This window comes from Oncorhynchus mykiss, chromosome 7 (assembly GCF_057628025.1).
Source record: "Oncorhynchus mykiss isolate SJ-2025 chromosome 7, ASM5762802v1, whole genome shotgun sequence".
NCBI lineage: Eukaryota > Metazoa > Chordata > Actinopteri > Salmoniformes > Salmonidae > Oncorhynchus > Oncorhynchus mykiss.
Genome location: NC_143028.1, coordinates 18203956 through 18276044, shown reverse-complemented (window position 1 = coordinate 18276044; position 72089 = coordinate 18203956). Strand labels below are relative to the sequence as shown.

The 72089-nt window shown below is 43.0% G+C and overlaps 3 protein-coding genes and 1 pseudogene across 3 annotated transcripts; 2 read left to right on the top strand and 2 right to left on the bottom strand.

Moving 5' to 3' along the window:
• The first annotated feature begins 19665 nt into the window (after positions 1-19665).
• LOC110527539 (transcription factor 15) lies at positions 19666-22476 on the top strand. Its single transcript, XM_021608884.3, has 2 exons — positions 19666-20521; positions 20752-22476. The coding sequence occupies exons 1-2, from the start codon at positions 20021-20023 to the stop codon at positions 20782-20784; spliced, it is 534 nt and encodes a 177-aa protein (XP_021464559.3). The 5' UTR covers positions 19666-20020; the 3' UTR covers positions 20785-22476.
• Positions 22477-22864: 388 nt separating this feature from the next.
• On the bottom strand, positions 22865-33502 carry LOC110527538 (eIF5-mimic protein 2-A). Its single transcript, XM_021608882.3, has 12 exons — positions 33323-33502; positions 32571-32644; positions 32290-32466; positions 31958-32052; positions 31743-31808; positions 31452-31587; positions 31051-31160; positions 27036-27206; positions 25896-26042; positions 24169-24307; positions 23753-23875; positions 22865-23620 (listed from the first exon to the last, which is right to left on the bottom strand). Exons 2-12 carry the CDS (start codon positions 32632-32634, stop codon positions 23589-23591), a joined length of 1260 nt encoding a protein of 419 aa, XP_021464557.1. The 5' UTR covers positions 32635-32644; positions 33323-33502; the 3' UTR covers positions 22865-23588.
• Positions 33503-40659: 7157 nt separating this feature from the next.
• LOC149982341 (aldehyde oxidase 2-like) lies at positions 40660-50274 on the top strand (annotated as a pseudogene).
• A 604-nt stretch (positions 50275-50878) lies between these two features.
• aox6 (aldehyde oxidase 6) lies at positions 50879-69235 on the bottom strand. The gene is made up of 31 exons (XM_021608881.3): positions 68685-69235; positions 68344-68401; positions 67647-67743; positions 67008-67116; positions 66744-66932; positions 66566-66646; positions 65403-65486; positions 64830-65067; positions 64577-64728; positions 64215-64308; positions 63994-64103; positions 63664-63848; positions 63301-63463; positions 63096-63185; positions 62141-62310; positions 56854-56980; positions 55336-55555; positions 55097-55221; positions 54831-54964; positions 54602-54689; positions 54406-54492; positions 54083-54274; positions 53519-53746; positions 53318-53413; positions 53036-53164; positions 52801-52875; positions 52625-52677; positions 52257-52371; positions 51852-52106; positions 51539-51706; positions 50879-51262 (listed from the first exon to the last, which is right to left on the bottom strand). The coding sequence occupies exons 1-31, from the start codon at positions 68736-68738 to the stop codon at positions 51209-51211; spliced, it is 4020 nt and encodes a 1339-aa protein (XP_021464556.3). The 5' UTR covers positions 68739-69235; the 3' UTR covers positions 50879-51208.
• Positions 69236-72089: the final 2854 nt, after the last annotated feature.

The following is a 72089-nucleotide window of genomic DNA, read 5'->3' as shown; positions in this document are numbered from 1 at the left end:
TCTTAAATTAAAATCACTTGGAGCTGATTTCCTGGTGTTTTTACAGTTTATTACAATTGAAGTCAGAAGTTTACATACACCTTAGCCAAATACATTTAAACTCTGTTTTTTTTTTACAATTCCTGACATTTAATCCTAGTAAAAAGTCCCTGTCTTAGGTCAGTTAGGATCACCACTTTATTTTAGGAATGTGAAATGTCAGAATAATAGTAGAGAATTATTTATTTCAGCTTTTGTTTCTTTCATCACACTCCCAGTGGGTCAAAAGTTTAAATACACTCAATTAGTATTTGATAGTATTGCCTTTTAATTGTTTAACTTGAGTCAAAAGATGTGGGTAGCCTTCCACAAGGTTCCCACAATTATGTTGTCCCATTCCTCCTGACAGAGCTGGTGGAACTGAGTCAAGTGTGTAGGCCTCCTTGCTTGCACACACTTTTTCAGTTCTGCCCACAAATGTTTTATGGGATTGAGGTCAGGGCTTTGTGATGGCCACTCCAATACCTTGACTTTGATGTTCTTAAGCCATTTTCCACAACTTTGGAAGTATGCTTGGCGTCATTGTCCACTTGGAAGACCCATTTGCGACCAAGCTTTAACTGATGTCTTGAAATGTTGCTTCAATATAGCCACATCATTTTCCTTCCCTCATGATGCCATCTATTTTGTGAAGTACACCAGTCCCTCCTGCAGCAAATCACCCCCACAACATGATGCTGCCACCCCCGTGCTTCACGGTTGGGATGGTGTTCTTCGGCTGGCAAGCATCCCCCTTTTTCCTCCAAATATAACGATGGTCATTATGTCCAAGCAGTTCTATTTTTGTGTCATCAGACTAGAGGATATTTCTCATTTCTTTTTGTTCCCATGTGCAGTTGCAAACCGTTGTCTGGCTTTTTTATGGCGGGTTTGGAACAGTGGCTTCTTCCTTGCTGAGGGCCTTTCAGGTTATGTCGATATAGGACTTTTTTTTACTGTGGATATAGATACTTCTGTACCTGTTTCCTCCAGCATCTTTACGAGGTCCTTTGCTGTTGATTTGCACTTTTCGCACCAAAGTACGTTCATCTCTAGGAGACGGAACGCGTCTCCTTCCTGAGCGGTATGACGGCTGTGTGGACCCATGGTGTTTATACTTGCATACTATTGTTTGTCCAGATGAACGTGGTACCTTCAGGCATTTGTAAATTTCTCCCAAGGATGAACCAGACTTGTGGAGGTCTACAAAAAAAAATTCTGAGGTCTTGACTCATTTCTTTTGATTTTCCCATGCTGTCAAGCAAAGAGGCACTGAGTTTGAAGGTAGGCCTTGAAATACATCCACAGGTACACCTCCAATTGACTCAAATGATGTCAATTAGCCTATCAGAAGCTTCTAAAGCCATGACATAATTTTCTGAAATGTTCCAAGCTGTTTAAAGGCACAGTCAACTTGTATGTAAACTTCTGACCCACTGGAATTGTGATAGAGGGAATTATAAGTGAAATAAACTGTCTGTAAACAATTGTTGGGAAAATGACTTTTGTCATGCACAAAGTAGATGTCCTAAATAAAATGTAACTTTATAATTTTTTTCTCAGAAAAACTTGGGGGGCCAAACAAAACCACCTGCGGGCCGCCAGTTGGGAAACCCTGAACTAGACCATTAGATCATATCATACGTCTTGGAGGTCCATAGAAATACAAATAGTATGCTTCGTATGGCTCTGAGGCCAGGCTGCCCTATTAATAAGCTTAATATGCTAATCATTGCGTTTTTGTTGTAGATCAGTGAAATGTGGAAAGCTTTGCACTCCATCTTCTCCTCTCAGTTTGGTTCTGTTTTATATCCTCCGTATTTGTCCCTTCTTGTTTGGACTCTGTCCCTATGTCTGCTGTCCAAGTCAACAGCAGGCACTTCCAGATGATCAATTCATGTCAGTGGGATATGCTTTTCTCATGCATTCATCTTTCATGAGGATGTGAAAAAATAAAACATATTTATTCTGAGTGAGCGTTCAAGTATTTCCCATGGTTAGTCAGTCCTACTATTGAGTGGACGGGACCCATGCCGGGTTGTTTTGAAGAGCACAGACTAGTTTACAGTGTTTCAATATTTTTGGGCAGTGTTTGTCTTTTGTGTCTTCACCCAGCCAGTGTGATGACATTTTTCTTAATTGTACTAAATAAATCCTTTTAGTGCATCTCATAATTTGTGCCGCCACCTTTCTAAATCACATTAGTGTTTAATACCCAACCCCTGTGGTCATAACTTTCTACACAGTCAGTTCCCTTTCAGTCCAGCTGCTTCAGTGTGTGTGTGTGTGTGTGTGTGTGTGTGTGTGTGTGTGTGTGTGTGTGTGTGTGTGTGTGTGTGTGTGTGTGTGCGTTCGTGTGTGGTTTATAATTCCCTCACTGTGTATCAGATTCCTCTATGAAGTGATTTGGGCATCTTTTGTGAGGTTTCAAAACAGGCGATGTTTCCAGTTAGTCTCAGTAGGGGACAATACATCAATGAAGTGTTGGGTGGCGTCTCTCAACATGTCATTAACACTGGCGTCGGGTAATATCTGTCTAGACCCCACACCGATAACACTTTTATTTCATTTCAATTCAAATTTGAATAACTTTATTGTTCCCATGAGCTGTCCAATGGCGGTCTTGATTCTGTTCCAACCATGTTCTGTGTCAACATCCGTGTTTGTAGCAGCTGTTCATTAGAACATATCATCATCTTTGTTTTGCACTGTGTCTGATGCTGTAATACTTTTATTTGGAGAGTCCAGCTTGTCTACATTCCACTTCAATCCTAACCCTCAACCACAACCCTAACCCTACACTCTTAAAAAAAAGTGCTATCTAGAACCTAAAAGGAGAACCCATGGAAGGACCAGGTAGAACCCATTTGGTTCCATGTAGAACCCTTTCTGCAGAGGAGTTCTACCTGGAACTAAAAAAGGGTTCTACCTGGAACTAAAAGGGGTTATCCTATGGGGACAGGCAAAGAACCCTTTGGAATCCTGCTTTCTAAGAGTGTAACCTTATACAGTAGGTATAGAGTTTTTTTTGTGTCACATCATTGTCTCTCCTCAGGTAACTCTCACCTGACCCAGCAGCAGCTGACACTAGCCAAGAGCAGCAAACCCTACCACCACAGCAACAGTAAAGTGTCCCAACTCCACCTTCCCACCTTGTTCCCCAGGCACACAGTGAAACGTCTCTCCTCTCTCTCCTCGCCAGTCTTCAGGGGAGCCTATCAGAGCCCCCCGCACCCTCCCCTCTCGCCCGCCCGAGGGCCAATCACTGGGTGGAGAGAGGCGGCCGCGCCCCAATTTCCTAGGCACACCCCTATGTCACCTGAAGGTTCCCACAGCCTTACCACAGGCAGTCATCATTCCATCAGTGCCCTCACTAGGACTAAAACAGGTGCCAATGCCAGCGCTACCACACTCAAGGTGACAACCAGAGAGTCTGTAGCTGTCTTGCGGAGTGCCACCTCTTCCAAGGTTACTCCTCCATACTCTAGCTACCCCAAGGTTACACCACCCCAATCCAAGGTGACCCCACCCCATTCTTCAGCCAACACAGATTCCAGGAAGACAAGCCAGGGGAAGCTCATAGATGTGATAGTGGTGCCCACCCTGACCAAGCCCTGGACCCTCCCTAAAGCTGTGGCCCCGCTGACCGCAGCCCTATCCTCCCTTACCTACTCCCTTTCCGAGTCCGAGTTCTCTGCCGACGGAGCACTGACTGGACCTGGCTCGAACCCCTCTGACCTACCTGACCACACACAGGAACCCCTGCTCTCCTTCACCCTCACTACCTCTGCCCGAAAGTACCACCCCCCCCCCCCCCCCCCCCCCCCTTACTCCCCCCCTCCACAGGGCCACGTCTCCCCACTTCCACCGTGGGACCAGGATCAGTGATACTGTGGCAGTGTCACTGATCCTGGAGCGGCCTCTGACCTGCGCTGACATGCCCTGTTTCCCAGGGGTCCCCGTGGAAGGTGTCCCCTGGGATACACCGGAGACAGACAAAGATGCAGAGGTATTTTTATTGTATTTATTTATTTAAAAACAAAAGATTACAGAACAATGTGATTATAAGGCAAAAAGGAACATGAGAGGTGCAAAAAATGAAGAGGCTTGTTAAGCAGGCCCTAGGTTGATCCCTCTTCTTGAGAAAGAGGTACTGCTTTGAGAAACACTATCTGTTATCAATGTATCACTGCTTGAGAAAGAGGTACTGCTTTGAGAAATACTATTATCTATTATCTATTGTCACTGGTCCATTACAGAGGCCCCTTACCATTGCTATTTACCGGCTGTATTGAATACCACCTGTGCATCAATCCTTTTCTATGAATGAAAGTGATGCCTTTCTCTAGCCTCTCCAAAAGGCCCCTTAACGATGGTTGTTTTTCAAGCTGACTAGCTGAGTGCTCTCTGTACCAGAGCAGCGTGGTTTGGGTTGAGTTGACAGATGTTTCTGTACAGATGCAGTAAGGGAGGTTGGAGTTGAAATAGATGGAAGCAGCTTGTAATTGGCCCTTGGTGCTGCCTCTGTTTGTGTTTGTGTGTGTGTGTCGCCTGCCTGCCTGTTATCTATAGCTGTGTGCAGGCATGTGTGTGGCAGGAACATGGAGTGTGCCGCTCCCAACACATGCCGCTGTAAACCAGGCTTCGCCGGGACCAACTCTCAAACAGGTAAAACTCTCTCTTCTCTTTCTCTCTTTCTCTCTTTCTCTCTCTCGCTCTCTCTCTCTCTCTCTCTCCCTTGCTCTCTCTCTCTCTCTCTCTCTCTCTCTCCCTTGCTCTCGCTCTCCCTTCTCCCTCCCTCTTCTCCCCTCTCACTCTTTCTCTCTCTCTCTCTCTCTCTCTCTCTCTCTCTCTCTCTCTCTTTCTCTCTCTCTCTCTCTCTCCCTTGCTCTCGCTCTCCCTTCTCCCTCCCTCTTCTCCCCATCAAACTCTCTCTCTCTCGCTCTCTCTTCGTCTCTCAAAATGCCACATCATCATCCTGATATGGTTGTTTTTGATTCCCGTGCATTGCTTAATCTGACAGGCCTTCCGAATCGTTTGACTTCCTCACAATCTTCTCCTCGGCGATCTGTAAACCTGAGTGTCGGAACGGAGGCCAGTGCGTCGCCCCGGGGGCGTGTGAGTGCCTAAAAGGCTACCACGGGGTGACAGGTAATTAATTATACGCCCGCGTCCCAAATGGCACATTTGCCTACCGGGATCTGGTCAAAAGTAGTGCGTAGCATAGGGAATAGGGTGACGTATGGGCCGCGGCTTATCTGTTCTTGTTAGGGGCCAATCAGAACTGTCTCTGTGTCAGACTACAGACAGGAGCTCGTCGTCACACAGAGAAAGCAAGCTCATCACGCAAAGACGGGAAGGCAGTGCTGAGGGAAGTCCAGTCCGTGTCCGGTACTGTACATATTTGTGTGTGCGTGCGAGTGCAGATCTAATGAAGCAGTTGTGGGCATTTGATAAGCCCGCCCTCCTTGAGCTGGTTTGAGACATTACTGACAGAGGCTTGAAACACTACTGCCACCTACAGCTCAGAATCAGAGTCCCACCAATGCAATGGAGATGAAGTTAAACCAAGCTGTAGTGAGACACTGCTTCCTAGTCCTAGCTGACTGATGGAGAAATGTGTGGGCAAAGCCTGGCTGCTTATTTTCCCTGATTATTTTCCCGCTAACACTTTATTTGAAGGGTACCTACCTAAGAACTAAGTAACGCATTCATAACCCATGTGTAACGCATTCGTAACCCATGCATAACGCATTCATAACCCATGCGTAACGCATTCATTACCCATGCGCAACGCATTCATAACCCATGCGTAACGCATTCATAACCCATGCGTAACACATTCATAACCCATGCGTAACGCATTCATAACATCCCCACCCACAGCTCTGTGCAGTCTGCCCTGTGAGCATGGAGGAATTATGCGTGGGACCTAGCACCTGCTCCTGTCCCTACGGCTTTGTGGGGCCCCAGATGTGAGACCAGTGAGTGAGTTCAGCACACATCATCACAAGTCATTCATCATGCAAATTGAATATGCCATCACTCACAAATGAAGTAGGACCCACACATGTGACCGCTCTGCCACATACTGAGGGTAGTGCGAGTGGCCCAGTACATCACTGGGGCCAAGCTGCCTGTCGTCCAGGACCTATATACCAGGCGGTGTCAGAGGAAGGCCCAAAAAAATTGTAAAAGACTCCAGTCACCCAAGTCATAGACTGTTCCCTCTGCTACCGCACGGCAAGCAGTACTGTCTAGGTCCAAATGGCTCCTTAACAGCTTCTACCCCCAAGCCATAAGACTGCTGAACAATTAATGAAATGGCCACCCAGACTATTTACATTGACAGCCCCCCCTCCCCCCCTTTGTTTTTAGACTGCTGCTACTCGCTGTTCATTCTCTATACATAGTCACTTTATCCCTACCTACATGTACAAATTACCTCGACTAACCTGTACCCCCGCACATTGACTCGGTACCAGTACCCCCTGTATAAAGCCTCGTTATTCATATTTTATTGTGTTACTTTTCTATAGAATTTTTTACTTTCATTTATTTAGTAAATATTTTCTGAACTCTGACTTGAACTGCATTGTTGGTTAAGGGCTTGTAAGTAAGCATTTCACGTGTTCGTATTCGTTGTTGTATTCGGCGCACGTGACAAATAACATTTGATTTGATTTGCAACCCTTAATTTGTCTTTTATTCCAAGATGGATCTTTGTCAGGTTACTCGCGTTTAAATTGGATTGGACTTGGCGAACCAATAGTGTTAATGTCAAGGCTGTGTCCCTCCTCACCACAGAACGAAATGGAGCTGTGTCCCTCCTCACCACAGAATGAAATGGAGCTGTGTTCCTCCTCACCACAGAACGAAATGGAGCTGTGTCCCTCCTCACCACAGAATGAAATGGAGCTGTGTCCCTCCTCACCACAGAATGAAATGGAGCTGTGTCCCTCCTCACCACAGAACGAAATGGAGCTGTGTCCCTCCTCACCACAGAACGAAATGGAGCTGTGTCCCTCCTCACCACAGAATGAAATGGAGCTGTGTCCCTCCTCACCACAGAATGAAATGGAGCTGTGTCCCTCCTCACCACAGAACGAAATGGAGCTGTGTCCCTCCTCACCACAGAACGAAATGGAGCTGTGTCCCTCCTCACCACAGAATGAAATGAGGCTGTGTCCCTCCTCACCACAGAACGAAATGGAGCTGTGTCCCTCCTCACCACAGAATGAAATGGTTAGAAAAGTTTATGACATGAACCACTCTAGTAATATCGTGACCTTGGAATTATATGGTTTTATCTGCCAAAATATGACTCTGAGATAATTAGCTGTAAAGTTCCGAACCCTCCTTGATTTGAAAGGTGTGAGAGAAAAAAATTAAAATAATGTTGTATTCTTTTTAACTTAACGGCATGAATTGGGGTATACCATATAGGTGGAGAACATTGTCCAGAACAATGCTACGTCAATAACGTATATGGTATCTGTGTTGCTCACTATCCCATCTATCTGTTCTGCAGTGGTGTGGAACCGCCACTGTCACAACGGAGGAGAGTGTTTGTCTCCTGATGAGTGTGCCTGTCTGCCTGGCTGGACCGGACCCTCCTGTGAGACAGGTACACTTTCTTTTAGTTTATTAGGATCCCCATTAGCTGTTGCGCATGCAGCAAGCTACCCTTCCTGGTGTGTTCCTCTGTCCTTCTGCTTGCTCTTTAGGGTCTATGTTGGGCTACTGTAAAGCACTGTGTGACAACTGTCGATGTATGAAGGGCTTTATAAACACATTTGATTGATTGATTGATTGGTCAGTTGATTGGTTGACCGTTCTGATTGTCTGTCCTCCAGCTGTGTGCTCCCCTATGTGTCTGAACGGAGGGACTTGTCTTCGTCTGAACACCTGTGTCTGTCCCCGGGGCTTCTACGGCGCCCAGTAGCGGTAAATTGCACGGTAAATTGCACTCTTCATTTAATTGTTGCACTTAGGAGACACTTTTATCCAACGTGACTTACAGTAAAGTGGCTGCGTACGTTTTTTAGTGTGTGGCCTCCACAACCTTGGCGTTGCTAGCATCACACTCTTACCAGCTGAGCCACACACACACACAACGTTCAGTCTGCCCATGTCCTTGCCCACATGCTGTCCTGACGACAACACAGAGTCATGGGCCTGCTGTGGGAGTTTTGACTTGTGTATTTACTTGTTGAATGAAAGGAAAACTAATCCAATAGATTGACAGAGGTTTAGGTGCATCTCTTTCTCTCCCACCTCTCTTTCTCGCTCGCTCTCTCTCGCTCTCTCTCTCTCTCTCCCTCTCCCCACTCTCTCTCTCACCCCCATTGCTCCCCACCTCTCTTTATCACTCTCTTTCTCCATCTCTCCTCTCTCTCTCTCTCTCTCTCTCTCTCTCTCTCTCTTTCTATCTCTTGCTGTTTCCCAGCTGTCTGCAGCCCTCCCTGTAAGAACGGGGGCGTAGGCATGAGAAACAGCGTCTGCTCCTGCGCCGAGGGATACACCGGGTGGCGCTGTGAAAAAAGTGAATAAAGCCACGCCACCTCCTCCTCCTCCTCATTCACCTCCTCTTCCTCCACACCCCCCCCCCCTCTCTTCGTCCTTTACCCCTCCTCCTCCTCCTCCACGGCCCGCCCCTCCACCTGCTCCTCATTCACCTCCTCTTCCTCCACCCCCCCCCCCTCTCTCTTCATCCTCTACCCCTCCTCCTCATCATCTATTGCCCACCACCATATGTGTGTCAGTCTGACAAAGTGCCCTCAACACAGTGGAGCCAGTTAATTCCAGAGCCGTGTTAATGTACAGCATATTGGCGGGTAAATTGAGCCATATGGATGAGGGAAGCATTTGATGGATGCACCCAGTAAGAGGCGCCCGCCCGAGGGAGCAGGAACCAACATTTCAGAGCTTCATGTGGAGACTGGGTATAGTCAAGTTGATGCTATGGAGTGCTATTGACTAAGAGTAGTGATGCATGCAAGGGGGTTTTACGTGAAGGTTTTAATTTAGCTATCCATTACCAACCTGCTACTAATGGGTTATTAGTGCCGTGATAGCTTCAGCAATGTGCTCATGGTAGAACTGGCTGTCCTCTCCACCGCATTGATTACGCCTATCAGGTGCAGTAAATGCGCGGGTCAGTTGACAATCTCTCTCTGCCGTGTGAGATACTGTGGATCGTTATTCTGGCTAATGTGTAGGAGCTGAGATGGTAAGTTCCAGTCTCTCCCTCTCCATTCCGCCCCCCCCCCCCCCCCCCTTATGCAGGTGTATGTGAGCCCATGTGCGTGAGCGGTGGGCGGTGGGCGGTGCGCGGGCCCAGATGTGTGCGACTGTCCATCTGGATGCAGAGGAAAGCGGCGCGGTAAACGTCCGTGGGCTCCCGCAGGAGTTCCACAGTTTGCACCGCCACCTGTAAACAGACGCCTCCACGCTAGCTGTGGAGGCGTGTGCGTACGGAAACAATTAATCATGGCGTTTGGGATGTGTAGTGGTTCACCGACGGCAGGCGCTCACAAACAAACATTTAATAGCAGCAGGTAGTCACCTAGAATGTTTAACCGCTTGTGAAGCGCTTTATGCAAAAGCCTGTTTATGGACACAATTACAACATGCCAAAAGATATTCTGGTGTCACTCTGTTTATTTCAATGGTTCCTACATAAGGACTTCATAACACATTCATAACGATACATTCAGAACGTTCATAAGCCATACATAACACATTCAGAATGTTCATAAGCCATACATAACACATTCAGAATGTTCATAAGCCATACATAACACATTCAGAATGTTCATAAGCCATACATAACACATTCAGAATGTTCATAAGCTATACATAACACATTCATAACGATACATTCAGAACGTTCATAAGCCATACATAACACATTCAGAATGTTCATAAGCCATACATAACACATTCAGAATGTTCATAAGCCATACATAACACATTCAGAATGTTCATAAGCCATACATAACACATTCAGAATGTTCATAAGCCATACATAACACATTCAGAATGTTCATAAGCCATACATAACACATTCAGAATGTTCATAAGCCATACATAACACATTCAGAATGTTCATAAGCCATACATAACACATTCATAATGATACATTCAGAACGTTCATAAGCCATACATAACACATTCAGAATGTTCATAAGCCATACATAACACATTCAGAACGATACATTCAGAACGTTCATAAGCCATACATAGCACATTCAGAATGTTCATAAGCCATACATAACACATTCAGAATGTTCATAAGCCATACATAACACATTCAGAATGTTCATAAGCCATACATAACACATTCAGAACGATACATTCAGAACGTTCACAAGCCATACATAACACATTCAGAATGTTCATAAGCCATACATAACACATTCAGAACGATACATTCAGAACGTTCACAAGCCATACATAACACATTCAGAACGATACATTCAGAACGTTCACAAGCCATACATAACACATTCATAAGCTATTCGTAACTCATTCATAAGCCAGAGTTAACTCATTCATCGGCAGTGGTTTGTGAATTGATTGATGTTGTGTTGTCGCTCCCCAGCCACTTGTCTACAGAAGCGTCTGAATGGAGGAGAGTGTGTTGGCCATAACACTTGCCACTGTCCTCCAGGCTGGCAGGGCATGCTATGCCAAGTCCGTAAGTATGCCTATATTCGCAAGCCTACACATACACACACACTCACGCACACACACACACTCACATACACACACACACACTCTTCCTCTCTGAAGAGAGTGGCGTGTTTAGGTTAATTATCTGAAATCGTCTGTTAATTGCATCCCACCACCCTAGTTCTTCTGTGGAGAGTGGAACTCTCTCTGTGACAAATGTTCTGTCTCCTTCCCCTGTTACGTGTGTCTAGCGTAGGCCAGGTCTCTACTACAATTACATTGTTAGGTGTAGACCAGAGGAGGCTGGTGGGGGGAGCTATAGGAGGACAGGCTCATTGTAATGGCTAGAAGTCAAACCTGAGGTTTCCTTATGTTTGATGTGTTTGATACTGTTCCATTCAATCCATTCCAGCCATCACAATGAGCCCGTCCTCCTATAGCTCCTCCCACCAGCCTCCTCTGGTGTTGACTCCTGAGACCAGCTCTACACAGTCCTGGGCTGGTTTATGATACCAATGAGATACCAATTTAGACAGTGGTTATTCCCCCAGAGTTACCGCTGATAAACATCTTTATTTATTTATTTATTTTCTTAAGGGGTAGATCAGCTTTAATATTGCAGCTAGATTGTGGCTTCCATCAATGTAATTGTCTACATAATTTCCAATCCCCCATATATTTTTGGGGAATATATATATATATATATATTTTATGTATATTTTCCTTTATTATGTTCCCCACCCCTCCCCTAATTGGAGTGAACTAGTGGACAACAACCCTTGGGCTTTTACTTCCAGCTTATACATACTATATACATTTTTATGGACACAGTATATTTTACAATAGTCCTCTTTTATTGACGTTTATTGCCAGTTTCATACGTCTCTAAAACGTCCCTCGTCAGCTCACGCTCCCCACCACCATGCTTAACAAGCTCTCCGTTAACAACTTGTATCATCTGGTCATCGCAGCAGCAACAACAACAACAACAACCACAACAACCACGTTAACAATCCGCTGTGTGTGTTGGTTGCACACACACAAACACTGACAGCTACATCTCGTCAAGAGTATCACTAGTAGTTCCTGCTTGAGCTCGTTCAGCATCCCGGCATTAACCAGCCAATACATGACTTTGAAGAATGACTCGGGAGTCATGAGAGGAACGGAAGCACTTAACTCCCTTTAAATTGAAGTCACCGTACGTAAAGATGAGTCATCACTTCTGTTTATCTGTTTACACTGCCTCAGCCCTGTTTATTTCTTTCTATCAAACCACTAATAGCTGTAAGTAAATCTCCCAAGTATACGGCGTAATAAAATCTATAAAATTCAGTCCACACAGGGGTATTCAAGTGTATAATAAAGTCATTCCTGCCTTAAATTCAAAGGCAGTCCCAGTGTTCACATTTAGTTATGCATGGTAATGAGGTTGGATGGTATGATTATGGCGACTGTGTTGTCGTGGCTCCATTTTGGCCCCTCTCTGGGACTTACCCAGAATCCTCAGGATGGTAATATGAGTAGAGAGAGATTAGTGTCAGCTCTGTCATTATGACGATGCCATTATTAGGATGCTAGGCTGATTTAGGACTCGTTCCTCACCTGCTGCCTCTCTCTCTCTCTCGCTCTCTCTCTCTCTCTCTCTCTCTCTCTCTCTCTCTCTCTCTCTCTCTCTCTCTCTCTCTCTCTCTCTCTCTCTCTCTCTCTCTCTCTCTCTCTCTCTCTCTCTCTCTCTCTCTCTCTCTCTCTCTCTCTCTCTCTCTCTCTCTCTCTCTCTCTTCCTCTTCTCTGCATTGTGATTTTCATTTCAAATTTGTCATTTCTCCATTGTGATTTCTCTGTCATTTCTACAGCACTGTGAACAGAAGTGTCTTTATGGGAGCCGATGTATCCGCCCTAATGTCTGTGCCTGCAGGAAAGGATATTCAGGGGTCCTGTGTTCCCATAAGGTGAGTAGATATATCACCCCAACACTTACTGTGACTGGAATCAAGAGAGGAATTGGGAATATAATTTGAAAGCTGAGCACCAAGCTCACGCCTGAAAGTCAGAAATCTCTTATTGATGGGGGCTTTTCCACTCTTTTGCATTGGCTGGTCCATTTCAAGACTGTATGAATGCACGGTGGAATAAGTGTGGCCAAAATATGTATGGTGTTTTTCAGCTCCCAATTCCACGAGGCTGATGGAGGTCTGTGAACTATGTACTGAAGATGCTGGGCTGAAACAAGACAATGAAACTCCTAATGGAACCACCACACTGACTATTAGGATTCTCGATGCCCATGGCTTTTGTTTCTTCAAAATACAATTCCAAAGATTATGATCTGTACATAATATATGTATAATATTTGTATAACACTTTTTCTTATAACCAATAATACTCTATTTTATCTATTAAAGTCTGGCTTTAAAAAAAAAAACAAGATTTAAACAAAGCACAAAACAGTCCTGTATACTGTGGAACAAACTCACCGAGTTGGCAGTTTTACGATCAAACTAACAACTTGCTTGGAATTGTTATTTATTTGGTTGTCTGATGCTTTTATAATTTTATACTGTTGTACATATGTACAATACATAGTCTCGATCCTCATTCTGCATACAATCATTTCTTAAAATGTGAGAAGAAATGTGGTTTGTGTAATGTCTATATTTGTTTCATTTTAGCTTTATTTAAACAGGTCACCGTTGAGATCAGGGTCTCTTTCGCAAAGGAGCCCTGCACACACAATCTGCACATGCAATTCATAGACCAAATCAAATGAAAATCAGAGAAACAAACTAAAATACAGCACAACAAACAATCAAGAAAACAGCCACATTCCACAGCAAATAGTTCCCCAATCAATATTTACATTTTCCCTATGCGGCATCAGAGCATCCAATTCCAGTGTATTTTGCAGTTGTTTCCAGTAATGAGGTGCATTAAAACTAAAAGCTGATTTACCTCATTTGGCCCGAGCAATCTCAAGAGTTAACCAACCATGGTTTGGTCTCTCATATATATTTTTCTATACTTTAACAACAAAGTTAGGTAAGTTGAAAGCTTGTGTAGTAGGGCTTTGTGAACAAATAGGGAGTAATGACTTGATCTATGGGACTTTAATGAGGACCAGACAACCTTTTTATACAGGATGCAGTGATGAGTATTAAAACTGTCGCCAGTGATAAAAACAAATGTCCCTATGGTAGACGGCATCCAAAGGAGAGTAGAGTAGTGACTGCTGCATTCTGGGAAACGTTGTCACCATAATCAAGAACTAGCAAGAAGTGTTTTTACAGTTTATTACAGTTGAAGTCGGAAGTTTACATATACCTTAGCCAAATACATTTAAACTCAGTTTTTCACAATTCCTGATATTTATATCCTAGCAAACAATCCCTGTCTTAGGTCAGTTAGGATCGCCACTTTATTTTAAGAATGTGAAATGTCAGAATAATAGTAGAGAGTGATTAATTTCAGCTTTTATTTATTTCATCACATTCCCAGTGGGTCAGAAGTTTACATACACTCAATTAGTATTTGGTAGCATTGCCTTTAAATTGTTAACTTGGGTAAAACTTTTCGGGTAGACCACAAGCTTCCCACAATAACTTGGGTGAATTTCCTCCTGACAGAGCTGGTGGAACTGAGTCAGGTTTGTAGGCTTCCATGCTCGCACACACTTTTTCAGTTCTGCCCACAAATTGTCTATAGGATTGAGGTCAGGGCTTTGTGATGGCCACTCCAATACCTTGACTTTGATGTCCTTAAGCCATTTTTCCACAACTTTGGAAGTATGCTTGGGGTCATTGTCCACTTGGAAGACCCATTTGCGACCAAGCTTTAACTGATGTCTTGAGATGTTGCTTCAACATATCCACATAATTTTCCTTCCCTCATGATGCCATCTATTTTGTGAAGTGCACCAGTCCTTCTTGCAGCAAAGCACCCTCACAATATGATGCTGCCACCCCCGTGCTTCACGGTTGGGATGGTGTTCTTCGGCTTGCAATTCTCCCCCCTTTTCCTCCAAATATAACGATGGTCATTATGGCCTAACAGTTCAATTTTTGTTTCATCAGACCATAGGACAATTCTCCAAAATGTACAGCCTTTGTGCAGTTGCAAACCGTAGTCTGGCTTTTTATGGCGGGTTTGGAGCAGTGGCTTCTTCCTTGCTGAGAGGCCTTTCAGGTTATGTCGACATAGGACTCGTTTTACTGTGGATATAGATACTTTTGTACCTATTTCCTCCAGCATCTTCACAAGGTCCTTTGCTGTTGTTCTGGGGTTGATTTGCACTTTTCACACCAAAGTACGTTCATCTCTAGGAGACAGAACGTGTCTCCTTCCTGAGCGGTATGACGGCTGCGTGGTCCTATGGTGTTTATACTTCTGTACTATTGTTTGTCCAGATGAACATGGTACCTTCAGGCATTTGGACATTTCTCCCAAGGATGAACCAGACTTGTGGAGGTCTGCAATTTTTTTCTGAGGTCTTGGCTGATTTCGTTTGATTTTCCCATGATGTCAAGCAAAGAGGCACTGAGTTTGAAGTTAGGCCTTGAAATACATCCACAGGTACAACTCCAATTGACTCAAATGATGTCAATTAGCTTATCAGAAGTTTCTAAAGCCATGACATAATTTTCTGGAATTGTCCAAGCTTTTTAAATGCACAGTCAACTTAGTGTATGTAAACTTCTGACCCACTGGAATTGTGATACAGTGAATTATAAGTGAAATAATCACTCTGTAAACAATTGTTGGAAAAATTACTTGTCATGCACAAAGTAGATGTCCTAACCGACTTGCCAAAACTATAGTTTGTTAACAAGAAATTTGTGGAGTGGTTGAAAAACAAGTTTTAATGACTCCAACCCAAGTGTATGTAAACTTCCGACTTCAACTGTATTTATAAAAAAGGAGCCGTAGCTTTTTAACTAGCTCATCCGTATGTTTTTTTTAAGCATTAAGCATTGTCAACCCGTCCAATGAATAAACATGTAGTCCAGCTGAAACATTCTTGTGAGAACTAGAGAACAACATATACAGTATTTAGTCCTTCCTGCAATAAATCCAAGTTTTAAGCCAACCAAGGCTTTCTGTAAGGTAACAAGGTCAGATTGCTGCTCTAACACATAAAAGTGTGATGGATCCGCACTCAAAAATATGTCCCATAAAGCTTACTTTTATACATGAAGCTTTATGCAACATCTTTTTTGAGTGCGGACCCATCACACCTTTTGTTTGTCTGAATTCACAGGTTTTACACACCAGCCGCGCTTCTGGAAGGTCCCCTTTTGCTTTGTGCAGCTCTAACAAAGCCTGGTCAACAGTTGGGGCAATGACGTACATGACAGTGTTGTTTGCATACAGATGAATAATACAAGTTTTAACAGATATACCATTCTCATTTACATAAATAGTAAAGAGAACAGGTCCCAGTACTGACCCCTGTGGTACACCTTTTGTCATATGCATGAACAATTTACGATCGAATCTGTGCATACCAAACCATTTATAAATGAGGCCCCTGGTAATGATGCAGTGAGGAAGTTAGGGGGACAGGGGTTAGAGGGATGCCTCACCTAGCCCAGGGGCCACAGACATTCACTATGTAAGTCACTGGAGGTGGAGGATGAGGAGGAAATGGGGATTAAGCAGATAAAACCACCACCAATCCGCATCAACTCTGAGCCAATTACGACAGGCTCCAGCAGCCTTTTGTCGTTGGTTTTCAAATCTCATTAAAATGAGTCTTAGTTGCCCTGTTTGAGCTCAGTAGGATTAGTCTTTTTGCAAGTCAGTTGATGTTTGCGTATCTTTGTTCTAATCCCCCGTACTCTGCATACGGGCAACTAATTCTAGTTGAACCCAAGCAAGCAGCCTCTGCTTTTGAAATAGTGTTCCGAATAATTCTGTGGCAACCTCACTAACTCCTGGATGATGAATATCACGGGAAGGCCTGAGATCCACCCTCAGCGATAGTCTCTCGCGGTTAAAACTTTGAGAAGCGGAACAAACTTTGTGATGGGAAATGACTGTTGTATTCTCTGCTGTTTATCCCTCACAAGATGCTGAAAGATATGAGTTTATGGAAATGTGTTTCTTTTGGAATAACAGAATTGCTTGCATTAGATAAAAACACTGTTAATTTTGTCACAGACATGACCATGTATCTTCCTCTCCAACAAAATTTAGTCACAACTTCCCTTTCTGTGTCTGTCTGACTGTGTCTGTCAGACTGTCTCTGTCTGACTATTTCTGTCAGACTGTCTCTATCTGATTGTGTCTGACTCTCTCTGTCTGACTGTCTCTGTCAGACTGTCTCTGTCTGACTATTTCTGTCAGACTGTCTCTGTCTGATTGTGTCTGACTGTCTCTGTCAGATCCTCAACAGTTCTACAGCTGCGCCACTGAGAGCATCTTGACTGGCTGCATCACCACTTGGAATGGCAACTGCAAGGCACCCGACTGTAAAGGCGCTACAGAGGGTGGTGATTCCGGCCCAGTACATCACTCCCTGCCATCCAGGACCTCTACACCAGGTGGTGTCAGAGGAAGGCCCCCAAAAAATTGTCAAAGACTCCAGCCACTCCAGCCATAGAGTGTTCTCTCTGCAACTGCACGGCAAGCAATATCAGTGCACCAAGTCTGGAACCAACAGCACCGTGAACAGCTTCTTCCCCCAAGCCATAAGACTGCTAAATAGCTAATCAAATCGCTACCTGGACTATCTGCATTGACCCTTTTTCGCACTAACTCTGTTGCACTGACTCTATGCACACAAACTGGACTACCCACACACTCACACATACTTACCCTGAAACCCCAACACACACACACACACATGCATACTGACGCCACACTCACTCACACACAAACACACACACTTTCACACTAAACACATACGCTGCTGCTACTGTCTGTTATCTATCCTGTTGCCTAGTCACTTTACCCCTACCTATATATACATAGCTACCTCAATCACCTCTTACCCCAGCACATCGACTCGGTACTGGTTCTGCCCGTAAATAGCAATGTTATTTTTACTCGTTATTGTTATTCGTTATTCGCTGTGTATTTATTCCTTGTGTCACTACTTCTACTTTTTATGTTTAACTCTGCGTTGTTGGAAAATGATCCGTCAATTAGAATTTCACTGTTAACCTGCACCTGTTGTTTACGACACGTGACAAAGGTATTTTATTTTATTCTCGCTCTGTCTCTGTCTCTCTCTCTTTTCACCCTGTCCTCTGTTAGTCCCCAGTCTCACTGTCTGATCTCTCTAAACCCTTCATATTTACCAATAAAGTGTGCCTGTACCCCGTCTATGGGTGGTAATCAAAGTGATTTGGGAGGTGCAAAGTTTCTTCGTGTTGCATAATGGTCCAGACGCAAAGGGGAGAAGCAGCTGCTGCTAATGACCCGACTAACAGAAAGAAAAAGCTAAACTACACCTAACTACACCTCTCTTTTAGCACAGACAGACAAGCACGTAGGCCTGCACCTTGCTCCTTGAATCTCTCAGCCCCCTCTCCTCTCCTCTCCTCTCCCTCTCTTTCTCCTCTCTCTCTCCCACCTCTTGTCGTTCTCTCCCCTATCCCCCGTCTCTCTCAGGAGCAGTTTGCCTCTGAGCTCTCCCTCTGTCAACAGTGTTAGTGACAGAGCTGCTGCGTCAAACATGTCACGCACTTGTCACGAGTAAGTCAACCAATGTGCTGTCACACACACACACACACAAAGCCCACACACGGCTGACACAGCACCATTCCTGTGCATGTATGCCCGTGCCCACCTACACAAATAAAGGCTGTCAAAAGTACTTCTGTCAAAATGGCTCATAGTAGTTCCACACCAGTGCGATATTGCCATCTAGTGATGACATGCAGTCTATTGCTATATAACCCATAGTATAGACTTGAAATACCAAAACAAGAACGCACATACAAATCACCTCCCCTCATTTTTTTACATTTTAATTTCCACAATTTATGCTTGCATTGATTAGCATCAGTTGGCCCTTTGAAATCATTCAAACCTATTGACATGAAATTGCTGTGATTAGAATTCTCTTTTCACACAACTTACCTTGCTCCCGGGAACACAAACTGTTGTTGGTATCACGACATAGAATCTTGGTATGATGATCTTAAAGTTTACTGAAGTAACACTATATAAGTGACTTGTGCATTGACAGATATTTATATCAAGGCTAAAGATGGCACAGGTTATGGGGCGACTGCCATGGGGTGGAGGAACAGCTGGAGGGTGACTGATACACCTGGACTATTCACTCACGGTCCTGGTCGGAGGGCGCTGAAGCTGGTGTCATGACTCTAAGACCAAGGAGTAATTCCTTCACTGGGGTTTGAACTGAGTTTGAATTTGAGTTCTGAGAGTTGTTGACATGCTGTAACGAAGTAGCACTTCCCCCGAAATGCTTCCCCAAATCATACTGACAGGATTTCTAGGAACACACATTCTAATGCGAAACTTTGCAACGTGTTCTAAATATCAGTGTCATTTGACTGACACAGTGGTCTAATGTAAACCGGATGAATGTTTTCACTATGTCCAGATTTGCATTGTCATCATTTCGTGACCTTTGCACCTTTGCGTGCAATAGAAGCTTGTGCGAATGTGTGTATGTTGTTGAGGCGTCCGGTAGTTAGACTCAGCGGGAGAAGATGAAAGACTTCCAGGAAACAGGAGATGAGAAAATGAAGGTTTGTGATGAAGGAGGGAGTAGAGAGTCACAGCATGACCATGTCTTTACCTGGGCTGAGAGTGGGAGAAGGTTAATGTAGTGCATCGACACTGTCACACCCTGACCACTCAATGCGTGCAGATCTGAAGGGGCTGGATAGGTATAAGCAGTGTAATGGTCAAGCTTCCACCTTACAGATCTGCAAACATGGAAGGGTTAGGGGTCAAGGGGCAGGGGTTAGGAGCAAAGTGGGAGTGTGCTGGCTCTCTGTGGAGGGGGGGGGGGTTATATATATACACCTCTAGCACCCAAAGAACCACGACAGGTGGCCTCTACTCTCTAGCCTCCACCTGTCTTTCCTTTTCCAGAGGCCGCATGCATGGTGACTGGGCTCAGAACGGATCCGTTATTCAAGAAATGGCATGCTGCTCTGCCAAGGGAATGGCGTGAGCCCAGTTAGCGCAGGATCCCCCACCCCCAGTCACCGGATCACACGGCGGCAGCTGGTCCCAGGTGCTGTTTTCACTCTGCTTTTATAAAGTGGTTGGCAGCAGTCGGCTGCACCATGAAACAGACACAGTTGCAGCTCAGTCCCCCCGCCTTAGACACCCAGCCAGGTCCACCATGAAGTCCACAGGGAGCGAACAGAGTGCCACGCCGGACGGTTTCCCCTCCGACCTGGACGAGCTGGATAGTGGAAGCGAGGAGAGCTCCGACAACAAGTCGACGGGCGGCGGCTGTAGCCCCCAGGGAGGGTGCCGGGAGGTAGCCAGGCAGAGGGAGAGGGGGTGCAGCAGGCGTCTGCCGGGCGTTAGCAAACAGAGACAGGCAGCCAACGCGCGGGAACGGGACAGAACCCACAGCGTGAACACGGCCTTCACCGCGCTGCGCACCCTCATCCCCACAGAACCGGCCGACAGGAAACTGTCCAAGATCGAGACGCTGCGCCTGGCGTCCAGCTACATCTCCCACCTTGCCAACGTGCTGCTGCTGGGGGACGAGTGTTTGGACGGACAGCCCTGTCTCAGGTACCACAGCATCCTGCAGAGCAGCACCAACATCAACAGCAGCAGCCCCCCGCTCAGGCCCATATGCACTTTCTGTCTCAGTAACCAGAGGAAAACGGTGAGTCCTCAAAATAAATCAGTATATATTGGTTGACAGGCTGTGGGCTATCATGGAAGGCTGCACGTAATCTCCACAAAATAGGATGGATGAATGGGATTTGGCTACATTTAGATAACGGGCCAGTACTTTATTTAACATTGGAGGAATTCCATAACAGTCATCACAATCAATAGTATTTCAACGGTTTTATGTCAATGTAAACTACTACAATTTCTCTACCCTCACAGCTCAGAGATGGAGAAAAGCACACAGCCATCTGACATGGTCACGCACTACTGTCAAGACCAGGATGCATACCAAGTCACACGGATGTTTACATGTACCTACGAGTGAGAAAAAAAAACAATATAACTTTGTACATATTTTTGCTAAATCTTAGGACAACCCCCCCCCCCCCACTGAAATGCACTTTCCGTTCTCACATGTGCGTCTTATCCACTGTGTTTTGGTCAAATTGTAACTCGAGCACAATGTGTAAGGTTCCACCTGACAGTGGGCTATTTCGGTATCAGAAATAGTAAGCCCTAGTGTCTCGCTCCTAAAATCACAGTCTCGCCTCCCCCATGCAGCCAGTCACATGGTTGTAACCCAAGCCTAGGCCGTGCAGCGGTTGCTGTCAGTAGAGTAGTGGACTGGTAGGCTTGTCTCCTGACTGACTCATCTTTTGCCAACTGAGTATAGGGTGCCTTGCTCCAGATTTTTATAAATTCAAACTCAATTCAATAGCCCCAAATATACTTTGGTAGCTGTAAAATTGTATTTCATTTTAACCAGGATAGTCCACTTAGTAAATGAGTATAAGCCACTGCTTTCATGGGAGTCTTGAAATCTAAATGGGGGAGGCAAAACAAATATAAAATGTGCTTGAATCCAAATATTAAAGTGTTATATATAGCCCCCCCACTAGTACAGCAGAAGCAACCCCACTTGGTGTTTACAAACTTTACCACAACATCAAATCATATTCCATGTCAAATGTAACATGGTGTGGAACAGAAGAAAACATAACATACATATATGTAATCACTGCTTTTGGGAGCTCAATGTTACACCGTATGTTGAGAAATGTTTACTTGCATGTATTGCACAAGCCTTTTCACAATTCACAAACACACAATAGTTCTGCATGTGTGTCTGTGCAGTATTGGTTGCACCTTTGAAGGCCCAATGCAGCTGTTTTTATATCAGCATCAAATCATTTCTACTTAACAAAGTACCTTACTGTAATAGATTTCCATTAAATTGGGAAAAACGTTGCTTTTTAGCACAAAACTTTCTCAAGCTAGAATTTTGCTAGGACTGTCTGAGAGTGGTCTGAGTTGGAAGTTTGGAACTCTTATTACAGGTCATGGTGTATTAACTGCATGGTGATGTCACAATGGAAAGTCAAAACTCCCACCCATGCAAACCTGCTGATCAGAAGGTCCTGTGTAGATTGTATTTTCAACCAGCAACTACCAGGAAATAACACAGATCAAATGTGTTCATACTTTTAGTGTTAGTTTCATCAGCACAATATAATTTAAAAGACCGGAACAGAATTGACTGCACTGGACCTGCAAAACCTTTAAGCTTAACACAATATTTTGATTTTATGCATTGATTTGGGTATATATTAAATTACTTCAAAATCATGCAAGATAAAAATAATATTTTTATGAATTATCCAAAACAAATAACTTGTTGCACACGGATTGCAATACACTTTTACCTCAATGAAGATCTGAATGTATTAACCTAATAGAATTATAGGCCTACCTCCAAGTCTATTGTAATGTGTAGCATTGTTGTAAACATACTTGAATTTTTCATAACTTATGGAAGACAATTGTCCTCTGCACATAAACAATGAGAAGCTGTTTAAGAAAAAAAAATAATGTATTTTTGTACAATTAGCTAAAAATATATATTATTTGACTTGTAAACACAATCATTAAACTACTTTCAAAATAATTTTGGACTGATGACTTGAATGTGCATGTAAAAAGACCTTTAGGCCAAGTTTACACAGGCATTCCAATTCTGATTTTTTCCACTAACTTGTCCAATCAGATCAGCTCTTTGGTCAATAATTGGGCAAAATATCAGAATTGTGCTGCCTGTGTTAACACAGCCTTAATATATATATATATATATATATATATTTTAATCACTCAAGAATATTTACTGTGGATTGTGTAGTAAACTCATCAGGTTTACCCAGTAATAACATTAAGCTGTGTCTGAATTTGGGACCTCAGGTGGAGATGTGTAAGTACAGCAGGCAGCCATGTTAAAGTATAGTCATTGATTGCTACACACCAAACAGACAATTGTTTACCATAAATAATCAAAACAATATGAATTAGTCCTTTTTATTTCTTTAAAAAAGTCAATTGGTTTAATCAGATTAAAGAAAGTAGTAACCAATATTAATTACTTAGCTGGCAATTCATCTTCCAGAGAGGATGTCAGTCAGGTCAAAAGGTGGTTATACCAAGATGACAGTCACTGCACAACGTTCATTTGATCACCAATTCAACTGTTCATTACAGGTTTGTCCAAAAGGCCAAGGTAAGGAAAGGAGCTAACATGAGGATAGGGCTACCGGTAAATCCTTTGGCGAGAAGGCAAATGACTTGTCATTTTAGGGTGCCTTTAAGTCACGCGGCAAGAAGGCGCACTACTGCAATATTAACAGGTACAGCAGTATCGGGGATATCATGGTTTATCAGACTTTAGACTGGATGCAGCAACATCAATAGAGTATCTTAATCATCAAGTAGAATGAAATTCTAATAAAAAAGGGGGTTCATTTCTGCATCTTTCCAAACAAATCAACACATAATTTGTTCATTTTATGATTGAGGTTTTAATTCACAATATATGTGAACTACTAAGGGTAAGTTTCAAATAAAATCTAATAAGGAGTGTACTGTTGACATCACAGCTCTTGAATTAAATGTAAATGTTGAAGTTGGAGAGGGGTAAAATAGAAAAACAGGACTGGGAGAGACGAGCACTTCAGTAACATCCTACTGCTCCTACTGTGCCGTTTAAAATGCACACCCGGAGGGTTGAGTTCTCAGTTCTCTTCCTCCTCCTCGGACTCAGACTCTGGAAGACAGAAAAGAGTGGACTCAAATCAGAACATTTCAATTTACAACAACATGAATATTAAGAGAACTTGTGTTTTTCAAAAAGGTGACTATTTACTATGAAAATGTGTTTAAAAAAATATAGTTTTACCTTCCTCTGCATGCTTCAGCCACTCAACAAATTTCTTCATCTGCTCGAGGAAAACACTCTTTCCTTTAGCAACGTGGGCCTCTGTGTACCACTTAAGAATGGCCTCTTCACTCAAAACATCCGCTGTGTTGGGAGAGGGGGCGAGAACAAGGAACATAAAAATGTTAGGTCAAAGGTCATGAAAGCCAGGGGACCAGGGTTCATTGGGGCACAGCATAAAGCCTCAAAGGATAACGAAAATTAATGTTTCTTATTAGATAAGTCTGGGGAAGTCTCTGTCCCCGTTTCAGTCCATTTTCTTCCGTTTGGTACCTAATGAAAATTACATGTCACATGAGAGCCCCCGCCCCACACAGTCGGTCCGAAATGGCACCCTATTCCCTTTAGTGTGCACTACTTTCAACCAGGTCCCACACCTTTGTAGAGGAGCACCACAATCTTCTGGAAGGCCTTCATGAAGTGGATGTTGTCATAGCAGTACTCCTGGATCTTCACCAGCAGAATGATCTCAGAGGCTCCCTGGGAAGTAAATGCCTTCAGGAGAGGACTGTATTGCTGTGGAGAAGAGAGAAAGACACGGGGTTAGGGTACAGGAGGGTGAGACACTAGATGATCTCAGATGCTCCTTGGGAGGTAAACACCTTCAGGAGAGGACTAATGCTGTGGTGGAGAGAGGACCAATAAGTTTCCATGTATCCAATCTTTAATTTACTAATAGGCAAGTCAAATAAGAACAGATTCTTAGTGGCAATGACAAGATGTCAGGGGCAAGCACAGCAGCAATAGAAGCACATACATTTACATTTTAGTCATTAACTTCTTGACGCACCCATCCCGTTAGCGGGATCATTTTCATCAACACCCGCTGAATTGCAGTGCGCCAAATTCAAATTAAATGACTAAACATATTTAATTTTCATGAAATCACAAGTGCAATACAGCAAAACACATTTTAGCTTGTTGCTAATCCACCTGGCACAAATGCATAAACAAGCATTTATGTAAGAACATCTCTCTCAGTAGACAAAATATTACAAACACCTAGCAGCCAAGTAGATTAGTCACGAAAGTCAGAAAAGCAATAGATTAAATCGCTTACCTTTGATGATCTTCAGATGTTTGCACTCACGAGACTCCCAGTTCCACAATAAATGTTCCTTTTGTTCCATAAAGATTATTTTTATATCCAAAACAACTCCATTTGTTTTGTGCGTTATGTTCAGAAATCCACAGGCTCGAGCGGTCACGACATCGCAGACGAAAATTCCAAATAGTATCCGTAATGTCCACAGAAACATGTCAAACGTTTTTTATAATAAATACTCAGGTTGGTTTTAAAATATATAATCGATAATATATCAACCGGGACTGTCGCTTTTTCAATAGGAGAGGGAGAGACAATGGCTGCCCCACTCTGTTGCGCAAGCAAAACTCTGCGAACACCCAGCTATCCACTGACGCGATGTTATCTTTCTCGCTCATTTTTCAAAATAAAAGCCTGAAACTATGTCTAAAGACTGTTGACACCTTGAGGAATCTGGTTGATATCCCTTTAAAATGGAGGCAAGGCATCCAATGGAACAGAGAGCTTTCAGAAAAAACAGCACTTCCTTGTTGGATTTTCACCTACAATATCAGTTCTGTTATACTCACAGACAATATTTTGACAGTTTTGGAAACTTTAGAGTGTTTTCTATCCTAATCTGACAAGTATATGCATATTCTAGTTTCTGGGCCTGAGAAATAGGCGGTTTCAAATGGGTATGTTTTTTAGCCAAAAACTAAAATCCTGCCCCCTACACTCAAGTTAACCCTAATTGCTCTGGACAAGAGCATCGGTTTAAGTGCCTTGCTTAAGGGCACATTGACAGTATTTTCACCTTGTTGGCTTGTGGATTTGAACCGGCGACATTTTGGTTACTTAGCCAACACTCTTAACCGCTATACAGGGGGGGCACACTCCAATCTGGCCCATATTAGTACCACCCCACCCTCTTCCAATACTATACAGTTCCAGAAAACACTAATCTGAAGTTAATTTAGCAGCAACTAATTTAACCTTCATCTAGGTTTGTCTCATTGAGAAATGTTTGGCAAGAGACCTGTTCAATAACACAGAAGTCTACAGTTACAAAGCTTTTACCTTCAAGTGTTTGATAGATTGTTCGCAGACCAGCTCTTCCTTCTTGTTCCATTCCACACAGCTCATGACACTGGACCACACGATGCCGATCATCAGTTGTTCAGAGATGCTAGTCTTCTTCATCTCCTCCCTGACATAGGCAATTATCTAAACAAAGCAGGGAACATGTCAATGAACAGCTATCAAGCGCTCATTCATATAATTAATATATATATATATATATATATATATATATATATATATATATATATATATATAAAAACATACACACACAGAACTAAAATATAAACAAAACATGTAAAGTGTAGGTCCAATGTTTCGTGAGTGGAAAAAAAACAATAGAAAAAAATCTCCATACTGTATGCACAAAAAGTGTATTTTAATTTGTTTACTTCCCCGTAAGTGAGCATCTCATTTGCCAACATAATCCATCTACCCGACAGATGTGGAATATCAAGAAGCTGATTAAACAGTATGCTTCTTAAACAGGTGCACCTTGTGCTGAGGACAAAAGGCCACTAAAATGTGCAGTTGTCACAACACAATGTCACAGATGTCTCAAGTTGAGGGAGCGGGCAATTCCTCTGCTGACAAGAGGCACGTCCAGCAGAGCGGTTGCCAGAGAATTGACCATTCATTTTTCTACCATAAGCCATTTCAGAGAATTTTGCAGTACTTCTAGCCTCAGAAATGCAGACCATGTGTAACCACGCAAGCAAGTTTTTTTTCTTCCTCAAACATCCCATAATGACAAAGCAAAAACGTTAAACCCTTTACTCAGTACTTTGTTGAAGCACCTTCGGTAGCGATTACAGCCTCTAGGCTTCTTGCGTGCTAGGAATATGGGACCAAATAAATTGACTACTTTAATACACAAACTAATTTGTCCCAATACTTTTAGTCATCTTAAAAAAAAAAAAAAAAGTGGGGACTATGCACAAAAAGTGGTATAATTTCTAAATAGTTCACCCGATCGATGAAAATACCCTCAAATGAAAGCTGACAGTCTGCACCTGTCACCTGTCATTGTATCATTTCAAATACCTAGTTCTGTATGCAGTAGAGAGACAAAAAAATCTCATGTGTCACTGTCCCAATACTTTGAACCCACTGTATAAGAATAGAGTAGCCAGGCCTCACATCTTTGAAGTTGTCCCCGCGGGCCATCATCTCCTGGAGCTCTTTCTGCAGCTCCTTACGGGACCCGATGGCCTCCTGGTTCCTGGCAAAGTCCGACAGCTCCTTCAGTCCCGCGTCAGTGAAGTACTTAGAAAAATGCTCACAGCTCCGCTTGTTGGCGGGAAAGAGTTCCTATGACAGATATAGATACAAGTAATTAGTTCCCATTCAATATAACATTTTTTTTTTTTTTTTTTTTTTAAATCTACAGGCCTATATAAAAACTCTTAGGGCTGGTTCAACAGACAATCTCCATTGAACATTCTTTTTAGACTACGACTAGTCTTGAAGGGATAGATCACCCAAATAACACAATTATACTTGCTTCCTTACCCCTATGGATAAGGTACAACAGAAATCCATGCTTTAGTATCCCTCGCACAATTTCAATTTGCTAACATTTCAGCATTTATGAACAAATCCCATTAAAGTCATGGGACCGATTAGCATTTTTCGCACATCATGTCTAAATCATTCAAAAGTATTTAAAGTTGATTGTTGAGCTTCGCAAAGTCACTCAGAGGATTTGAAAGTGCTGTGAAATGTTAATTTTGGTCCCATGACTAATGGGATTTGTGCCACAAATGCTAACATAGGGAAACAGTGCCAGGGATACTAAAACAAAGCATGGATTGCTGTCATGCCTTGTCCATAGACTGCTTACAGCAGGTGTATCAAACTAATTTCCATGGATGGCCTAGTGCCTGCTGGTTTTTCCTTGCAAATAAGGCCTAGACAAGCAGGTGAGGGGAGTGCCATACTAATTAGTGACCTGGAGTCAATCAAGTACAAGGGACGAGTGAAAACCCGCAGACACTCGGCCTTCCATAGAATTAGTAGGACACGAGGCTTACAGGGTAAACGATGTTTACTTACAAGCCCTTAGCCAACAATAGAGTTAAGTAAGAAATAACTAAAGAGCGAACAGCAGTAAAATAACAATATCGAGGCTATATACAGGGGGTACCGGTACAGAGTCAGTGTGCGGGGGCACCGGTTAGTCCAGGTAATATGTGCATGTAGGTAGAGTTAAAGTGACTATGCATAGATGAGAGTAGCAGCAGCGTAGAGGGGGGAGACACACACAATGCAAATTGGTGTGCTTGGACCATGTTAGTTTGTTGGTGATATGGACACCAAGGAACTTGATGCTTTAAACCTGCTCTACTACAGCCCTGTCAATGAGAATGGGTGTGTGCTCAGTCCTGCTTTTGCTGTAGTCCACAATCATCTCCTTAGTCTTGATCATGCTGAGGGAGAGGTTGTCCTTGCAGCACACGGGCAGGTCTCTGACCTCCCTATAGGCTGTCTCGTCATTGTTCAGGCCTACCACTTTTCTGTCAATGGCAAACTTAATGGTGTTGGAGTTGTGCAATCATGAGTGAACAGGGAGTACAGGGGACTGAGCACGCACCCCTGAGGGGTCCCCGTGTTGAGGATCATTGTGGAGGATGTGTTGTTACCTACCCTTACCACCTGGGGCAACCCGTCAGGAAGTCCAGGATCCAGTTGCAATGGGTATTGTTTAGTCCCAGGGTTCTTTGCTTAGTGATGAGCATTGAGGGTACTATGGTGTTGAACGCTGAGCTGTAGTCAATTAATTGCATTCTCACATTGTGTTCTTAGGCACAGGGACAATGGTGGTCTGCTTGAAACATGTTGGTACTACAGACTGACAGGTAGAGGTTGAAAATGTCAGTGAAGACTTAAGTTGGTCAGAGTACACGTCCTGGTAATCAGTCTAGCCTTGCGGCCTTGTGAATGTTGACCTGTTTAAGTCTTACAACGACTGCGGAGACTCACAGTCGTCCGCAACAGCTGATGCTCTCATGCATGTTTCAGTGTTACTTGCCTCGAAGCGAGCATAGAAGTTATTTAGCTCATCTGATAGCTGCCCAGTGACACGAGCCTCTCAGCTGTGCTTCCCTTTGTAGTCTAATAGTTTGCAAGCCCTGCCACATCCAACGAACGTCAGAGCCGGTGTAGTACGATTTGATCTTAGTCCTGTATTGGTACTTTGCCTGTTTGATGGTTCTGAGGGCATAGCGGGATTTCTTATAAGCTTCCGGATTAGAGTCCCACTCCTTGAAAGCGGTAGCTCTACCCTTTAACCAAGTGCGGATGTTGCCTGTAATCCATGGCTTCTGGTTGGGGTATGTACGAGAGGTCGACCGATTAATCGGAATGGCCGATTAATTAGGGCTGATTTTAAGTTCACACAACAATCGGAAATCTATATTTTTGGGCTCCGATTTCTTTTTTTTATATATATATTTTATACCTTTATTTAACTAGGCAAGTCAGTTAAGAACACATTCTTATTTTCAATGACAGAACGACAGATTTTAACCTTGTCAGCTCAGGGGATCCAATCCTGCAACCGTACAGTTAACAAGTCCAACGCTCAAACCATTGCACTCCACAAGGAGCCTGCCTGTTACGCGAATGCAGTAGAAGCCAAGGTAAATTGCTAGCGAGCATTAAACTTATCTTATAAAAAACAATCAAGCATAATCACTAGTTATAACTACTAATCCAGTTTAGCAGGCAATATTAATCAGGTGAAATTGTGTAATTTATCTTGCGTTCATTGCACGCAAACTTTTTTAAATTTACATTTTTAAAATCGGCCGATCAAATCGGTATCGGCGTTGAAAAATCATAATCCGTCGACCTCTAGTATGTACGTACAGTCACTGTGGGGACGACATCATCGATGCACTTATTGATGAAGCCAGTGACTGATGTGGTGTACTCCACAATGTCATCGAAAGAATCCCGGAACACATTCCAGTCTGCTTACAAAACAGTCCTATAGTTTAGCATATGCGTCATCTGACCACTTTTTTATTGACCGAGTCACTGGTGCTTCCTGCTATAATATTCGCTTGTAAGCAGGAATCAAGATAGAATGTCAGATTTGCTAAATGGAAGGTGAGGAAGAGCTTTGTACACATCTCTGTGTGTGGAATAAGGGTGGTCTAGAGTTCCCCCCCTCTGGTTGCACATTTAATATGCTGATAGAAATGAAGTAAAACTGATGTGTTTCCCATGCATTAAAGTTCCCGTCCACTAGGAGCGCCGCCTCTGGATGAGCGTTTTCCTGTTTGCTTAAGGTGGTATACAGCTCATTGAGTGCGGTTTTAGTGCTGCATCGGTCTGTGGTATGTAGACAGCTATGAAAAACACACATGAAAACTCTACGTAGCCCGTGTGGTCTATAGCTTATCATGAAATACTCTACCTCAGGCGAGCAAAACCTTGAGACTTCCTTCCTACAAATATACATAGACCGCTACCCCTTGTCTTACCAGAGGCTGCTGTTCTATCCTGCCGATAGAGTGTATAACCCGCCAGCTATATGTTATTCATGTCGTCGTTCAGCCACGACGACTTGGTGAAACATAAGATTACAGTTAATAGATGCTTTTAGTTCGTCCCATTTCTTTTCCAGCGATTGCCATCTGTGCTGTTAGCCAACATACAAAGGCAGATTAGCCCTTCGTCACCTAATCCTCACAAGGCACCCCCGATCTCCTTCCGCAAAATCTTTGTCTCTTTCTCCTGTTGTGAACCACAGGGATGAGGGCCTGTTCGGGCGTCTGGAGTAAATCCCTCTCGCCCAACTCATTAAAGAAAAATTCTGTGTCCAATTCCAGGTGAGTAATCGCTGTTCTGATGTCCAGAAGCTCATTTCGGTCATAAGAGACGGTAGCTGCAACATTACGTACAAAATAAGTTACAAACGCAAAAATAAAAAAAATAATAGCACGATTGGTTAAGAGCCAATTAAACAGCAGCCATCCTCTCCGGTGCCATTAAATGATGTAAGGAAGCGTATGTCACTTTGGAGAACCATCCCTTTAATCTGTGTTGAGGAAAGCACCACTTCTATATGTATTGGTATCCTTCAAGGGGCACAAAAAAAAAAGAAAAAAAAAAGAAAGAGGAATTGAGTAAGGAATTGTAGCTTTACCATCAGCCTGTTGTCCATGCCGACTTTGCGGAGAGCGACAGCAACAGCGTTGATATCCCTTTCATAGATCCAGGACTTGAACAGTTTCACAGCAAAGGCTGCAGATACTCCTGCAAACAGTCATAAAGCAACAGTCAAAGCAGCAGGTACCCTGCAATGAACAGCACTTAAATCACTCATTTGTATAAACTAAAAACAGTTCAGAGACATTGGATTCATAAAAAATTAAAAGTTGTTTGACTGAATACTGTGTCCATTTCAGAGACCATTTAACAAAAATCCAGTGAAGAGGGTCATGTTCATTAGGGCCCACCGTAACCAAAACATTTGTGAAAATGAAAACAAGCAGCTCTTATTGGACAGGTCCAGGTAAAGATAGTGGTGGGCTGGCAGACACTCACCCTCTTTGACCACGTTCTCGTTGAAGAGACTTCCAATGACAGCGGCTGATATGTTTCCATTGGCCAACAGAATGCCAGTGAGCATGGCCAGCTTGTTGCGTTCGGATTCGGTGAACCCTTTTAAAAACAGCAGCAACTGTGGAGTAGATAAAATAATGAGCCTGCAGGGTAAATATTTTAGTTCTTTGTTGCGAAAATAAAATCCCATTCAAAAAAGCTCATGCAGGTTCCATTATGTGCAACTTCCATCAGTGACAACTACCAAGCAGGAGTTCAAACCAACTGTCTCACCTTCTTGATCTCCTCCTCAAACCCTTTCTCCAGGTACTTGTAACGCCGGATCAGCTTGTTAAAAACCTACAAGTCCAAAACAAAGGAAGATGTGAAATTGTGGTAAATTCTTTATTATACAGCATTGATTAGCTGGGTAGAGCTTCTTGACAGATGTATATCTATAGTTGGATATAGATACATTGCCCTAAGAAATTATTTCCACGTCCTCTTACCTGAGCATATGCTTGCATTGTCTCAAGGTCCTCTTGTGCCGTGAAGAGGCAGAACTCTGTGCGGGTCAGGTCGTCCGATATACTACCTCCTGGGGCTGAAGTCAGGTGAAGGGGGAGAAAGAAAGTGTCATGTGTGCTGATCTGGACAACAGTGGTTTCCAAACAGTATGGAATCTGACCTCCAACACTACACTTCCTCTAAAACTCTCCATGAATCCCCTTTCCTTCTCAAAAAACACATTGTTGAAGGTCCGATGGGTGGGACTTTGGAAGGAGGCAAGGGATCCCTGAAAGTTACTGACTTTCAACACTACTTACAGATCTGTACTCACCAAGCATTCCGCCAGCCACCAGGATGTCAAAGAGTGTCTCTGCATACCGGCGGTAGTCAAGCTTGGCGCCAGAGGCATCAAGGAATTTTGCAACAGCTTCCAAATCAGAGCCAGTTTGATTCAAGCCTTGTACGATACTTTCTTGAAACTGAGTAGGGTCAAATCTCTCCTTTTCATCTGTTGAAAAACATGCCAGAATTTCACTGCCGGTAGCATTTTGACATAGCAAGGTGAAACCAAAATAGTGGTCAATTGGTCAACAAAGAAAATGCCCAACTTACCTCTTTTCCTCGTTTTGAAACGCTGGCCGGTTAGCGTTGGCTTTTGCTGCTTTTGATTATTCATAAAAGACACTCTGGATGAGAAAAGTTTAACATTAACGTCTGTGATTGAGCACTGTCAAGATAACTAGTAAATATTAGCAGGCTATGTATAGCTAGTTGGAAACGTGCTCTGCCCACCAGGATTTACCTAACGTTAGGCCCATGCGAGCTAGTCAGAGCTATGCTATGCCTTGTTCTGGATATCTTTTAGCAAGCCACACCTGGTAATTTGGATAACTGGCAAAGTTGACATTGTTAATATTAATCGTGACAAAGCTAGGTTACAATCAAAATGTAGTTAGGTGAAGTTAGCTAGCCTGCTTAGTTGCCATCCAATATGGTAGGCTTTAGTGTGAGCACGGGGACCTTCCCCCATGCGCCTGTTCAGCCAGGCCTTGCTTGTTCGTGTGGCACCTGCGAAACTCCCACAGCAGCTAACGTTAGCTAACAAGCCACAATTTCCTGTAATGCTAACAAAACTTGGACCAAAGGACGTCGATTTGGCAACTAGGTGTCTCTACAGTGGGTAGTTAATTAAAACATGCGTTTCGACGTGCCATATCTAACAAAGTCAGTTCTTCCGACATGACAGCTAACGTTGTTAGCCATTTAGTTGCCTGAAAAAGAACTCCAGCTAGCCCATGTTAGTTTAAACAGACACGTGTAGATTAAATTGTCTACCGAATGTGCAAAGTATGCAGGTCACCTACCGAAATGTATGCAGATAAAAAAACGGTTAGAGAAAGAACAAATTCAAAACACCCGATTTCAGTTCTATCGACCTAACAAAATTACTATTTCCGGAACCAACCAGTGACCGGTTTTCGCAAGTACGCATGCGTGTTTAAATACGGCTCTATATTGTTTATGTAATGTTTCTTTGTCATGATGTAACTTTCTTGATAATGTGTGTAAATTATGGTCAAGTTCAAGCCATGTGACATTGGTCAATTCCGAAGGTATTTAAACTGCCACAAATGATAGTTCAGAGCTTTTGAGCAAACATCAATGATGTCATCCCACCAAATTGCTGTGAATTGATTTTCGATGTCATTGTTTTAGATGCCATTCCCTCAGATGTTGCTATGTTATTCAGGAACGTGTCAAGACCTGACCCTCAGAGCCTACCTTCTATTGACCCTGTTGACTCATCAGTAGGAAAGATTTCTTTCTCTTTTGGTTCATTCAACAACAGAGCGATATGATCCTTGTTTCAGCAGGATGTTGTATCTATGTATACCTTATGTCATGCCTTATTGGAATGGATTTATTGATAATATCTGTTGGGAAAAAGTTTGGATGTTGCCACACACATACCTACTTGTTAACAAAATGAAGGAAGTTTCCTTTAAAATGATTCATAAATATTATCCTGCCAACCACTATATGAAAAAGTTTAAGGAAAACATCAACTCAAATTGCTCCTTTTGTAATGACCACCCAGAAACAGTGTTGCATCTTTTTTGGCATTGTATGCATGTAAGAAAACTGTGGCAAGACATCTGTAGGTTTTACACTATTGTGGAGAGATGTACTGTTTGGATTCTTTACATACAATAGAAATAAACTGAAACATTTTTATGTAATTAATTTCATTATTCTTTTGGCCAAATTTCATATACACAAATGTACATTTACAAACAGAAAACCACATTTTTGTACCCACATTTTGTATTTTAAGACGGTTAAATGGTCTACTAACAAAAAAGCTGTTAGAATTGTAAGTATATGCATGTCCCTTAAGGTCCTTGTGTAATTGTAATGTAATATTGTACCCCCCTAGCTCGATTGTCTATTGTTTGTAATCTATGTATGCTTGTGTTCCCTCATGTGCTCTATGTATTGATTTGTTGTTAATATATATATATTTTTTAATCAATGTCATATCAAATCAAACTTTATTTGTCACATGCGCCAAATACAAGTGTAGACTTTACCGTGAAATGCTTACTTACAAGCCTTTAACAAACAGTGCAGATCAAGAAAAGTTAAGAAAATATTTACCAAGTATACTAAAATAAAAAGTAATAATAAAAAGTAACACAATAAGAATAACGAGGCTATATACAGGGGCACCGGTACTGAGTCAGTGTGCGGGGGTACAGGTTAGTTGAGGTAATTTCTACATGTAGGTGGTGGTGAAGTGACTATGCATAGATAATAAACAGCGAGTAGCAGCAGTGTACAAAAGGGAGAGGGGAGGGAGGGTCAATGTAAATTGTCCGGTGGCGATTTTATTAATTGTTCAGCAGTCTTATGGCTTGACCACAGAGAAAACAGTCTATAACTTGGCTGACTGGAGTCTGACAATTTGATGGGCTTTCCTCTGACACCACCTATTGTGTAGGTCCTGGATGGCAGGAAGCTTGGCCCCAGTGATGTACTGGGCTGTTCGCTCTACCATCTGTAGCGCCATACGGTCAGATGCTGAGCAGTTGCCATACCAGGCGGTGATGTAACCGGTCAGGATGCACTCGATGGTGCAGCTGTAGAACCTTTTGAGGATCTGGGGACCCATGCCAAATCTTTTCAGTCTCCTGGAAAATGTTTTGTCGTGCCCTCTTCATGACTGTCTTGGTATGTTTGGACCATGATAGTTCTTTAGTGATGTGGACACCAAGGAACCTGCTCCAGTACAGCCCCGTCAATGTTAATGGGGGCCTGTCCGGCCCACCTTTTCCTGTAGTCCAAGATCAGCTCCATTGTCTTGTTCACATTGAGGGAGAGGTTGTTGTCCTGGCACCACACTGCCAGTTCTCTGACCTCCCTATAGGCTGTCTCATCGTTGTCGGTGATCAGGCCTACCACTGCTGTGTCGTCAGCAAACTTAATGATGGTGTTGGAGTCGTGTTTGGCCACGCAGTCGTGGGTGAACAGGGAATACAGGAGGGGACTAAGTACACACCCCTAAGGGGCCCCAGTGTTAAGGATCAGGGTGACAGATGTGTTGTTGCCTACTCTTTAAAAAAAAATAAGGGGTGGATCAGCTTAATATTGCGGAAAGAATGTTGCTTCCATCAAAGTAATTATCTGCATAATTTCCAATCCCCCATATATTTTTGGGGTAAATATATATATATCCATACATGCATGCATACATATACACATACAGTAATAAACACTTCGGCTTTTACCTTCAATTTATACATCTTATACACAGGTGGTAAGAGTTTCCTACTCTTACCACCTGGGGGCGGCCTGTCAGGAAGTCCAGGATCCAGCTGCAGAGGCAGGTGTTTAGTCCCAGAGTCCTTATCTTAGTGATGAGCTTCGTGGGCAGTATGGTGTTGAACGCTGAGCTGTAGTCAATGAACAGCATTCTCTAATAGGTGTTGGTTTTGACCAGGTGAGAAAGGGCAGTGTGGAGTGCGATTGAGATTGGGGATCTGTTTGGGCGGTATGCGAATTAGAGTGGGTCTAGGGTGTCCGGGAGGATGTTGTTGATGTGAGCCATGACCAGCCTTTCAAAGCACTTCATGGCTACCACTGTGAGTGCCATGGGGTAGTAATAATTTAGGCAGGTTACCTTCACTTGCTTGGGCACAGGGACTATGGTGGTCTTGGAACATGTAGGTAATACAGACTCGGTCACAGAGAGGTTGAAAATATCTGTGAAGACACTTGACAGTTGGTCCACGCATGCTTTGAGTCCACGTCCTGGTAATCCAGCGGATTTGTGAATGTTGACCTGTTTAAAGGGTTTGTTCACATCAGCTACAGAGAGCATTATCACACAGTCATCCAGAACAGCTGGTGCTCTTGTGTATGCTTCAGTGTTGCTTGCCTCGAAGCGAGCATAAAAGGTATTTAGCTCATCTGGTAGGCTCGCGTCACTGGGCAGCTCGCGTCTGGGTTTTGATTGTAGTCCGTAATAGTTTTCAAGCCCTGCCACATCCGACGAGCATCAGAGCCAGTGTAGTAAGATTCAATCTTAATCCTGTATTGATGCTTTGCTTGTTTGATGGTTCGTTTGAGGGCAACGACGTCATCGATGCACTCATTGATGAAGCCAATGACTGCAGTGTAGCATTCGCATCATCTGACCACTTCCGTATTGAGCGAGTCACTGATATTTTCCAGCTTTAGTTTTTGCTTGTAAGCAGGAATCAGGAGGCTATAATTATGGTCATATGTGCCAAATGGCGGGCGGGGGAGAGCTTTGTATGCATCTGTGTGTGGAGTAAAGGGGGTCTAGGATTTTTTTTTCTGGTTGCACGTGACATGCTGGTAAAAATTTGGTAAAACTGATTTAAGTTTGCCTGCATTAAAGTCCCCGGTCACTAGGGGGCGCCGCTTCTGGGTGACCATTTTTTTCTTTGCTTATGGCCTTATAGAGCTGGTTGAGAGCGGTCTTAGTTCCAGCTTCGTTCTGTGGTGGTAAACAGACTGCTGCGAATAATATCGATGAGAACTCTCTTGGTAGATAGTGTGGTCTACAGCTTATCATAAGGTACTCTACCTCAGGCGGGCAATACCTCAAGACTTCTTTAATATTAAACATTGCGCACCAGCTGTTATTGACAAATAGACACACACTCGGGGGTCTGTTTTGCCGGTGCATTGAAAATCCCGCTAGCTCTATATTGTCCGTATCGTCGTTCAGCCACGTCTCGGTGAAACATAAGATGTTACAGTTTTTGATGTCCTGTTGGTAGGATAATCTTAATCGTAGATCATAAAAACAATTCTCCAATGATTGCACGTTATCAAGTAGAACGGATGGCAGTCTGAGTTTACTTGCTAGCCTATGGATTCTCAGAAGGCTGTCCGATCTGCAGCCCCTTTTCTTGCTTCTTTTCTTCACGCAAAAGGCGTGGATCTGGTCCTGTTCCAGTGAAAGCAGGATATTCTTCTTGTCGGACTCGTTAAAGGAAAAAGTTTCTTCCAGTCCACGGTGAGTAATTGCTGTTCTGATGTTGTCACATTCTGACCTTAGTTCCTTTGCTTTGTCTTTGTTTAGTATGGTCAGGGCGTGAGGTGTGGTGGGCAGTCTATGTTTGTTTTTCTATGTTGTATTTTGCGTTTGGCCTGGTATGGTTCTCAATCAGAGGCAGGTGTCGTTAGTTGTCTCTGATTGAGAATCATACTTAGGTAGCCTTTTCCCACCAGTGTTTCGTGGGTGATTGTTTTCTGTTTTCTGTTGTGTGTCTGCACCAGACAGAACTGTTTTCGGTCGTTTCTCTTTGTTATTTTGTTATTTCCGTGTTCATTTAATAAATATGGACACATACCACGCTGCACCTTGGTCCTCACCTTCTTCCACCAACAACGGCCTTTACAGATGTCCAGAAGTTATTTTTGGTCAATAAGTTACACAAAACACAAAAAACTAACAAAATACCACAATTGTAAATGGGTAAAGAAGAAATGATATTTTTCTAATATGTGACTATGGCTGTGTTCACACAGGTAGCCCAATTTTGATATTTTGCCCTATTATTGGTCTTTTGACTAACCAAATGGGCTCCCGAGTGATGCATTGGTTTAAGACACTGTGTCTCAGTGCTTGAGGTGTCACTACAGATATCCTGGTTCGAATACAGGCTGTATCAACAACTGGCTGTTATTGGGAGTCCCATAGGGCGGCACACAATTGGCCCAGTGCGGTCCGGGCTTGACCGGTGTAGGCTATCATTGTAAATAATATTTTTTTCTTAACTGACTTGCCTAGTTAAATAAAGGGTAAATATCTATATATTTTTAAATCAGATCTTTTGCCAATAATGGAGTGAAAGATCCGAATTGGGCTGCCTGTGTAAAAAAAAAAAATCAAGACTGCTTAACCATATTGGATCAACACTTTATTTACTCTCCATTAGATGTTGGTTTGACCATTTATGCTCTACTGGTCTTTTGGAATAACATTAGGCCACATTTTCAAACTGCAGAGGATGGAATATTTTCCTTTTGCTGAGCAGCTCAATTGACATTAGTTCCAAATTAAATTGAATAATAATTGTCATGCAGTTGTCTGGTAAATGTGTATTGTGTTTGTGATACTTTCTATTATTTCTATGGTTAGTATGAGGAAATCATATCACTTCATCACTGTAAGAAAATATTAAACAAAAGGCTGCTTTCTAAAATGTATAATTTTCTGAAATATTTTATTATGCAGTATTTAATTTATTGATGCATATTCCTCCAGTCCTCCCACCTCAAAATGTTCACTTGATTGCACATGATTGTCAGCAGACTGATACACCAACATCCTGATTATTGTCACAGATAGTACCATAGATTAGATGCAGAAGAGTATGACATTCTCAAGCCACCCGTGATATCATTTTGACTCTCCAGGGTCCTTTCCTGTCTCCAGGGACTTTCCTGTCTCCTGATTTAGATATGCCTTGTTACTGTTTTCTCACAGAGAGAGGCTTGGTTGTCTTAGAATAGATTGTGGTGTGGTGTGGTGTGGTGTGGTGTGGTGTGGTGTGTTGTGTGTGTGTGTGTGTGTGTGTGTGTGTGTGTGTGTGTGTGTGTGTGTGTGTGTGTGTGTGTGTGTGTGTGTGTGTGTGTGTGTGTGTGTGTGTGCGTGCGTTGGCGGATGTACACATTTCAGATCTTAGAGAGGAATGCCGATCCAGAGGAGATGCTACTCAAATTCCTCAGCAGGAAAGGTACTTTTCCTCAACAAAATAACAACACCTTTTTTATGTAAATAAACAGCACATAATGTCTATGTTCATCAAATCTAATTTAATTTCACATACACATATTTAGCAGATATTATTATTTTTGTATTTTTTGTTGTTGAATTTGACCCCTTTTCTCCCCAATATCGTGGTATCCAATTGTTTAGTGGCTACTATCTTGTCTCATCGCTACAACTCCCGTACGGGCTCGGGAGAGACGAAGGTTGAAAGTCATGCATCCTCCGATACACAACCAAACCAAGCCGCACTGCTTCTTAACACAGCGCCATCCAACCCGGAAGCCAGCCACACCAATGTGTCGGAGGAAACACCGGGCACCTGGCAACCTTGGTTTGCGCGCACTGTGCCCGGCCCGCCACAGGAGTCGCTGGTGCGCGATGAGACAAGGATTTCCCTACCGGCCAAACCCTCCCTAACCCAGACGACGCTAGGCCAATTGTGCGGACCTCCCGGTCGCGGCCGGTTAGAACCTGGGCGCGAACCCAGAGTCTCTGGTGGCACACTGCGCCACCTGCGCCACCCGGGAGGCCCTAGATATTATTGCGGGTGTAGCAAAATGCTTGTGTTCCTAGCTCCAACAGTGCAGTAGTATCTAACAATACACCAATCTAAAAGTAAAAGATTGGAATTAAGAAATATATAAATATTAGGACGAGCAATGATGGAGTGGCATTGACTAAATACAGTAGAATAGAATACAGTTAATACATATGAGATGAGTAAAGCAGTATGTAAACATTATTAAAGTGACTAGTGTTCCATTATTAAAGTGGCCAGTGATTCCATGTCTATGTATATAGGGCAGCAGCCTCTAAGGTGCAGGGTTGAGTAGCAGTGAGTCATTTCAAAATGCTTAGCCAAAATCATCTACATGTATCTCTTCCCTATATAGTGCTTTTAACTGGGACTAAGTATGGTTGTGGAGGGGGTGGCTGTGGGGCCTGCACAGTCATGGTGTCCAGATATGACCAACTCCACAACAGAGTTCTGTATCCTTTCATTCTAATACTGCCCTCGCAACTATATGTGGGAAGAAAACCATTAAATATTTTACTAAATAACACCGCCACAAAATATAATGACTGAGAAACACAGTTTAGGGGTATAATGACTGGAATCTTCTTCAGTTTGCGTCACACTATTCTATTCCATTCGAGACGGCACTGCTTGTAATATCCTTGACCTCTGATCCTAGCCACTACACTGTTAACGCCTGTCTGCAGCCCATCTGCACACTGCATGGGGCTGCTGTGGTAACAGTGGAGGGTATCGTCAGCACCAAGACCAAACTGCATCCGGTTCAGATAGGTCCTACTATACGGTTATATAGGGTTTTGTGATCCTAAATCCTACAAGTGGATCTCACCATTCATTGTAAGGGAAGCTGATCTATGTTCTTCAAGGAGTGTATAGCCAAGGCCCACGGATCTCAGTGTGGGTTCTGTACTCCAGCCATGGTGATGTCCATGTACACTTTACTGAGGAACAAACCACAGCCCAACATGGAGGACATCAGAGAGGCTCTAGGAGGTCATTTCTATATATTTTATAGATCAAATATAAAACATAGGCTATTATTATTATTTTTATAATATGGAGTAGTCCGAAGGTCTCTACAAAAACATTAGCTGTGGGTGCTAGCTATCTTCGAACATTATTGACAGTTTTTTGACCTCCTCAAAGGAAACCTCTGCCGCTGTACTTTCTGTGATGTGAGAAATGCCTTTAACCCATTTCCCCAAGCTAGTTGTTTGATTCAAAGCACACGTCTCTTTAACCAAAATGCACACGCTTTCTCTTTTGATTACTTTGGCACATGTTCTGTAAAATGCATGTTACATATCACTAGGTATCAGAGAATGAAGAGGGATGTTGCCGCAATGGAGAATGGAACTAAGCAACACATGAATAGTGATGTGAGTTAAATACTTTACATTTTAACCTAAGGAATTCCAACCTTATACTTGAGCAAGATGCGTTAGGGAATGGTATAGTCCCCTTAACCCAACGAGTCCCAACGTAACGCCGGCGTGTTTTGGACTTTTAACACCTTTTAAACATTGTGTGTTTGAGCTACAGACTTCTGGGGTGAACCTTTGGCTTTTTATATTTCTTCTGCATCCGTTAGACTTTGTGATTAATGGGGGCTGAGCTAGAGTGGTGTTTGTGAGACAAGGGCGGATCCCGAAGGGGCACGGGGCTGGGTCTTTTACATAAATGTCTGTGGAGTTCGAATGGTTTCAGCTACAAACCACTAAAAGCTGAGACTCGTGTCGTGGCTGAATCAGAATTAGTTAGGTAACATTGATAAATAAGATGTTTTATTTACATAACAATGCCTATGTGAGATATTTGTCATTAGGATGTCTTCTTTTGGACAATACTGTTGGCAGTTTGCAGTTCTCCTTTCTCTGCTAGGGCTTAGTCACTAGGGGCCCAGAGAGGGGAGAGGTCAGGCTTGTCTTCATATGTCATTGTATCTGTTGAACCATGTAATGCTATGAAGAATATCAGAAGGGGAGGAGGACAGAATGGAGGCTTGTCTTCTTATGGGAATGTGTCTGTAACTATTGTATGTCCCCTCTGAGGTTTCCCTTATCTTGATTTAGTATATGACCTAAGAGGCTCACTGTCTCCGTGAGCTTGTCCAGGAGGGGGTGTATTTGAGATGGGAGTATCTAGAATTGAAAATTGATATATGCCATTGGATAAGGTAATGTTTTGGTCCTAAGCTCTCGTTTTAGGAGAGCTAACTGAACAACAATTTATAGCTAATGCTATCTGGCTATGGGATACTCCTCTTTCAAGTAAAGGGTTCTTTGTGAACTGTTCCTGAGATCTGTGTTTCGTCATGTGAGTTGAGATGGGTGTGTCTTGGCTATAAACGATACTAAGAACTGTTTTGTAAGCACTCTCAGAGAATTCATTTATATACACTGAATTGATCTGAGAGTCACAGGGCTATGGTGAAGCTCATATAATTAAAGATGGACTTTATAATATAACTCTGACTTGTGTGTGGTTTGCTCTCTCAATGTTTAGTAATACAGGAAATTACCACGACACTCGCAAATATGAACGTTTTGTGTCTATTGTGACATAGTCTAAAATATTATAATAAGCTCACATAGTTGCTGTCACAAACTCCACACAGTTGTCAATGACTAGTTGGATATTCATTTCCCAGTGAGCAAACTATTTCTGCATTCATATAAATTCATTTTTTATCAAGTTTTTGCTTTGGCAGACCTTATTTTATGTCAATAAAAATCAGGAATGCAACTGTTTATGTCAAATTGTTTTGTGTACTAGTCTACTTGTCGCCCTGGTTGTTGTAAAAAATAAAATGGTAAAACATTTAGTTGTCAGGCTAAATATAAGGGCTGGACATGCAGATAAATGAAAGTCCCATAAATGAAAAGCAGATGTTTGCTGGGGTTTCGGAATGAATAGGGTTAACATGGCCCTAAGGGGCAAAGTAGCTTTTTCAATTAAGGTCACAGTTATGAAAACTTAGGACACTAAAGAGGCCTTTCTACTGACTCTGAAAAACACAAAATGAAAGATCCCCAGGGTCCCTGCTCATGCCCAGGGTCTTGTTATACAAATATTTACACATGTTGAGTTTGCTGAAAATATACGCAGTTGACAGTGAGAGGACGTTTCTTTTTTTGCTGAGTTTAGACCCATACGTTGTATACGGTACAACAAACATTCATCCTGATGACTACTAAGCCACATTGTATCTATTATGCGTGTATTTATTTTGAGCAGGACCAAATATGCAAGTGAAAGGAGTCCATCATCCTCTCACCATCTACGCCGGGAGAGTTTCAGATTTACATACTGTGACGTGGGGGAAGGAATGGTAGGTTTAGATGTGTATTTATTGTATGTTCATTTCAATAACTTTTCAGCTTTTCGTCATCTACTTGCTGTGTGTTCGTGTCCATGCAGGTGTGAGTGTGGGGGGCTATCTGCACCCTGTCCAGTCTGAAGGAGGAGATGGAGAGGGCTGTGAGGGAGATGGAGGCAGAGAGAACCAGGGGGTACCAGGCCTTGCTTCAGACCCTGCAGTGTCTAGCAAGGAAACGGGTCCGCAACATGGCTGTAAGCCCTATAACTGTTGCCTACAGATACAGATGTTCTATCATAATTTGACCAGTTTCTCACAGCAGGAAAGTAATCCTGCAGCCAAAGGACACTTTAATTAGTATGTGGATTATAATTAATGGACATGGTTGTATTGGCTGATACATTTTTAGTTAGGGTAAATCAAGTCGGACATTTTAAATGACCAACTTTAGAAGCCTTTTTAAACCTTGAGTACACTATAATTTGCATTTCCTCGTGCACAGGAAAATTCTCTGTGACAACAGAATGATCAAATTAAGAACGCACACCTGTATATACCCAACAAACTTAACTGTGCTGGCTCAGATATTTTCTTCTCACCTTTTTAGAATGGTCAATGCATAACTAGGCAAGCACAGACAGTACAGCTTGGCTTGGCTATGTGGTGTGAAAAGGGTGTCGCTGGGCCACTGTCGTGCAATAGGCCAGTCGCATGACATTAGACCACTGCATTACTCTTGCCTGAAAGCCTTATTGATGTGTTTTATTTGATCGGTTTTATGATGTCCCATGTCTACAGACCATTGGAGGCAATATCCTCAGTGCCAACCCAAAGTATGATCTCAATAGTGTTCTAGCTGCATTGGACTGCACGCTACAGGTCCAGTCTAAAGGTACTGTTGGGCAAAGCATTGATTCTCCTTGATTTGATCCTTTTCTTTCAGTTCGTGATCATTCAATATCACATGACCTAAATGGGAAGGACATGGTTAATCAACCATGAGTGATGCCTAGATTCATAGTATGAAACTGTCTTTTTGTTGTAGAAAATGGGACAAGGGAGATCACTCTGAATGAAGATCTCTTCACTGGCAAGACAGAGCTTTGACCAGATGAAGTCCTCCTGTCCATTGACATCCCTTACTCCAAACCAGTGAGGAATAACTGCTTTACTCTCTCATTCAAATACCACTCTGGATATTGCTGATCACCTTAGTTTAACTCATAACTCCAACATCTTTCTGTTGTGAATGTGATGTTAGCACAAAAGCATTATGCTTTATATAAAGCTTTGGGTACTGAGGATTTGGTTAATTGCTAAGTGAACATGAATAATCTGTTGAGAGGATTCCAGGTTGGAGTAATGGTCTGTTGACTGTATTGAGGATGACTGTTGATTATTGACTGTATTAAGTCTGTTGACTGTATTATGTCTGTTGACTGTGGCACTGTATTTATTTTTACTTTGATCTCTGCAGTGGGAGTTTGTGGCCGCCTTCCGCCAGGCCCAGAGGAGGGAGTTTGCCTTCTCCATAGTCAACGCTGGGATGAAGGTGGTCTTCAGGGAGGGCACGAACATAGTGGAGTCTCTCAACATCTACTACGGAGGAGTGGGACCCACACTGGTCAAGGTTGGACGCACATGCCAGAAGCTTGTTGGACGGTGTGTAGACTGACAACAACATACTTCACAGACATTGCAGACCTGGGTTCAAATACATGTGTCTTTGATTATTTAAATACTTATTTTCAGTGTATTTGAGTATTTTCAAATAATGTGGCCCAAATCATCTGCAATTTCTTATAAATAGCCTACAATTTGAAAGTTTTTTTCAAATACAATTTTCTAAATACCTGGGTTAAATGCATGGAGGTGTATTTCATTCAGTGTATTTGAGTTTTTTCAAATACATGCCAATACTTTCAACCTGAACTCCGTGGTAGACGTAGCATAGTTAATGTAGTTCTGGAACACTCTAATTAGTATGATATGTTGGGAATGTCCATAATCCATTTTGTATAATATTTTATCATTTACAATTTGTATGATATGTAATGAATTGTAATTCGTACAATATATTACAGATTGCAATTCTTACAATATGTTACAAATTTGCAAACGTATGATATGTTACGAATTCCAGTTTGTTGTGGCTAACGTTAGCTAGGTGGCTAATGTTAGCTAGACTAAGGGTTAGGGGTTAAGGTTAGGAGTTAGGTAAAGGGTTAATTTTACATTTGAAGTTTTGTTTTTTATTTAACCTTTATTTCACTAGGCAAGTCAGTTAAGAACAAATTCTTATTTACAATGACGGCCTACTGGGGAACAGTGGGTAAATTGCCTTGTTCAGGGGCAGAACGACAGATTTTTTACCTTGTCAGCTCGGGGATTCGATCCAGCAACCTTTCTGTTACTGGCCCAACATGCTAAGTAGATGCAAAGCTGCTAATTAGCTTAAATGCTAAAGTTGTCCGTGATGAGATTGGAACACACAACCTTTGGGGTGCTAGACTTCGTGTTATACTCCTGACCCAGCACCCTATTGTCGTAGAAATTCATCAGTAAGGAGTCAAATTCAAAGTAAATTAAGTAATCTTTATTATCACAGCCGGAGAGGTTCACAAACTCAATACAAGCTTCCCTCTCAGTCCTTATAAATTGCTACACAAACAAGTCATATAAGCATGACTTACATTGTTCATTATTGAACTTGGTTCCTGCATTTGACTGATTGATACCTCACGAACCTTCTTCTCTCAAAGATGAGACCTTGAAACTGAGATGCTCCTTTTGGTTCCCAGAGCAATGTTCTGAGCATACTGCCAAATTGCTTATCAGTATGGGAAGGGATTCCTCCCATATACAATCAATCAGTCACTCTCAAGAACCCAACCAAGACAGGTTATTAGAAAAGCAGCATTATACCAAACATACGATCTGATACACAGAGACATTTCCATCACACTCCCTCCTTTTATCACTCTGTGATAATTATTGTTACATTTTAAGGTAAGCATTAGATTATGGCTTACACTATCAAAGAAGGTTATATCGAAACACTTCTATTAAAAGTAAAACCAGACACTTTATCCTGTCAAACCCCTCACTCTGGGCTGTACAATCTAACTAGTAACCTATCCTTATTCCATACAATCAAATATTGGTCACATACACATGGTTAGCAGATGTTATTGCGAGTGTAACAAAAGTGCAGCAATATTTAACAAGTAACATCTAACAATTCCCCAACAAATACCTAATACATACAAATCTATTGGTATAGGAATGGAATAAGAATATATATATAGATGAGCAATGACAGAGTGCATAGGCTAAGATGCAAATGATAGTATAGAATACAGTATATACATATGAGATGAGTAATGCAAGATACAGTGCCTTGCGAAAGTATTCGGCCCCCTTGAACTTTGCGACCTTTTGCCACATTTCAGGCTTCAAACATAAAGATATAAAACTGTATTTTTTTGTGAAGAACCAACAACAAGTGGGACACAATCATGAAGTGGAACGACATTTATTGGATATTTCAAACTTTTTTAACAAATCAAAAACTGAAAAATTGGGCGTGCAAAATTATTCAGCCCCTTTAAGTTAATACTTTGTAGCGCCACCTTTTGCTGCGATTACAGCTGTAAGTCGCTTGGGGTATGTCTCTATCAGTTTTGCACATCGAGAGACTGAACATTTTTCCCATTCCTCCTTGCAAAACAGCTCGAGCTCAGTGAGGTTGGATGGAGAGCATTTGTGAACAGCAGTTTTCAGTTCTTTCCACAGATTCTCGATTGGATTCAGGTCTGGACTTTGACTTGGCCATTCTAACACCTGGATATGTTTATTTTTGAACCATTCCATTGTAGATTTTGCTTTATGTTTTGGATCATTGTCTTGTTGGAAGACAAATCTCCGTCCCAATCTCAGGTCTTTTGCAGACTCCATCAGGTTTTCTTCCAGAATGGTCCTTTATTTGGCTCCATCCATCTTCCCATCAATTTTAACCATCTTCCCTGTCCCTGCTGAAGAAAAGCAGGCCCAAACCATGATGCTGCCACCACCATGTTTGACAGTGGGGATGGTGTGTTCAAGGTGATGAGTTGTGTTGCCTTTACGCCAAACATAACGTTTTGCATTGTTGCCAAAAAGTTCAATTTTGGTTTCATCTGACCAGAGCACCTTCTTCCACATGTTTGGTGTGTCTCCCAGGTGGCTTGTGGCAAACTTTAACCGACACTTTTTATGGATATCTTTAAGAAATGGCTTTCTTCTTGCCACTCTTCCATAAAGGCCAGATTTGTGCAATATACGACTGATTGTTGTCCTATGGACAGTCTCCCACCTCAGCTGTAGATCTCTGCAGTTCATCCAGAGTGATCATGGGCCTCTTGCCTGCATCTCTGATCAGTCTTCTCCTTGTATGAGCTGAAAGTTTAGAGGGACGGCCAGGTCTTGGTAGATTTGCAGTGGTCTGATACTCCTTCCATTTCAATATTATCGCTTGCACTGTGCTCCTTGGGATGTTTAAAGCTTGGGAAATCTTTTTGTATCCAAATCCGGCTTTAAACTTCTTCACAACAGTATCTCGGACCTGCCTGGTGTGTTCCTTGTTCTTCATGATGCTCTCTGCGCTTTTAACGGACCTCTGAGACTATCACAGTGCAGGTGCATTTATACAGAGACTTGATTACACACAGGTGGATTGTATTTATCATCATTAGTCATTTAGGTCAACATTGGATCATTCAGAGATCCTCACTGAACTTCTGGAGAGAGTTTGCTGAACTGAAAGCAAAGGGGCTGAATAATTTTGCACGCCCAATTTTTCAGTTTTTGATTTGTTAAAGAAGTTTGAAATATCCAATAAATGTCGTTCCACTTCATGATTGTGTCCCACTTGTTGTTGATTCTTCACAATATTATTTTATATCTTTATGTTTGAAGCCTGAAATGTGGCAAAAGGTCGCAAAGTTCAAGGGGGCCGAATACTTTCGCAAGGCACTGTATATACAGTGCATAATAGTACAAAACTGAAATGTCACATTTACATACAGTGCCAGTCATTTGTGTGCCCTTTTAAAGGTGCATCCTTTCTAACCCGTGAAGAACCACAGTAAACCCAAATAAAAAGACCCCACACAATAAATCAGACACGGTATTAAACATCACTAACAAATATGCATAACAGGTGGGTTGTGTGTGTGCTGGCGTTTGTGGTAAAACGTAAGGCAAAAACAAACAAATGGCCAGGCCTTACTCAATTGGGAGCTGGGTACCTTTACACTTAATAGAACATCAGATTTTCACTAACTGCTCTCCCAAGGCAACAGCCTCTGGAAACATTTCAAAGGGCGAGATCCACATCAAAGAGACCTGTACGGGCAACGTTCCCAATGCTGCACCCTCAGCAGCCTCCTTTGGCATGGACGCAGTGGGCAAGGCAGTCAAGCTATTTCAACGAAGCCTGGTCTCTGATCGGTTTGTGTTGTCACGCCAACTCCTATGGACAATGACCATAGGAGTTGGCAAGACTGCACGAACAGATCTGGGACCAGGCTAGCTCCAATGTTCTGTTCTCACAGGCTTCTCAATGGCTTATCAAGACATACTGTTTCGATGTGTTTGCTGTACTCTTACCAAATGTTACTGTGTATGATCTCAGGATGCTTGTGAGAAACTGATGAGGTGCTTGAAGCCGGTCATGGAAAATCATCCCAAATATACATGGCAACAATGGGTAATCAACAAACATCCACCAGGCTATAATAAACTCAATATAATTATGTTTTTGTGTCAATCTCCATAATGGTATAGCATACAATAACTTGTGTTCTTTCCCAGATTGCCAGAAGGTCAGCTAATCTGCAACTGGCTTCTTCATGTACATAGTCTGTCAATACAGTAGACTGCAGTGTGTAATGAAGCAATGCAACGTATCAATCACTGACTGTCGTAAGGCCGTGATCACTGCAATGGCACGATTACGGCGCTCATATTGGGAAAGTCTCAGTCACAAGGAGGCTATCCTTATGGATTCCAGGGGACCTCACACAGGTGTGGACTGGGAGAACAGCGTGGGTCCAGCCTACTATTACTTCGCCTTCGGGGCCTGCTACTCAGAAGTGGAGATTGACTGTCTCACTGGAGATCATGAAGTACAGTAGTATTACCTTTTGTCGAAATCAGTGAAATGTTAATTAACACTACTTCATACTGTACCTGCAGGCATGCCTTAGAACTCGCAATAAGCATGTATGAGCCTTATGTCTCAAGGACGTCATTGGCTTTATACAATTAACTGTGTGTTTGTTGCAGAATCTCAGAACAGATATTGTGATGGCTGTTGGAAGAAGCCTTAACCCAGCTCTAGATATAGGACGGGTACAGCACTGTATAGCCCTCACAGGTCTAGTGGCTGTACATTTCTACAGTATTATGGATCAATATGGGTCATCTTCAGTAGCATACATTCCAATATGAGTTGAGACAAAGTTAACATGGTGCTATATATATATATATATATATATATATATTCAGGATTGAGGGAGGCTTTGTCCAGGGCCTAGGTCTGTACACCATAGAGGAGATGCAGTTCTCTCCTGCATCTCCTGATGACCAGGGGTCCGTTCCAGTACAAGATTCCTGCCCTTTGATGTCCACCTGCTGGCCAACGCACAGAACCCACATGCCATCTACATGTCCAAGGCAAGACAAACGACATCCCTTGACACATCCATAAAGGAATCAGTTAGGCCTAAATACAGATAATTTTCTGGACTGAACGATTTGCACCATGCCACATTGTCAAGTTTGTCAGGTAAAAAACAAAATGCTTTCACTCAAGGTTCCCGAGGATTCACTTCCTAAGTTGTAATTGATGGTCGACCAAGTTGTTACAGGGTATAGGCGAGCCGCCCAGTGTTCTTGGCCAGCACCATCTTCTTGCCATAAAAGGAGGCAGTTGCTGCAGCCCGTAGAGAGAGGGGGTTAGGGGACAGCTTCCATCTAAGCTCCCCCTGCAACTGCTGAGAGGATACGCATGGCCTGTGACGACCAGTTCACTAAGATGGTAACTTTTCTTCATTTCGGAGGACACAGATCAAGTCTAGTTCTAGACTAAAAAGCGGTTTGATGGAAATTCTCCATTGAAAGTGCTTTTTAGTTCAGGACTAGGCTTATTCTGAGTCCACTAACTGGCCCACGTCTACTGTTTTGGTCTCTCCGATACCCTTTCACCAACAACATTCATTTAACGGCATTATATTTTTTCCCCCTCGAGGCTCCATCTCCACAGAAAGGAACATTCAAACCATGGAGTATCAACTGAATATGACTCAGTAGCCTCGTCAGACCTGGGCTTGACTCCAACTGTTAATCATTCACCTCATCTTAACGTATCGTTCAGTATTGGTGGGTTTTTTGCAGATTGTGTGCTTTCTGGATGACTCGGAAATGTATCTAGAATATGTGATTGACGCTGTTGCTTGAAATTTCACTCTTGTCCTAGGAACCAAGGGTAAGATAAATACACCATCTGGTGTTGTTTTGGTCGTGTATGTTTTGGGCTGTTTGGTAAAACTTTAACAATCCTGCATCTGTGACCTACGGCCAAGAGTGGTCAACATACAGAACCCAGATTCAGCTAAAAAAAAATAGAACTGAACTTTGAGCGTTGGTTTAATTCTGTGCTGTAAAGCATTCTGATGTCTGACTAATAAAGTATACATTTTTGAAGCATTGTATTCAAGTTGAGAAACATGCAATTTATTGAAAGTGAAAGGCATACACGGCATTGGATGGATTCACAATTGGACAACCCTACCTTTTACATCAAATTTAATTTGAGACAAACTTTTTTAACATTTTTTTTTTTTTTTTTAAGCAAAGTATATGTTGGCAGCAAAAGCATAGGCTTATTCTGTAACTTGATATTTAAAGTATTACAATCATACAGTGTTATTGATCCTTATTCAGCTAAATATAGAATGTTACCGACATAGAAATTCTATGATTAGGTACTATTCCTTACGGCAGTGATCAATACCTCTGACAAGTCAGAATATTATTTTAATTCAGGGAATACTCAAAGCCCACGGTTGGAATGATCCTTGTTTGCTGGCTGGAATCTGGAAGAGAACAATGGCTGACATTACTCCCGCGCAGTAAGTTGGATTTCAAACAGTCATGCCTGCCAAGTGAATAAGGTACTGAACTGGTGACTTGCCGGTTCCATTTCACTCCCTACCCCTTCCTGTTCCTAATTCCCTTTATGTTTGCAGATCTGTAAGATGGAAGCAGTATGAAAACTCCATATTCATATTGGCAAACATTGATGGGTTAGGGTCAAGCATTATGGGTTGGGGTAGGGAGTGAATTGAGACTGGCTGGTGGCATCGCCTTACCTTCTGAGTAAAGGGGGTGTTACAGGCCAGACAGGTCCTCTCTGGGGTAGCAGGGCTGTTCAGGGTAAAGGGTCCCACCATACCAGCCTCTACCCGGGCTGCTGCCACCGCGTCTTTAATGGCGAAGAACACAGAGCTACCCAGGAACAGCACCGGCTCTCCGATTCCCTGTAGAGGAGAATATTTACTTTATCGTCAAATTAACTCGACAGAACATTCTTTACGGACTACTGTAGACGCCAAAGGTCTTGGTTAAAGGCTACAACTAGTTTAACGATAGTTTTTCCTGGTCACGCGCACACCCTTCGCTCACCTTAGATGAGTAGATGGCATGTGGGTTGTCAGAGCCTGAAAGCAGGTAGACGTTGAACTGAAGTGGTATGTCACAGACAGCAGGGATCTTGTACTGGGACGGGCCACGTGTGTACAACACTCCCGAGGGAGAGAACTTCAGCTCCTCCATGGTGTACAGACCCAAACCCTGGATGAAAGCGCCCTCAATCTGGCCAATGTCTACGGAGGGGTTGATGCTCCTTCCAATATCCATAACAATGTCTGTCCTCACCGTCTAGACATGGGCAGAAAACAAATGTCAGATGGTGCATATTTAATAGTATGAAATAGTGAATGTCTTTATTTGACCATCTGACTAGTACCTAAGGTAAAGTGTGTAACAGCAAAAGCATGTAAGAGATACTGGTTGTGTAAGTGAGGTCACCCTGTAGTCTCCAGTGAGACAGTCGACCTCCACCTCACTGCAGCAGGCACCGTAGGTGAAGTAGGCATACGGTTGGCCCTCCTGCTTCTCCCAATCCATGTAGAGGTCATGACCCCTATACAAACGTCAGCAGTTTATGTTATACATCATTTATACACACACACACAACGCTATCTACTGTAATTATATACAATTATACATTTATCTTTCCACATTAGCTAAGAGTAGCAATATTTTACACATAGGCCCTACAGCCCTAAAAGTTAATGGTTTTGTATCTGTAATAGTGAAATAAAAGACCATATGAAAGGCTTCAAAACACTCCTCTGCGTTAGGTCTGCATGGAAATCTATGTTGAATCTCATTACCTGTAGTATCCAGTAGCTGACAGACTGATCCTTTGGATGAATGCGGAGGTCACCTATTTTCCAGCACACAAAACAGGTCATTTAGAACCATGTTGCTATTCATGAACTGATTTATATCCCTCTGTTCTACTTAAATAATGATGTTGTCATGGGAAATGGACATCAATATGAAATACCCAGGTCTGCCATGTGCCTTCTGGGTTCTGTTTCCTGACAGGTTCTAGTCTTTGGTACAGGATCTCACAGGCATCCTTAGGGACAAGACAAAAAAAACAGACCGGTTGAATATGACTGATCGATTGGTTGAATATCCATACTAACACGCCAACAGGAAAATATCCACATCAGGTGTTGGTTGCACCAACTGATCTGGGATCAGGCTAGCTGGGGAGATCCCAGGCAATACCGTACCTTCACGGCCATGCCATTGGCATCCGTGCCAAAGGAGGCGGCGGAGGGGCAGGTGTTGGGCACAGCACTGGTGTTGGTCTCTGTGATGTGGATGAGAGAGGCGGGGATGTGCAGCTCTCTACTTGCCACCTGGAGGTATTGATGAATTGACTGAATGTAAAAAGTACATACAAGCCAAGTAGAAGCAGCACCCATTTATGGAATAGTTGTAGTTAGTACAGAATGTGTACTACAATCATTATTTCACTCCAACTAGTCAAGCTAGGTGAGAAAATACTCTACCTGTTGCATTTTAGTGTGTATTCCCTGGCCCATCTCAGTTCCACCATGACTGACTAGAACAGAACCATCCTTGTAGATGTGTACCAGAGATGCAGCCTGTCTCACAGACACACGCACAGAGAAAATATCAACCCTTAATTTGATTGATTCATGATGTATAATTTGGATTGACTAATTTGACAGTGCAAAGGCAACGCTAACCTGGTTAAGGAAGCCATCTGAGAATGCGATGCCATACTTAATGGGTATCGTGGCCATGCCCCTCTTCTTCCAGCGGTTCTGCTGGTTAAACTGGGCGACGGATTTGCGTCTGCTGCCGTAGTCAGACTTCTCCTTGCATTCATCCCAGCAACGCAGGAGGTTCTTGGGATCAAACTCAAACTTGTAATGTGTCAGGGACACCTCCTTGTACATGTTTATCTCACGGATCTGCTCAAGAAAGAGAAACTATTAAGAGAACTGTGTTATGAAGTGTGTACAGTACTTTTATGAAATCTATGAGGCATTTACAGCATATTGACTTTATAGCATATTCAGATATCTTAATAATCTCTGACGTCATCAGTTTTTGAACAGACTTAATTTATGCATGTCTGTCACGAGACTAACCACTGAGATTGTTTATATCAATTTGATTTTCCTCAATAGAAGGCTCTGGTACCTCCCACTCTTTCATCATAGAAAAGTAATTAGCTTGATTCTATTTTTATGGCTTTCCTCCCTGTCCCCATTACCCTCCCGGACCCCTAACACTTGACCTCTGACCTCTTCAGCGTTGCAGCCCAACTTCATGGCCACGTCATTGATCATGTTCTCAGTGACCAACATACTCTGGGGCACGCCGAAGCCTCGGAACGCCGTGTTGGAGGGAAGGTTGGTCTTACACGCCACCGAGCGACCGCGAAGGTTGGGCACTTTGTACGCATTGTCCAGGTGAAGGAGAATCTTCTCTATTACCTGGAGAAAAAGGAGGGGGCAGAAAGCTCAGACACTGCCTAGGACAAGCATAGACGGAGTCTGGTGTTAGCTTTCAAGGAGGACTTGGGGTTAAGAATTGAATGGCGAAAGGCAGAGGAAGAGTGACTCACCAACAAAGACTCATCTGCAGTGTTTCCAGAGTTGGCGTAATAATGTAGATCAGCAGCTATTATCCTTCCATCGTTCATAAAGCCCACCTGGAGACATTAACACACTAGCAGTTAAATCTAGTACCACTTAAAGATCCCTCAAATGCCTCCCTTTGTGAGTCAGTCACATCACAAAGCCTTTTAAGAGGGGGAGCACCTTGTGTTTGCCCAGGACAGGGTGGCGGGCCCCAGTGATTAGCATGTCCTCTCCTCTCTCCAGAACACAACGCACGGCCCGACCAGTCCTGGGTAGACGGATCAGAACAGGCCGGGATTCAAACAAACACATAAATGATGTTTTGGATTTATAGATCACCATTGCATTTGGGTTAAATAAGTCATGCATCATTGGATCAAGTCAGTTATTCTTGAAGTATTTTACTTACTTCCATGCAGCCACAGAAGTGATGCAGGCTATGATAGACGTTTTGGTCACTTTCCCTCCAAACGCTCCGCCAACTCTCTTCACATGACAGGACACTCTGTTGGAGGGAATCCCAAGAGTCTCTGCAATGGATTCCTACAGAAAAAAAAGACAGACAAGAAACATCTCATTTGCCAATTAGGAAGTAATGACTTACACTTCAACAGTGGCTACTTGATATTTTCCTATCCTCAGGGATGGAGATTGAGGGAGTAGAGTTGACTGTACCTGGGCATAGGTTGGGTGTTGACAGGAGATATAAACTTTGAGCTCCCTCTCTTCGCCCGAAGGCACAACAACCATGCTCTGTGTTTCCATGTAGAAATGCTCCTGACCACCAAGCCGGATCTCCCCTGAGATTAAAGAGCACAACACGGCTCAGTACATAGACTTCACTGATACAAACACTCAAGATAGGAACCAGGTGGACACACCTAGCACGCATACGAAGCTAACACATACTGTACCTTCGTAAATATGGTCAACCTTATCAAAAGCCTCATCCACGTTGCCTCGCTCGATCATCCTCTGGGGCAGAAAGAAGGACTGTTTCTCAATAGCCTCCTCAACAGTGAACACTGGGCCTGGCAGATCCTCATAGGCAATCTTCACTAGAGCCGCCCCTCTCTTAGCCTGCTTCCTGTTGTCAGCCACCACTGCACACACCATGTGACCCACGCATGACACCTGGCAATAACATTTGTGAACATAGTTAATACTAACAGTCATGCATCTGTGTGAGAATGACCTTCATACATGACAAAAACGTATGTGGACACCTGCTCGTCGAACATCTCCTTCCAAAATCACGGGCATTAATATGGAGTTGGGAGACTTGCTTCCATTACGCCAAAAGAGCATTAGTGAGGTCAGGCATTGATGTTGGGCGATTAGGCCTGGCTCGCAGTCGGCGTTCCAATTTATCCCAAAGGTTTTCGAGGAGGTCAGGGATCTGTGCAGGCCAGTCAAACCATTTCTCTGTATACCTTGCTTTGTGCACAGGGGCATTGTCATGCTGAAACAGTTGGAAGCACAGAATCATCTAGAATGTCATTGTATGCTGTAGCGTTAAGATTTCCCTTCACTGAAACTAAGAGGCCTAGCACTAACCACGAAAAACATCCCAAGGCCATTATTCCTCCTCCACCAAACTTCACAGCTAGCACTTTGCCTTCGGACAGGTAGTGTTCTCCTGGCATCCACCATACCCAAATTCGTTCGTCGGACTGCCAGATTGTGAAGCGTGATTCATCACTCCAGAGACTGTGTTTCACTGCTCCAGAGTCCAATGGCGGCGAGCTTTACACCACTCCAGCCGACGCTTGGCATTGCGCATGGTGATCTTAGGCTTGTGTGCGGCTACTCGGCCATGGAAACCCATTTCATGAAGCTCCCGGCGACAATGCTTCCAGAGGCAGTTGGAGTAGTGAGTGTTGCAACCAAGGACAGATGATTTTTTACACGATATGCGCTTTAGCACTCGGCCGTCCCTGTGAGCTTGTGTGGCCTACCACTTCGCGGCTGAGCCATTGTTGCTCCGAGACGTTCCACTTCACAATAACAGCACCTACAGTTGACCAGGGCAGGTCTTGCAGGGCAGAAATTTGAAGCACTGACTTGTTGGAAAGGTGTCATCCCATGACGGGGCCACTTTGAAAGTCACTGAGCTCTTCAGTAAGGCCATTCTACTGCCTAATTTTAATCTATGAAGATTACATGGCTGTGTGCTCGATTTTACACACCTGTCAGCAACAGGTGTGGCTGAAGTAGCAGAATCCACTAATTTAAAGGGGTGTCCACATACTTTTGTATATACACAGTATAGTCTACATTGTGAGGTGAATAAACAGCATGGCTACTTAGTTCCGGTGTGACAACACACTGGACAAGGCTTTGATTACATCACACACTGTATGAAAACAACAACACATATGACATGACATGTGCGATTCTGGTTGTGTCTCTTCGATGAAGCACTACAATACCTCATTCTGAGCCAGAATGTCCTCGTCTATGCCTGTAAACGTCCTAAACTTCTTCCCTGGGATGTCTTTAGAAGTGATGACATCCACCACACCTGGAACCCGGAGAGCTTCACTGATATCTATGTCTCTGTTAGGAGGGGAGAAAAAGACAGTGAGTAGAGAGACAGTCATGCACATACTAACCAATACTACCGCTCATTTCATACAGGTTAGGATTTTACATGGCCATTACTCATTTACAGTGAATGACATTCAGATAAGGATCTATGATGGTGTATACCCATTTAACAATGAGGATAACAACCTATCGAGTCCCACATGACGCACCATGCTGGTTAACAATAGCCAGGTCTCTCCACACTGGTGTGTCTCTGAAGCCCACTTCCTGTCCAATGAATAGTGAATGTGTGAGTAAGGTCTATACTTTGTATTCTATACAACCTGGATAAAACCCATTATTTCTGTTGGCTGTGGATAGAGGGTTAATTTGGATTTTTCTAATTCAATATTTAGCAAGGGTGCAGCCAAATGAATATCTTAAGATTCCTCATTAAATGAGAGGCAGTATTGGTGATTATATGAATGATTGGGACTCTGCTCACTGTATGATCTACACCAGGGGTGTACAGTAGGCGGCCCGTGGGCCAAAACCGGCCTGCAAGTGATCACTCGCTGGCCCTCCAAAGTTTAGGAAAACAAACAATGATTTTAATTTAGAAAAATGATTTAAATCCCACAAATAAGAGAGCCGTGATCGTGTCTCAATGTAATCAAGGTATGAAGCTACTATGCTATTTTCCAATAAAATCGCTTATTGGGCTTAGTCAATTTGCATAGTACAAATTATAATTACACCCCCCCCCCCCCCCCCCACTACCAACTCCCCAAAAACTGTACCCCAACTGAATCTAGTTGGTTAACCCTAGGCTATACAGTGTGCTCTATTTTCAAACAGCATTAAGCCAGCCCAATTGTCAAGCACATGGTCTTTGACAATTTCAACCTGTTAAAGAGGAAACCTAGTCAGTTGTACAACTGAATGCATTCAACTGAAATGTGTCTTCCGCATTTAACCCAACGCCTCGGAATCAGAGAGGTGCCGAGGGCTGACTTAAAATCGACATCCACATCTTTGGCACCCAGGTGACAGTGGGTTAACTGCCTTACTCAAGGGCAGAACGACAGATTTTTACCTTGTCAGTTTGGGGATTCGATCCAGCAACCTTTCGGTTATTGGCCCAATGCTCCTACCCACCAGGCTACCTGCCGCCCCACTAAAGCCGGTGCTCTTTTATTTTCAAACCCTGAGCTCGCTTGTGCTGAGGTAGGAGGGGTGGCTTTCGCTGAGCCGTGTCCTTAATTTCAAAATTTCAGTATGTGCTGGTGGGGATATATTTAAGACCAACCGAAAGCTGGTCTTAGCGGCAACGCGGTTGGTTATGGTATGTCATTTTGACAACGGAAGCGGAGCCTATCCAACCATGACACAGTGCCCATGGAACAAGGTGTTTTTTGTGCCCGTAAATCCCATATTTAGAAACATTCCCCATTTCGTTTCATTAGATTAAAAACCAAGTTCAGCCTCTCAATGAAGGCAGTCTTTGTCTGGCCCAATCCATTCACCAAGTAGACAAGATTATTAATAAAGCGTTTGGCTCCTAAAACCGCTTTAAAATACATCTTAAGAGTCTATTGACATGCTTGTGTCAATCTCCAACAAAATCCATCACTTTATGCAAAAAAAATATTTTCCATGGGCTGCATCTCAATCCACTGCATCAGCCTATAAAATCGGCCTTCCTCATCGGCGGTGGAAGGTGGCCGAGCTACAGTGCTGTTTGTCAGACCACGAGGCACCCCGATAATCGGTCTTCTCACAAAAATGTCTCGTGTCCAAACGGTTTGGCCTACAATCTAAGCTGAAAGAGGCTTCTCTCACGAACACATTGGTTTTGGAGGTAGTTTTGTGTGTACCAAAAACAAAAATATTTCCTGAGCTTTCTTACTGTATATCTCCTAGATCTAGGGCAAACACTTCAAAACATTTTACATTTTTGGACTGTCTGTTGCCATTTATAAATGTTTAAAGGCCAAATGCAATATTTTATCATATAACTTTTTTTTGGGGGGGGGGGGTACCTACAGGGGTCCTAAAATTCTAAATCAAATAGCTAAATAATCCATGTTATGTCAATCTTAAAACAATCATTATTATTTTAAAAGGCATAGACTTTAGCTAATCACCAAAGCTTTGGGGGGGTACCTACAGGGGTCCTAAAATTCTAAATCAAATAGCTAAATAATCCATGGTATGTCAATCTTAAAACAATCATTATTATTTTAAAAGGCATGGACTTTTATCTAATCACCAAAGCTTTATTAAAAAGATCAAGTTCGGGAGCAGCAAAACAGTAAGTGGAAATCCGTTTTATCTATACTGAACAAAAATATAAAATTGAACAATTAAGCTGAGTAACAGTTCACATAAGGACATCCGTCAATTGAAATACATTCATCATTCATTAATCTATGTATTTCATATGACTGAGAATATAGATATGCATCGGTTGGTCACAGATACCTTAAACAAATGGTAGGGACATAGATCAGAAAAGTAGTCAGTATCTGGTGTGACCATTTTCCCCACGCAACACAACTCATATCCCTCGCATAGAGTTGTTCAGGCAATGTTATTCCACTCCTCTTCAATGGCTGTGCTAAGTTGCTGGATATTGTTAAGAACTCAAACACGCTGTTGTACACGTCGACCCAGAGCATCCCAAACATGCTCAGTGGGTGACATGTCTGGTGAGTATACAGGCCAAGGAAGAACTTGAACATTTTCAGCTTCCAGGAATTGTGTACAGAGCCTAGTGACATGGGGCAGTGCATTAGAATGCTGAAACATGAGGTGATGGCGGCGGATGAATGGCAAAACAATGGGTCTCAGGATCTCGTCACTGTACCTCTCTGCATTCAAATTGCCATCGATAAAATGCAATTGTGTTCGTTGTCCATAGATTATGTCTGCCCATACCATAACCCCACCACCACCATGGGGCACTCTGTTCACAACGTTGACATCAGCAAACCGCTCACCCACACAACACCATATACAGTGGGGCAAAAAAGTATTTAGTCAGCCACCAATTCTGCAAGTTCTCCCACTTAAAAAGATGAGAGGCCTGTAATTTTCATCATAGGTACACTTCAACTATGACAGACAAAATGAGAATGGGATCATTGTCATGCTGAAAGACCCAGCCACGTTTCATCTTCAATGCCCTTGCTGAGGGTAGGCTTTGTTACTTTGGTCCCAGCTCTCTGCAGGTCATTCACTAGGTCCCCCCGTGTGGTTCTGGGATTTTTGCTTACCGTTCTTGTGATCATTTTGACCCCACGGGGTGAGATCTTGCGTGGAGCCCCAGACCGAGGGAGATTATCAGTGGTCTTGTATGTCTTCCATTTCCTAATAATTGCTCCCCCAGTTGATTTCTTCAAACCAAGCTGCTTACCTATTGCAGATTCAGTCTTCCCAGCCTGGTGCAGGTCTACAATTGTGTTTCTGGTGTCCTTTGGCAGCTCTTTGGTCTTGGCCATAGTGGAGTTTGGAGTGTGACTGTTTGAGGTTGTGGACAGGTGTCTTATATACCGATAACGAGTTCAAACAGGTGCCATTAATACAGGTAATGAGTGGAGGACAGAGGAGCCTCTTAAAGAAGAAGTTACAGGTCTGTGAGAGCCAGAAATCTTGCTTGTCTGTAGGTGACCAAATACTCATTTTCCACCATAATTTGCAAATAAATTAATAAAAAAATCCTACAATGTGATTTTCTGGATTTTTTTTCTCATTTTGTCTGTCATAGTTGAAGTGTACCTATGATGAAAATTACAGGCCTCTCATGTTTTTAAGTGGGAGAACTTGCACAATTGGTGGCTGACTAAATACTTTTTTGCCCCGCTGTACATGGTCTGCGGTTGTGAGGCCAGTAAGACATACACAATTCTCTAAAATGACGTTGGCGGGGGCTTATGGTAGAGAAATTAACATTCAATTCTCTGGCAACAGCTATGCTGGACATTCCTGCAGTCAGCAAGCCAATTGCACACTCCTTCAAAACTTGAGACCTCTGTGGCATTGTGTTGTGTGACAAAACTGCACATTTTAGAGTGGCCTTTTATTGTCCCCAGCACAAGGTGCACCTGTATAATGATCATGCTGTTTAATCAGCTTCTTGATATGCCACACCTGTCAGGTGGATGGATTATCTTGGCAAAGGAGAAATGTTCCCTAACAGGGATGTAAACACATTTCTGCAAAGAAAAGTAAGAAAAATAAGCTTTTCAATTCGGAGATCTTTTATTTCTGCTCATGAAACCTGGGACCAACACTTTACATGTTGCGTTTATATTTGTGTTCAGTACACATTATTTTGGCCAGCTCCTTTTATTATTTTGTATGCGTGTTAATAAATATATATATTTTTTAATTTAACAAAACTCCACGTAGGCCCGAAACTGAAAATATTGCTGTTTTAAAGCAACTTTGCTGCAATTCTACGCATTTTTTCCATGGGGCTGAGAGAAAAATGTGCAGTTTTACAGCAAATTTTCTGAATTCTAGCACATTTTGCCATCAGTTGGAAGCAAACGTTTGCAGTTTTTAATATGATAACTGATGATCAATGGACCCCACACAGGTCGGTAATTTGACCATGCTTACAAGTTGAGATAGCTAGCCGCTGGAAGAAAATAAATGAGCTGACATGGACTAATTGTGTAACTGCTTACGCACAACCACATTTCTTAAATGCACCTTGTGCATTCTATTGTTCTAACTCTGAACAATAAGTTAAGACACCGAATAAGTTCCAAATGTTTTTATTTCTTAATAAAAGGGGGACTAGGACGAGAATATTCCGTTCCCCCAGCCGAATTAGTGTTGATGATACCGCACAGACTGCCAATAACCAAGAGAACATGACAAAAGCATGCAGTATTAAGCCATGGAACACCTTGATAGGCCAGTGAGTGGCCAAGCCCTCGTCACACCTACAACTTGTTTATTCATTGTGCCACCACTAGCTAATGCGCTCACAATTCCGGCTGTGAAAATAGCGCAAATATTTCTGACCCCGCCCCCCGACCTATAGTGCTACCGCCAGTGCTTAGATTTACAATTGCTTTAGATTTGTTAAAATAGAGCTCAATATGTTATGAACTTTTAAAAAAGTGGTTTGTGAGGAAACTTATCCATGAATCCTTTGCAATGTTCTTCAGTACTTACAGGATCTTAGCATGTGGTCTGGTGCTGGTGACCAGGACGAGGTGGAGCTCTCCGTCCATCTTGGGGATGTCATCACAGTAAACAGCTTCTCCAGTAGCCTGGCTGATGGCTGAACGGTGCATGATAGGCCGACCTACTGGGTCGTCACCACTCTGGCCTTTCACCACAGCCTGCAAAACAAACACATGTTTTTATGACAGCCTGAGATGTAACAGTGTTTGTATCCAGACCAATCAATCCAACTTTATTGTCCTCAGAGGAAATGTTGGTTTGTAGGCAGGGGTAATCTTTCATGGACAGAATACGTGAACTGATCAAATGATGTGAGATTTTAGTCCTGGGTTAACTGAGAGGAAGGGGTAACATGATCAAACCATGATTGTTAATAAGAATTTGTTCTTAAAAAAGGAGAAGTTCTCATTTTCGATGTAAATCGCATGTTATTGAAGGGTCCAGACACTTTTTTGTTACGATTTTCTGTATTTTTTACAATTTACCCCAACCAGCGCTTCACTTCCTCATCCTCGTTATGCAGTATGGAGGCTCTGAAAAAACATGAACGCTAAAAAAAAATAACTTTAAAAAACATACTTTTCGAAATGTCCCAGTATAATGACGCAGGTTCTTTAGGTGCTGTAAACATGAAATGGTACGACTCGAGCCGTTTCCCCTATCCAGCTGTTCCATTCTCCGTATAGCCTGCCGCTAGGAAGGACGGCGAGGTATCGCCCGAGTCGCAACAAAATGGAATATAACGTTCAGAATGACAATGTCACGTGTACAACATGTAAAGACCTGCATCACATTTCTACAAGGACGATTTGGGTGTTTTTGGAGCATTTGTTCATGTTGTCAGATCACACATTCTACTGCACAATGAGGAATAGAGTCACGGGTTGGGGTAGGTGAAATCGCTAAATTCGTATTCAACCGACTAAAATCAAATCAAACAGACCTGGAACTCTTGTAGGCTGGGCTGTAGCTGTTTAGGTAGTGGACGTATTGCACTGCTGACCCCTTCTGATAGGTCCTCCTGGATCACATTCTGTACAATGCCAAAAACATATCTATATTTCGAGAAACATTAGCAAATAAAAGTTCCAAATTTCAAGTTTGCCAAGTAGGCTATCAATTGGGGCGAAGAGTGACCCAGTCCATACCATCTCCCAGAGCTTGTGCAGCATCTGCAGGTTGAACTTGAAGAGGAGGCTGAGAGTTAGGGACCTGCGGAACTCCACCTGCCCACCGGGGTGGGAGGGAGACAGGGATATCTCATCTAAGAGCTGGGTGTAGGCGTCACTCAGCGTCTGCTCATCCCACTTCCTGGAGGGGTGTGTGTTTGGACGTGGGGGGGGGTACAAAACAAGCAAGGATGTAAAACACAGATAATGTAACACAACAAGAACATTGCTGAGGAGGATAACAAAGAAACATATGAATCACAAACCAGTTTAGCCAGCTCTCCTCGAAAGAAAATAGCCCATTAACCAAATCCTGCTAACTGTGAAAAATTCCCTCTGTACCTTCCGATGACTGCAGCACATGTTTTGGTGGCGCTGACAGTGCACGGCCCTACACCGCCGTAGTAGATACTCAGCTCCTTGACCACGCTGGAACCCTCTATGAACATGACCCTCATCCCAGTGGTCACTGTGGCCAGGGCGTTCTCCTTACGAGGGGCCTGGCGGAACGCTCGCATGAACTCTCCCTGCAAAGACACATTAGATTGGGAAAAACGTTGTTGTTCACGCAGTCACAGGATTCGACTCACCTCAAGGCCAGGAGTTCTTCCTAGTGAGGTCAAATGCGTGAGATTCTCAAGAGATTCTCCATTCCCAAGCGTCTTACTGTACCTGTCTAGATACTGGTATGAACACAGACAGGACAATCTCATCCGGTTTTAGAGATGTTTTTCCAAACCCCACAAAGAAATCTTTATTCAGCAGGATTTCTCTTCTTCCCCCTGGAATAGAACCAATTAACACAATGATTTGTAATAATTCAATACAAAACATGGTTAAATTAGACGCAGAATAAATGAAATGAATGAAAATGGTCACTACTGACAACTCACTCTTTGACACCACATTAAGTGTGCAGTTCCCAGCAGCGAACACAGGGTTCAGGTCTGAATTGGGATATGCACTGACAATATTGCCTCCTATGGACTAACACACACAGAAACACACCATAAATATGTTTAACAGTCAAACAAATGCAAAAATACATGTTTACCAGCGATCCCCTGAGGGTAGTTAAGACGTAGAGATTTGGACAGTAATGTGCAGCACAGCTGTTAGCCTGGTTCCAGACCTGTTTGTGCTATATAGCCAACAATGACCAAAGGTGCTGGCAAGACCGGACAAACCAGGCTACAATCTGGGACCAGGCTACAAAGCTGATAGTGAATGACAGAAACAGATTATTCATACGCACGGCAACGTTGCGTATCTGCTGTCCTCCCAGGTTCCCCAGCTGCTGTAAGAGGGATCTGTATATCTCCGTCTTCTCCTCAGGAATCTCCTGGACCAGCCCCTCCAACAGGGCCTTAACCACAGACAGACTGCAGCCAGCCCCGAAACACACACCTACAGACACAACAGACACGCATGAACAGTTCTGAGAGAGAGAGAGAGAGAGACCGAGCGAGAGACCGAACCCGAAGGGAATAAGAACGGAAAGAGCTAACCTTGCGGAGTCTTGGTAACCTCAAACAGCTCCTGGACTCTGGTGGGTGATATTATTATGGGATGCCAGGCACCTTTGAACTTGATGTCTGGGCCGATGTTGGTGTTGCCCATGACCAGCGGTGCCTGAGGGTGGCTGGTCTTCAGCTGGATCAGTTCCTCCAGAGACACAGGGGAGACCCACACCATCCTTTCGCCACGGAACAGCTGACTAACCTGGGGCTCCATCTCTGCCATCAGCTGAGTGGAGAACAGCGGAGGATTGTCAGGATATAAATATCGCTAGTTCATAGACTAACGAGGATACAGACTGTTTTAACGACATTACAGACTATAAGACCTTTGAGGTATTCAACGGACAACTCTTACAGCAAAATAACAGTATTTCGCCGATTTGGTGTCAATTAATAATTCTGTCTTGTGTAAAGGTTGTTAGTTCAATTATTTTAGACTGAAGAACAGTACTTGTTGACTGTTACACAGTGACATACAGTATATGGTGAAAGCATATCAAACTGTGTAATTCACCATTTGACCACTAGTACATTGAGTAGCCACTAGTCCTGCTGCCTTACTATGAGTTCTGGGGGGAAGATGAGATCTTGGGTGGGGTCCAGAGGGAGGAGGTCCTCCTGGTCAAACAGCTGTGGTGGAGGCTCCTGGAAGACGCAGTCAATGTCATGTGTGCCAACAAAACACATCTCGCTTTTTATAAAACAAGTGTGTTAAATCGGATTAAATGCGGCAATGTCATGGAATTGTGAACTATAACTTTCCAATATCATTAGTGAGGTGGTAACATTTGTTTAACTGTATCCTTTATTTAACTAGGCAAGTCAGTTAAGAACAAATTCTTATTTACAATGACGGCCTAACCCGGCCAAACCCTAACCACGCTGGGCCAATTGTGCGCCTCCTAGTCATGGCCGGTGGTGATACAGCCTGGAATCGAACCCGGGCCTGTAGTGACGCCTCTAGCACTGAGATGCACTGCCTAAGACCGCTGTGCGAATCGATAATACAATGACTATAAATTATATTATACAGTTAAGCCATACAAATGAAATGTAATGTTTAAAAGAGCAATAAAAAGCAGCTTTCCCCGTTTGTAAAAAAAGCAGAGGGATAGGGCTCGAGAAACACACTCCAATGCATAGACAGAGCAATGGATGCAAGGACTGACCATCCATCAAAATGTTAGTTTTTAACCATGTTTTGAGGGTATCTAGTGTTTCTTTACCTTACTTTGTTTAAAAACATTGGAGTAAAACAAGCTTATATTTTGGGGTTTCTGATGTGGTACGTCAGCTGAACTAAGCCCATGAATCATTTATAAGTTAAATTTTCAAGAATTAATGGGTGCATATCATTCATTTACAAGTCCAAAAATTGATGTAGCATCTGCAGATTACCGTTTAATGGATGCCGCTCTTCACACACACAAAAAAATAAGTATTTTATGTTTTATTTTTAAGTTGCACGATTTAGAGCAAAAATGAATGTCCTCAATCTTCCAGTAAAGAGATTAAAAAAATACTTCCTATCGGGCTATGGCTGAACCAAGTCAGGCAAGAATCTCTTGATTAGGTGTTGAACTAAGGTTAATATAGTATTTTAACAAGAGGTTCTACTTTATTTATTTGCGTTGATTCGCCCACTTGCCTCACTTTTCAAAAAAGGAAAATCTGTTAAAACATTTAATAAAACGCGTATGGCCTGAATAGAAAGAGTCACTCACATTCTCTGATCTCTCCGGAGGCAAATCTCCATTCAGACAACATCCAGCACCATTACCATTGGCTTGACAACAGTTTGATTCCTAATGATGGATAACAGGATGGATTATACATTCACTTTACAGACAGTAAATACAAATGCAATGCATGTGTGTCTGTTATGTGCAATATCATTTATACCGGACTAAAAGTCTTGCAGCCATCAACAATGGGACGATATCCTGTGCACCGGCACAAATTGCCACCAAGTGCCACTGTGATGTCCTCCATGTTGGGCTGTGGTTTGTTCCTCAGTAAAGTGTACATGGACATCACCATGCCTGGAGTACAGAACCCACACTGAGACCCGTGGGCCTTGGCTATACGCTCCTGCAAGCACACACAAGCATATAATCCAGTCAGCCACACTGAATGAGAGCTTCAGCCATCCATCATAGGGCCTACCTGTACTGGGTGCACCCTGGTCTTGGTGTTGCCAATGCCCTCCACAGTGGTGACGGCTGCCCCCTGAAGCTGGCAGACTGGCAGCAGACAGGCGTTGGCAGAGTAATGGCTAGTATGTGAAGGTAAACTGGCATTTACATTTTCAATATGAACATAATATATCATCCAAGTATAATAGAGAACATCATAAGTAGGGCTTTGAAGACAGGAAGATAAATGTTGGATTCGTCCATGCAACCGTTTTTTTTCATGCAACTTGTGACACACTATGCGCTTCATACAAAAGCGTATAGTTTTGCCCATCTAATTTTTTATTCATTTTTATTTAACTAGACAAGTCTGTTAAGAACACATTCTTATGTACAATGAAGTCCTACCAGTGGGTTGGTTAACTGCCTTGTTCAAGGACAGAACGACAGATATTTTACCTTGTCAGCTCGGGGATTCAATCCAGCAACCTTTCGGTTACTGGCCCAACGCTCTAACCCCTAGGCTACCTGCCACCCCACAGGAAAGGCCTACTTAAAAGTTACTGTCTCAGTATGCCAATTACAGTATTCATCAATAGTGCAAAGTTCATCAAAAATCTGTCAATCATTTATCCAAATGATGGCTGTTTGTTGAGGGATGAATGGATACAGGATGGTCTTGGTGCCGGGCTGGTAGCGAGACACCATGACAGTACAGGCTCCACATCCTCCTCCTCCACATCCGTACTTGGTACCAGTCAACCTCACTGGAGTCAGGCACCGTCAAGGAATATAATAGTATATGCCACTCAGACATTTTTTATCCAAAGTGATTTACAGTACAGTGAGTGATCAATGGAATCATTTTTCAGTATGTGATCAATGCAGAAATTCCACCCACAACGTTACCAACTGAGGAGACACTCTGCTTGGGCTAGACAATCGATCAGTATCCATATTTCCACATAGCATAACATTAAATGATTTCAACGGATGTATTATACAGCCAATCCTAATCAAAGGAAAAAGTGCACACTCACAGTGACTTGCACCATGGAACTATCATTATTTTCACACCTCAAACTCTGGACTGGCTTGTGTGGTAAACAAAACACACTTATAAAATCAGTGCACCACCCTAGGCTACCCATAAAGTATGGATTTTTTATAAGATACTGATTGTGCAATAATTTGGCTATAGGTTACACAACATCTGTCCGTTTTTCTTTAGGATAAATATTAATAAGAGTATAATCACAATGACAAAAACAAAAATAGTACACTATATTATTAATTTCAATGTAAATACTTAATTCAATGTTGGTGCTTCACTTCTCATCTATACATTTTCAGCAAGGAAAGGATACACCTCTCACGGAGGTAAGACAGTAACATAGTCTCTGGGTCTGCATTGTTTTCGGTCACCTGTTTGAAAGTGGGAGAGGAATCGTGTAAAGCACATAGCATGAGTTTTTTTTCGGCATTCTGAGAGAGTAGGCCTGAGGCCTACAGCTAGTATCTTCGGTACAAACACAGACGACGGGAAGTAATCATTGGTCAACAACATGAGCAGCCATGCATACAGTTTTGTAGAGGAACAGTGCGCAGTAGGCTAAAGTTAAGGCAATGTGCAAAACAATCGCAAAGTGCTACAACTTAAACCAACGTACAGCCAATGCACAATACAATATTACAGTAAATTATTTACCTTTTTACCGTTGACATAGAAACACAAGCAATTGGTGTCTTTATTCTCACTCATTTTTCTTTCATTTGCGCATTAACGTCCAGTGTTGACGGGTTTCTGCGACTACTCACTAAATCCCCCAGTCACCTCACACGCCTCCTTGACGAAAGCAAATTCAGCTGCTTTACTGCCGTTTTGTACAACTTTTCACCTAGTGGTTGATATACAACAGTCCCCTAAACCAGTTGATAATTACTGATTTTAAATCGATACGGTAGTCAAGAGGAGAGAGTACATTTGGAGTGCATAGTCTACTGTAAATTGACTCCACCTCCCAATGTCAATGTTGTTGAACAGCAAAGTTGAACCCTCTTAATTCAATCAACACTGACCGATAGTGTCCCGATACAGGATGAATACATTTCAATGAATGACATATTGGTATCGTAACGTGCCCTAAATGGAAAAATAACCTATTAAATGTTGTTTTCTTCGCATAATTTTCACCAGAGAATGAAACTATGCACTTCTAACCAGAGGGTGGCACTACAACCTAAAGGACCTAAATCCTCTCAACAAAATCACTGTTAATCACTTGTTAGGCTACCAAATTGATTGATCGAGCTAACAAGGTAAAGATCGGTCGTTTTGGCCCTGAACAAGGCAGTTAACCCACTGTTCCTAGGCCGTCATTGCAAATAAGATTTTGTTCTTAACTGACTTGCCTAGTGAAATAAATGTAAAATTAAAATAAATAAAAAGCTGACATTTATAATATACAACATTTGCCTTTTGAGCAATTTTCTTTCTGAGACCTTGCCAAATCATAATGTGATGGGCAGTAAAATAAGTAGAATAAATCATTTCCAATATCATGATGTTGTTTGTGGAGTGTTGTTTTGATTTCATAGAGGCATGGTAGGGTTAAATGTATTCTGCACATGTGCACTAAATTCCACACTCTCAGAGGAAGACTGATAGATAGCCTTTTTGGGTGTTGGCAGGTCACCTTGTTCTCTCTCTCTCTCTCTCTCTCTCTCTCTCTCTCTCTCTCTCTCTCTCTCTCTCTCTCTCTCTCTTCTCTCTCTCTCTCTCTCTCTCTCTCTCTCTCTCTCTCTCTCTCTCTCTCTCTCTCTCTCTCTCTCTCTCTCTCTCTCTCTCTCTCTCTCTCTCTCTCTCTCTCTCTCTCTCTCTCTCTCTCTCTCTCTCTCTCTCTCTCTCTCTCTCTCTCTCTCTCTCTCTCTCTCTCTCTCTCTCTCTCTCTCTCTCTCTCTCTCTCTCTCTCTCTCTCTCTCTCTCTCTCTTCTCTCTCTCTCTCTCTCTCTCTCTCTCTCTCTCTCTCTCTCCTCTCTCTCTCTCTCTCTCTCTCTCTCTCTCTCTCTCTCTCTCTCTCTCTCTCTCTCTCTCTCTCTCTCTCTCTCTCTCTCTCTCTCTCTCTCTCTCTCTGTCTCTTCAGCAGAACATTGTCTCCCAGTCAGTCAGACAGGCTGACCTAGACTGTGCTTCCTGTCTGTGGGCTGTTGTTCCGTTGCCAGGTCCCTCTCTTCTCTGCTGCTCTGTAGGACAGGCCTGTCCCAGGGGACTGACTATGAGGAATGCACCGAGAGCACTTCAACAAGAAAATGGTGTCTAATAATTCTATATGACAAAACACTGAAATGAGTATTAATGAATGAATCTATTAATTCATGAAAGTGACCCCGTCGAGTTCATGACTTTGTGTACCAGGGGTTTACTGTAGATAAGCCCCAAACCGTACATACAATTAGCATGTCAGCTGAATATGAGCTTCTTCTGGGTTGCTTGTGTGAATAAGGAGATAGAATAATGTTATGGTATGGTAGGTACCACATCAGTGTGCTTTCCCCTTTTCCCCTAAGGGGTTGACATCGATATTACTTCTTTATTATGATACTGGGTGTACCCTAACTAAAACAACATCAGTGTACATACAGTGCAGTCGAGCTTCTGTCTTTGGTTACTCAGCTAGGAGATCTGAGCGATTTCAGCCGTGCTGCTGTGTTTAATGTGGTGTCCTACATGCTGTTTCAACTGCAAACTTTGAAGATAGGATCGGGACTGCAGAACACAGTTATGTAATGCTCAGACGACTAGAGCACAGTCAGACGGATTGGAATTCTCCGCTCGTTTCTAAGTCAGCCGGACTTCACCAAGAGGTTGAGTGAAGAACATGACTCTGAATTTGACTTGAAAACCCATTTCCTTCGTTTCTTTCCCTCACTTAAGAAGCAAAACCTCTCAGGAATCCAGACTGGGGAATTTAACCCAGTGGTGTTACTATTCAGCCAAACTCTGGAGTTGAAATGAAGGGCAGACTTAGATCAAAATAACCATTAAAGCAATGTTAAGTGGTGAAGGACAGGGCAGACACTTTAGGGTGCTGAGTGAGTAGTGGTGGTGGGGCACCACCATGGATGCCCAGTGGGACTACGCTTCATGTTTATGGATGAGCCCCAGACTGCAACTGGTTCCCTGCTGGCCCCCTGCTGGGGACTGATCATGGGCAGTGTGCCTCCTGGAGCGCTCATCACAGTGCTGCTAATGCCTGGTGCTGTAAGGCTGCGGAAGGCTGCTCTCCTCTGGGATGACTGGGATTAGCCTAGCACACATAGGCATGCTGGGATTAGCCTAGCATACATAGGCATACTGGGATTAGCCTAGCATACATAGGCATACTGGGATTAGCCTAGCACACATAGGCATACTGAGATTAGTACTCGACCTCTCATCTTGTGTCTCGCCCACTGTGTCCATTGTGTCTCACTCAACCTCATTTCAAACATCTACTTTTCTAACTTAAAAGCTATATGTACGGTTTCTCTCAGGCTGGCAGTGTTGTTCAAGTGTATGGCATAGCGTGACAAGGTCCCTGTATTGTAGTCATGCCCTTGTGGGTCAGTGTCACGGAAATGTTACAACCTATCACCCTGGCATAGTTGTTTCCTCCTTCCATGACCTCATCACTCCTTCCAGATCCCCATCTGCTTCCCATTCCACCACATATTCATGCATGTCTGGTCTTAGCTTCTCTCCCAGGGTGAAACAGCTGCACATCCAACGAGACACAGATCGGGGCTGCGTTCAGTACGCAAACACGTAGTGGAACATTGAAATGAAAATGAAGCAGTGCTGTACTGAGTGACCCGTTGAAAAACAGGGAGGTGTTGGGTTGGGTTGGGGGGGGTTCAAAATGTGCTGCTGCCCTTTAAAGACATCACTCATTGTTTCAAGCCACACCTGCCACACCCACCAAATGGAGCAAATGTACCTCGAATCTGTTCAAGAATGGACAAGAGCATTTTGGGGAAATGTGTCATTCAGCACAAATTGTTGCGCAACGTAGCAAACCTTCAATCGAATTGAAGGCACCTCAGATCTGCATTACTTACTAATTAAAGCTCTTGC

Excerpts from the sequence above, each read along its gene's own strand:
- LOC110527539 (XM_021608884.3), top strand. The coding sequence starts at position 20,021 with ATGAAGTCCACAGGGAGCGAACAGAGTGCCACGCCGGACGGTTTCCCC. Across the intron at positions 20,522-20,751 it reads TCAGTAACCAGAGGAAAACG|CTCAGAGATGGAGAAAAGCA; the intron begins GTGAGTCCTCAA and ends CTACCCTCACAG.
- LOC110527538 (XM_021608882.3), bottom strand. The coding sequence starts at position 32,634 with ATGAATAATCAAAAGCAGCAAAAGCCAACGCTAACCGGCCAGCGTTTC. Across the intron at positions 32,467-32,570 it reads TTTCAAAACGAGGAAAAGAG|ATGAAAAGGAGAGATTTGAC; the intron begins GTAAGTTGGGCA and ends GTTTTTCAACAG. Across the intron at positions 26,043-27,035 it reads GCGGGGACAACTTCAAAGAT|ATAATTGCCTATGTCAGGGA; the intron begins GTGAGGCCTGGC and ends TGCTTTGTTTAG.
- aox6 (XM_021608881.3), bottom strand. The coding sequence starts at position 68,738 with ATGAGTGAGAATAAAGACACCAATTGCTTGTGTTTCTATGTCAACGGT. Across the intron at positions 63,849-63,993 it reads TCATACCAGTATCTAGACAG|GGAGAGTTCATGCGAGCGTT; the intron begins GTACAGTAAGAC and ends GTGTCTTTGCAG. Across the intron at positions 54,690-54,830 it reads ACTTCTGTGGCTGCATGGAA|GACTGGTCGGGCCGTGCGTT; the intron begins GTAAGTAAAATA and ends CCGTCTACCCAG.